Source organism: Rhopalosiphum padi, chromosome 3 (assembly GCF_020882245.1).
Source record: "Rhopalosiphum padi isolate XX-2018 chromosome 3, ASM2088224v1, whole genome shotgun sequence".
NCBI classification, from domain to species: domain Eukaryota; kingdom Metazoa; phylum Arthropoda; class Insecta; order Hemiptera; family Aphididae; genus Rhopalosiphum; species Rhopalosiphum padi.
The window spans coordinates 61666027-61726974 of record NC_083599.1 but is presented as its reverse complement, the minus strand read 5'-3'; the positions used below and the strand labels follow the sequence as shown (position 1 = coordinate 61726974).

Sequence of the window (60948 nt, the reverse complement as noted above, 5' to 3'; positions counted from 1 at the left end):
TTGTGTTTATTCAATTGAATAGTGAATACTACTTAAATTTAAAACTGTTTTTTGAAGTACGTATAGTATATTGCGAGGTAGTTTATATTTGTATTTGTACCTTTGTGAAATTAACCGATAAATATATATGTCTATATAAAAACTTTACGTACTTAAATTATCTTACTCCATTTCTCTAATTTGTCTAATAAAATAAACATGTTTTCTGAAATTGATACTATTTGTCTTTATATTTGTATACATTGTACATATACATATAGGATTATATAGAGGACACATTTGTTTGCTTGATTCAGTACATAAACGTTAATGAATGCAAATACATTTATTATTTTAACAAATTTAACATATTTTGGTATAAAATATCCAAATTGTATTTGAAATCGAAATGTAATTATACGTAAAACGTTAACATTATAAAGTGTAGGGTAACATATGACAGAGCAAGGACACTAACGTGTATTAAAACACACATATGGATAGAAATTCGATTTTTACATTTACACTGCATATTATTATGTATATAGATCAAATTGACTTAGAAAATTGGAAGGAGAACCTAAAAATAATTTGTTTTTTAGTTCTAAAAATTATAACGCAATTTCATAAATATTATGAATACATTAAATATAAATACATTTTTATATACTTTTACTTCCTATTAAACAACTTTAAAAATATTTGAGTAGGTAATATAAATTGAAAAATATTTTTATTTTAAATACTATATATACTATACTATACAGTATTTGTTGACAGACAAATATTATTAATTACATGCATATTATCTTGTTCCTAAATTCCAGTAAGGATACGATGATTCCATTTATTACATTAAGTGCACTAAAATCCACAAATTTACCAGTTGTTGTAGAATATAATTTATCACAGTTGAGGCACTTTTTATTCATGTCAAACAGAATATATAGCGATATTGTAAGGCTTCAAATAGTAAACTTTCTTATTACAGTCGATTGTATAAAGTTTTGCTTACAATTTGTATAACAAACGCTGAAAAAAAAAAATTTAAAATCAACATAACAAAATAATTAATATTGTACCTATCAATCAATTATAATACCATGATTTTGACAATCGATTTATGAGTAGGTAAATAATTTTATATCTTAATTTATTATAAGTGGCCTAGGATTCGAATTTGTATGCATTTGCATATTTATACTGGTCGTTCATACTGTATGCTAATTGCTAAATACGCTCACAATATGTCTCACGAACATGCGATTAAATATAAACAATTTTCTAGAGAATATTTTCCTATTTTAAGGTCATATTCGGTATTGTTGTGGCTTATTAAACTTTACAATTGCAAGAAAATAATTTCAAAGATTTTAATAATGACTACCAACACATTTAAAATCAAATACATTTTTTTAAATCATTGTTTTTACGAGCATATTTATTGTATAATTTGCCACTTATGGTGTAAACTCTTATTTTTAAGAATAGATTTCATAATTTTATAATGTATATACATATTAGCCCTGCGTTATGACCTAAACTACATAGAAAAAATACTGTTTTTAAAATCCTGTGATTATCTTAATTCTTAATTGTTCTTTTGATGAGCATTTAAGAAGACCAAACTATTATAAGACAATATCAAAATGAGCTTTGAGCTGGCTTAAACGCACAATTTTATTATAGTACGAATAAATAAGATCTTTATTCAATTCATGACAGAAAATTAAGGTGTTGTTTCTTTTCTATTAAAATCAATATTACAATAAATAATATAAAAATAAATACATATACATAACATTATACAATTTACACCTAAATACCTGTAAAATATAAATAATATTATACCTACTTTATAATTAACACTGCTAAAATTTTACATAAATATAACTCAACGCATATTAATAATAAATGATTACCAATTTATATATATTCATATATCATTACAATGCAATAACCAATATTATAAATTATAAATGTCTAAATTCATCGATACATTCCCGTTTATCAATTATTACGGTTAATGAAATAAAATCTTACATAATTACATCGTAATTAAATAGTTCAATATGACGAATATAAAAAAATCATAAATATATTTAAATAAGACTTTTAAAGCCACCGAGTTCTTTATTGTTTTTTTTTATTGTATATTAAAGTATTTAGAACTTAACTATAGAGTCTACAGATGACAACAGTTGTTGTCTGACAATAAATACACTTTTGATTTAAAAAAACTATGTGCATGTATTTTGCATTTATAATATATATATATACATATAAATATAATATGTGTGTGTGTGTGTGTGTGTGTGTGTGTGTGTGTGTGTGTGTGTGTGTGTGTGTGTGTGTTATATATGTATAAACTCCTAGTTTTCAATTAAATATTATTTCTAAAGCGCACTTCGAAAGTTTATCTTAAGTTTTTTCTATTCTGATGAATTCTTCAAACATTTCCTTTTCAAATGGTTTCTTAATAAAAAATAACGTTTTGATTTTATTTAATCATAATTACATAGGTTTCGTATGACATGAACATATTGTATACATGTATAATATATGTAAACGAAATGATAAATATATATTTTTATTTTTGTTTCGTGTCTCAAGAATGTTTGTTAATGTAATCAGTTATTTTTTTTATCAAAGTTTTTTGGAAAATAAAAACTTGACATGAATACTGCGTTAGTAGATGCATTTTTGAATTCAAAGAAAATATATTTAGCATAATATATTACTTAGAATTAGTTAAAAAAAAGTTTTAACAATAAAGTGCTAATATTTTTTCAAGAAAAATTGATTTTGTATCCTACATCGTTAATAGGATTACAAAAATATAAAAAAGATTCTAATAGGTAACATTGGGCTTTTAATAAAATTATATGAGGTATGGAGATTTGAGATTTAAAATGATAACAAATAAATTTTAAAAATATACCATAATAATTTACTACGTTTACACATAAGTACAGAAAGTGAATGCTAACAGTTTTAATAACATTAGGGTAGTTCATAAAAAAAAATCGAGATTAAAAAAAAATTGCTATTTTTAATTTGTATATTTTAATCATTTTTGGCATTTTGACATTTTTAGAGCATTGTATCAATTACCTTAATATATTTTTGGAACAGCTGCATATATTATTCGAAGGTAAAACTTTCAAGCCGTTAAATTATATAGTGGTCGATGGGACATTGAAACGTTTAACATTGAACAATAGATATATGAACTTAATTTATAAATATAACTTTTATTGAATTTGGGTATACACTATACATAGTGCGAACAGCTATTTAATTTGTAAATACTACATACATCGAATAGATTGAGTTTCCATTCAAGTTAAATGAATGCTCTTTTAAAATAAAAAATAAATAAATAATTTTACAAAAACCATCTATGGTATGAACGTAAATGTATTTTACGTTCATACGTAATACGGTATTTTTACGTTTCAGAAACGTAAATGCAGAAATTCACGGTAAAGCAACACTATCAAAAACATTAAATATTTCCACGCAGCTACTATATACATTTTGTTAAAAATATGCGCATTCTAGATTCACATGCATGAAAATGTCGTTTGACATTTTATAAAGGTTTTTGAGCGGAAATTTTAACCACTAAACACAAATATTCCGCTAAGCATTACCTGCCTCTAAAAGCGTTTTGTAGTTTCTTCATTAAATATGTAGACTGTAGACTGTAGTATTGTACACATAACTATGTAATATATACGTATTAATTGTTGGATATTTATTTACTACTATATTATAGCTATTATCATTTATTATAATTCAATGTTTCTTTATACATAATGTCGACTATAGAATAAAAAACTAACGAGTGCTGTCTAAAACGACTATAACAATACTAAAGATCTCGAACTAATCGAACTCTTGAATAACTCAAACAGTTTAAATATATTGATAATAATAACTATAGTTGTTTATAACTTACATTTATTATGTGTTTATTTCCAATATAGGGTAGAATAGTATTATTAATTTTAAAGTTATACTTACTAAATTGAAATTACAAACAAAAATCTATTTTATTTTAATTAAATTTTGAAATGTTTAAAAGTTTGGAAAACACTCAAGTGTCCCGTGTGTCCGAATAATTCAAAAAAAATTAAGATTATAACTCTAGTTTGGATTGTTATTAACGATACGGATAATATGTTATATTGTTATGTGAATAATAACTAATTAACTTAAAAATAAGACTTTGTTAATGTTAAAATTTATTTTTGCATTTCGTAAACGCAACATATATACTATAATTGTCTGTGAACCATAAATACCTTTGTGTTTTTGTCTTGCTATAGTTTTGTTTATAAAATTTTCCACTTTAGTTTGAAAGACCTGAAATTTTAATTTTATTTCAATTTATTATGGAAAGTAAATGAGAAAATCTAGTGTATCGCGTACATTTATAAATAATATGGTAATCGGAAATGGTTGATACAACGGTACCTACTTATTTTATATCGCGCCACTGTATCGTATGAAATGATTAAAATGTGCTGCCACCCACCATCGTGCGACCGTTCGACAAACAGCAGTCTTTAATCTAGACATTTATTTATATGAAGTATAATAATATACTAATATGCTCAAATAACATTTTCCAATAAATGTAAATAATAACAAAAGGAATATTGTTTATGATTAATTTTAGCACCGTTTATGGTTAATATTTCATAATATTACACATAAATGAATTGGTGCAAAAAATGTTTGCAAGGTACGTACGCAATCGAAGTTACACAATATAATATAAACATACAATAACGACAACCCAGTAACATATACTAACACACGATGTTACAATAAAATCCAATTCAACATCTTATCTAAGAAGTATTTTCCCCTTTTTTATAAAAAGAAGTTCGTTTTGACTTACCTCAATGTAAGATAACGAAATAAATAGAAATATCGAATTAAATTTCAAATTTTTAAATTATAGACAGTGGATGGACGGTATCCTGCAGGTGGCGGGGAATACATTTTTTACGGTACGCTGCACGCTGGCAAAGCGATAACAAACAAATACCAAATGCCTTTTTTTTGTATTTATATTTTAAGGATAGATTAACCTTTTATTCAATGGTCAAAGTAAATAGATTTACATTGACAGCTTTAATCAGTTTATATATAAGTGTACGTTGATTATAAACGGGAGTATGATTAATAAATATAATGAAAAAATCTGTTCAATTTCGTGTTATTCGAAAATTCCGATCCCCATAATACAGTGATGTGTTAATGGGATGTATTATTAATAAAATGCATACGTGTATTGCATTAATTCTACGTGGCAACGTAATATCGAACAGTATTACAGTAATACGGATGAACATATAATCAATACAAATCACAATATTGTACTGTATTCACGTCAATGTAACCAAAGCCAGCCGACAGGTAAACTTATATAATCAAATAATTTTTTTTTTTTTTTATTAATTTCACGTAAATTTAATATTTTATACTTTAGCAAATCAACTGGATTTGAAAGGAATATAGAACCCCTTGAAATGCACGTGTAAGCATGCGTCTGTAATAAGATTTTAATAATTTTTGGCCACCAACAATTTAAAGGTTAGATATATCACGTTATGTATTTAGAGACTAGAGAGATTGTAAAATTTAAGGGCAATCGACTTGTTTGCAAAAAAAAAAAATATAAAGCAAAAAATAAAATATTTATAGAACCATTACAGTTTAAAAATTCTATATTACAGATAAATGTTAATATTCTAATATACGAGTATAATCCAAACGGATCGTGTAAATTGGTTGTCAATTTATAATCATTATTAAAAGACAAAAATTATATTATTATTTATTAAATGGTGTTTTATTTAAAAACGTTAACGTATGGCTTTTGGAGATAAAAAAAATCAAATGTTTAGTTTTAATAAATATTAATTTGTTTAGACTTGCTTTAATGAAATTTACCTACAAAGGTATCTTTAAGGTACCATATTAGGTATCAAATAACAGTTCATTCAATTTTAAAGAATTTCCACAGTTATGAAAAACGTAGGTAATAACGATATGCAAATTTATCATTTTTCAAACACGACGATAGTATATAATTATAATATGCGGCGCGCAGTGTTGTATATCTTGCACGGATCCTTAATATATTAATTTCCGATTTTTTGAGAACATTCCCCCCTCCTTTCTCCTCCATTATGATATTGAATTTAACGCAAGTGCGGCGTTGTGTAGATACATATATATATATATATATATATAAGTATCACCTACACCGGATTTTTCTCGATCTAATTTTCCCCACGGGGTGGCCGAAAGTCCAAATACGTGGGGGTGAAAAAAAAACAGTGGACGATAATAATAATATATGATGTGTCTTAACCGGAAGAACGGTAAAAAAGGATGGCTTAAATTTTTTTTTAGGGTCGAAATTCGATTAATCACAAATCGGTGCCGCACATAGTGTTCTTATATTTACTATATGTGTTATAATATCATAAAATTATAGCACGTCATTTATTCCATTAGTAACACAAATATATGCCTACATACACGCACACACGATGTATAATGAGACGGAGGGGGATGACTTATCAAATGGCAGACGCTATTGTGTGTTCGGGCAAACGAATAAAAGCTACAAAACTACGGGGGTTGGGGTGTGTGTGGAATTTCGACGAAACGGTTTGTGTTGCAAAGGGTGACGTGCGAAGAGACTATAAAGTGCGGGGGATAAAAGGCTCGCCGGAGAATGTTCGGTCCACAAGAGCAGGACAAGGCGGTGGCGGCGGCGGCGGCGTGAAGAGAAAACGTATAGCGAGAGAATAGCGTTTCCGTCTGACGACGGTGAAAAACGGTCGTCGGACGATGGCGCGCACGCGTGCCACTCTATAAGTCCCGCTGCAACCGTCGTCGTTGGCGGCGCGCGCGGTGTGCATTTCCGATATACACCGTGAGCGCGACGACGACGCGCAAATGACACACCGGCGGCGGCGATTTTTCGGCGCTCTCTGTTTGCAGACCAGCGAGCGAGCGACCGAACACGCGCGCGCGCGCGCTTCGCCGCACCGTAACGCTCTCTAGCCGCCGTTACTACACACATATACATACATAAAAATAAATATACGTCGGCGGGTGACGACGAAGGGCGGCGGGTGCCGACGGTCGGCGGGCGGCGGTGGTGGGCCCTGCGCGGGGTGCGGCGGACACGCCGTAGTAATACGCGGGTTAGGGAAACGCGAGCGCGAATCTACACCGCCGCCGCCGGTCGCAACACACGATTTACGGGGCCATACGCGCACGCACACCGGACGCAGCACGACGTGGTACGACCGCGAGACCACGACACCGCGCGACCGACGACGGTTTCGTTTCCGCGGATTTTCGTCGGGTGGAAAAAATTTCCAGTCGAACCGACGCACTCGTCGACCGCGACAAAAACACCCACCCCGGACAATATTTTTATTAATATAATATTATCACGTCGTTATTATTGTCATATACCTGTCACCACCGTCCTCGGACCGCGTTTTTCCTGGTGCTTTGAGGGCGCCTCCGCGGTACATATAAATATTTATATATATTTTAATAAGTTCTTTACTCGGTTATCGTTTTACCATACGATCGGTTCCGGCGGTCAGTCGCCGGGAAAAAAACCGGGCAAACCGCGACCCATTATAATAATAAAATATTTCGAAAAAATATCGATTTCCCTAACAAACTCGCAACGGTCTTCGCCTTTAATCGCCGTCGACACGTTATCGCCGAGTGGTGCAGGTGGTGGTCGTCGTTTGAAAATATACATATTATTATTATTAATGTTTATGTAATAAATATTCTCCGAGATATTGTACGATAAACGTAAGCGTATTTCGTCGCAAAGCCGACTTCGACTCTGTCCAAGGCGATAATATTCACACTGCCGATGCTTAAACGATTCGTACGAAACGAGATGTCCGTCGTGATTTTGTGCAGGTAACTTTTTTTTATTATTATTGTAATTGTCTGTATTGTTGTCATTACCCTTGTTGCTTGGTTTTTTTTTTGAGAGAGAGTTTTGAGAAAAATGACAGTTTTATTAGGGGTTTTTCCAATTAGCGTCACCGCCGGAGGATGATATAACGGTGCCCGATTTTAAGTTATTCTGGAACTCGGAAAATCGTAAGCTTTTAATCATTTAAGTGACGAGAATAAAAAATATTTACTCGTCGAACACAATATTATTCATGACTGTAAAATATCATATAAATGACCGACCTACCTATGTTTATGTTATGTATACACGATTATTGTAGCCAGATGTACTTATAACAATGTTTTCAAATGCCATTCATATAACAATTGTATCGATAACGCGATATTTTTATTATGATTTTATGCGAGCTAATTTATTTATGTATTATTTCAATATAAGCTGACATTATATCACATTAATTATTATAATATCACAGTAATAGCAGTATTGTGATATTCAGCATCTCGCGTTATGATTGTGACAGTATACTTTCTATGTATGCATTTTTATATAAACAACTCGATTAAAACTCCGTATTAAATTAAATTATATCCTATTTTTTTCAACCTAACCTACCAACAATATTCTATTTACAGTCTTCTGCTGTGATCATTTTTTTAAATGATTTTATCGGAATGATTTTTATAATATAATTGCTATATGACAAATTAAAAACTTAAACGTTACATTTATCTTTCGATTGTCATATATTTATATTCATAGAAAACACTTAACTGCTTAATTCAATAGTAATTTTAATAATTAATATTGAATAACTATACAATTAATTCTATCATGAAATATAAATATTTATTATATGTACCTTCCCACTTATAAATTGAACTTCAATTATTTAGTATTCATAATCTATATTAGTTACACTTTTATTTGTACATATGCTAATTTATTATTTTAACAAAATATTAAATTTTGGTTATTTATAGTTATATTCTTTATTACTTTTTATATATTGCTGAATTTTCGAAAACGTATGATAATTATTTAAAAAATATATGGTATTATCTTACCATAATAAATATGTACCTACCTGCAACAATTTTATTTTAAATCGAACGAGTAATAAATCAAAGAGTAATAAAGCAATATTTTTAAAAGCCAAATTAGAATTTGTGGTGTTAAAAATAAGTATATTATTTACACAATTTTTTTTTAATTTATCGTTTAACGATTTTTTTATTTTAACAACAAAGTTTTTACAAAAAGTTTATAAAATATATGACCTACTATACATAATACATTTAGAATTTGATTTATATGCGTATTATTTATATTTACCTACTATAAAATAAAAATTGATTTCATTTAATCATTAAAAATAATAATTATTAGCTATTAGCTATTTAAATACCTACAGTTGTATATGCATAAAATAATGTATGCATTAATCGACTACCTACATTTGAAATTTGATCAATTTACCCTGAAGAAAAAAATATAAATTAATATTTTATTTTAAAGACATTTGGTGGTTATGTACATTTGGCGTACACCAAAATCGAAATTTTCCCTATGTAAAATTGGAAGATTACGTTGTTTAGTAGTTCGATGGTCATTGCCAAAAGGGCTTATTGCCAAACAATTCAGAGAAAAATTATTTTCCAAACGCGCTTTCGTGTTGAACATTATTATTAACAAGATTTGTATCTATTAATTGTTTGAATATGACAGTCGCAAAATAAACCTAGAAAATGAGTAGGTTGCAATGACGTGAGATTATACTGATTTTGGATTAAGAATGTAATTCGATATCTACTTGATTTGTCATTTCATGAAGCTTAATGAATTCCCATTAGATAAATCCGTCAAATTGTAAATATATACATTTTATAATGCACGAACTATATAAATTAAAATTTTCAAAATTAGCTTCGCAGTTATGACTAATAATTAATATAATAATATAATATTACTTTATATATATAAGTAATATATAAGTTAATATTATAAGTGACTTATAATTAATTTAATACTCGCATTCATAATATAATCAATGCTGTACTGTACTATAAAACAATTTAGTTTTGTAGATTTATATTTTTGATTGTGAATAACTTGCCGTCAGGTGATGAACGATAAATTATTTTAGCCGTTTGCCCATGAACGCCTTACATTCAAATTTGAATCATACTAGTTAGCATTTAAAAACGTGTATCTACTTAGTTAAAAATATATAATTTAATATTGATGCACCGTCCGTTGTATAACAACTAACTAGTAATTGTAAAATAAAATTGCTGTAATTTTAGTTTGAACAACGCTGTTTTTATTTAGCACGTTAGTTTTTTTTTTGTCTTTATAATGCTTACGTGGTGGCATTGCGAGTTTGCTGCTATATGTATTATGTATAATGTTATGTTTTGAATGTATACCTAGTTTTTTAAAAATCTCAATATTTTATCTATGTTACAATTATCTGGCTTATAAAACATAATATGTTGTTTTAATGCAAAAAAAATAAAATAATGTTTTTCATTATATTTTACGTATGGTAATTCCAATGACAATTACGTTTATTAGAAGTGGTTTACTAAAAGAATATAAAAGATTAATAATCAAATAAAATAATATGAAGTTTACGTTTTTTTTTCTTATATCTTCGTGAAATCTATTTCACAAAATAATTTTAGTTTAAAATGTACATCTTAAACATTATATGGCAACCCACAGGTAGGTAAGATTTATAGAATACTCGTTCAATAAATATACCTATGTAGTTACTCTGAAATAAATAGACCAGTTAAACATTATGCGTATTGAACCCAATATATTAACTATTAAGTACCTGTATTATTGTACGCTAAAAAAAACGAAACATGAAACATGTCAATTTTTTGCTAATATACCTACTAAAATCCTTAAAAAACGGTTGTTTAAATCTGGCGAAAATCTCCCTTAAGCTCTAATGTAAAAAACCATCAATCACATGTTTAGCTACCTGAATAAATCCTGACACTATTGATAATTTTAATCAATGTGTCATCAAGAAGAATCTGTGAACAATACATTATTTTTCTATTCGGGTGAACTTATAAAAGCTAAACCCAGATGGTCAGAGCTCACCCGAGTGAAAAACATTTTAAAATCATTGCATTAAAAATGTACTCTGTATAAATTGTATGTACAGGTATTAAGTTTCTAATTAATGAAAAAAAATATTTTTATACCTAACGATTTACATATCATTTTAAATTAAATAATTCTACTAAAAGCGAATAAAAACATAATTACGAGTACTTCATAATTTTCATAAAATTATTCCTTGTAACATAAGATATAATTTATACCCATATCAGTAGTTTATAAACATACATTATATAATATATTATAGTACATAATTATGTGTACATGGCACATAATAATTGTAGTTTTTTTTTAATGTTGTGTCAAGCAATAAATTGTTTTAGTCTACGCTTTTATATATTTTTTGGTGTGATATATTATTATTTTTTTTTTTTATTCATTCATTTTCCTAATGGAGTATTATTAGGTATATGGTTAAATCATTTTTTTTTACCAATTTATTTATTAAAAAAAAAAAAATAGTTTACAAAATCAATCAGTATTTTTGAGGAAAAAGAATTTTCATGTGTAGAGTAATCCTATGATTATCCTTTATAAGCTTTCATACGCATTATATATGTCTATAAATACACGTTTTTTGTCTTTAATTTTTATACCGAACAAGGATTTTTTAGATACAAATTCAATGATATTTTAAATTTGTTTCGTTGAAACATTATCATTAAAATTTAAAGTGTATTTTATATAAAATAACATTTTTTTAATTTAAATAAAATGTGATAACCAATAAAAAATCTTATTTTATTTATCCGACCGTATGTAGATCAACAACTATTTCGTGAGCCAACTACCCAACTATATTATGAATTATGAAAATACATTTTCTTTTAATAAATTCCAACGTTCAACTTTATCGTATTTCATACATTTAAAGATTGAGGTCTCATTCTGTACACTATATTTTAGGACGAGCTAATGGTAGAGCAAGATATTTTCATGGCAGAACACTTGCCTACCCCACAGCCCGTTTCCGCTGGTATTTAATGTATAAGTAAGTAGGTTACCTAATATTTTTATAAATATTAAACAATTCATTTTCATACTTCAAATGAAGAGTATAATAATGTTATTATAATATTTTTAGTAATGATAAAAATCTAACATTATTGTAATTTAAAATCGCAATGAATTGAACTTATATCCAATACCGTTAAATACATTTTATACATAAATATATTATGTAATCAAACTCAAGAAACATCTTGGATTTTGAACAAAATGAAACTTGTAAATTATTTTCATTCCATGGATATTTTCTAGTATTTCATAAATACATAATTGTTTAATACATTATTATCAATCTTTAAAAACATATTAAGAATATATATTTGATACTGTGGTATTAACAAGGTTAATTATAATAAAGTAACTAGGTATTCTAAATAGCTAAACAACTATTGCATACCTTTACAGTTTTTAGTTTTTTACATTTGAAAATAAATCATATTTTACAAAAAAATAATTAAAAACCATTTCGTAGTTGTTTGGTAGATTAACATTTATTGATTCATTATCATTTATTTTTATTAATATTTTTACCCTCGTATTTTTCAATTAAATTAAATACATTTATTATGAATGATTTAAAATCGTTTTTGAACCTTTATATTAGCTTGTGTATTGGTCTTACAATCATTGAATAATGTATTGATTTTATATTCGTGCATATTTTGTTATTGGACATTTTTTAGAAAATAAATTTTGCTTTACTTGTATAATTTAAAAAATATAATCTCAAATGCCGAAAAAAAAGTAAATAAGGTTCGTTTTTTATAATATATTGGTCATATTAAGGAAATCAAACTAAAATTAAAATAATAAAAAATTACAGATATAGGTATTTGTTATTATATTACCTACACAATAAATAATAATACAGTACTATCAAATATTATGTTATACGCATTGTGAATCATAAATTAATTATGACATTGATTTGATAACTTACTATATTATGGGTTTTACTATGAGTAACTGAGAACTGAGATGTATAGGTAGAAACATAATACATGTCACAAAAGTATGTATATATAATAATTGTCAGAAATTCAAAAAATTTAAATGCATAACACTTAGGTTTTCCCTTGAATATTTTTAATTTAGTTTCTTTTCAATGATCATTAGATTTAATTTTTTTCTCTACAACCGAATTTATTTATGTGGAAACATTCCAATTTTATTTTTCCCAAACACATACACAATTTTATTAAATAGTTCAAAAATTGTTTTTTTTCAAACGAATCAGTATTTGTTGGCTTTTTGTCGCTTTTTTGGATGTTATCCAAAATTCTAAACTTAGTTGCTCTATTCGACGAAGTTCATTATTACAGCCCACATTAACAAACAAATATTGCACTGTTAATAGATTTCGTACGCTTAAACTCTATTAGTTTAAAGGTAAGGCAAAAATAATAAATGTAATAATAATATCTATATTTCTATAACTTTACCATTTTTTTTAATACACTATAATATTATTCAAATCCAATGGAATATGAAAAAACTGAGTTTTAAAACGATATATGTATCGCTAAGTACCTACTAATAAAATCCATTAATTTTAATATTTTAAATTGTTCATTTATAATTCAAATTACAAGTGCATGTGTATTAAAACAATACTGTCAGCCGACAAAATAATATGTTGAAATTATTAAAAGTATTCTAATATATTCGGTACAGCACCACATCACATTTACATATCGATATATTAAAAATAATATGACTGTAATGCTGTAAACATGAAAAGTATTTCAATAGTTGTATCTCGACTCTCGAATATCGTATTATACCAAAACTACAAGTTACAACATATATCCAACAAATATTTATTTATTTAAACAAGCACTTGTTAAATATTTTACATTTGTATAATGAGTATCGGTTAAATGTTTATAATATACCTACTGTGGTTACTATGATTTAAATCAAACGTATGAATAATGATTTATAAAACCATTAAATGAGATAAAAAAGTACACTCAAAGCATAGACGTTTAAAATGTATTCCAGACTTAGCCGAAAATTCATTAAAATTTCAAAGGAGCTGACATTTTTAACATCGATATAAGCAATCAAATCTATGACATAAAATTATATTTTAACAATTTTTGGGAGGCTTAAACTCTCAAACCCTCCTCTATTTCCGCCTATGAATTTATAAGTTATATACTTCCACTTGGAAATATTTATTTAAGATCTTAGTATCTACCTATTTATTATTAATTCACATTATATAATAGCATAGGTATTGAGCATCATTTTATATAATAACCATAATATCATAATATTTTTTTATTTTGTTTTAATAATTAACTATATTATGATGCTACATTTAAAAAAAATATAGTTTAAATTTTAGAGACTATTAAAAAAATCTAGTTTCAACTCATAAAATAACCAAAATTCGAATAATAGAATGTTGATTTATTAAAATAATTAAAATTAAAAATATATTTGTTTAGTAATAGGTACCTATTAATTATTAAATTTAAGTATGATATTTATAATTATAAATCTGTTTTACAATTTTAATATAATAGAATATAAATATATACAAATGTTGTTATTTAATACCATTGTTTTTAGAAGTTATATTTATATTTTAATTTGGATTGAATTTAATTCACTTAAATTTAGTTATGATGATACATCTTATTAATTTTTTGAATTTGTTAATTTGTTTTGTATATTCGTTCAGCATTTAATAACTTGATAAATGCCATTCGAGTTGTTCTTTTTTGGTACCAGAGATAAATTTCAAAAGACTAGAATGGGTGTAGTGAGGAGTCAGTGACATCTTATTGTGCCACCCTCCGGCAGCATTTGATGTCCTTGGCATTTCATTTAATATCCTCAACAGAACTGTCAACATTTCAATAGGATATATATATATATTTATTTACAAGAGGGTTTCACTTGATTGCATTGTTCCTCTAACGTCTTTTATTTTTCCCAGGTATGAAATAAAATCTTATTCATCCTTTTCAAACAATGATTTTTTAGAGTCTTAACCTAAACTTTCCTATACATAGATTTTTGGAAATTTAAAAAAAATCGAATATCTAAGGTTTTATTTTTGTCTTATTTATGTAGGTAAATACTAAATTCATTTTAAAACTAAAGAAAAAAATGAAACTAAACGTGAACTGCAAAACATACAATTTGCAGTGTTATGCATTGATACGGATACAGCAATTCCTATAGTTAGGTCCTTTTAATTTTTTATTTTTGTACTTTGAGAGAGGAATAACTCCCGGATTTGTAATATGTGTGCCAATTTAATGTAATAGATAACATTCAATACAATTTTTTAAATGATTTTAAAAAAATATAAATGTATAAAAGTGTATATAAAATATAACTATTTAACTATGTATTATTATTATTATTATAAAAATATTAACAATTATTAAAACAAAAATTTGTGATTAGAACATATTTCATTTTATAAATTGGATAGTTAAAATTTAAAAAATTTCAATTTATTATTAAGTTGCTTAAATTCTAACATAAATAAAAGTACTATAAAATTGTATAGATATTTAAAAATTATAATAATTATTTGGGGTTAACACAATTAACATTAATAAATAGCTGTTTTATCGTTTTTTGTTTTACACATATTTTTATGACAGTTTTCAATAGACGTTAATTTAATTGTTTACCAAATTTTTTTTGTAAAAATGTGGTTTCCATCATAAAAATTAAAATAAATTAACCACAAATATTAAGTATAATTCATTATTTGAATAATTTTATTTATAGTTTATAAATTATACTCATTTTTACTCATTAAATTATTCAAATATTATGTATTTCTCATTGCTTCAAAATTATGCATTACTCGTAAATTAAAAATCTTGCGGTTTACTGACAAAGATGGTTTTTGAGGCTTAGAAATATTAATTGTAAAATTACTACTATACTTGATAATATTATAATAAAATTAATCGTATTACGAAATCTAAAATAATAAATGTTGATTTTTTTTTAACTAATAAAATCATTATCAATGTATATCATGTGGAAAGTATGATTATTATCTGTTCATCGAATCGTGGAAATTGAAATAAATCAAAAATTTATAAAGTATAACAATTTGCGTATCTTATACCGCTTAAATATTCTTACAAATAATTAATTTTTACTTTATATTTGGGCAAGTGGTAGATAAATAATCGAGCTCCCTTCTCCTTAGAAGAAAGACTAAATAAGCCTAAATAACATTGCATAACAAACCAAAATGCATGATACGCGATTAAACAAATTTACACGTGTATCTATAACTTAATGAGTGTATACAATCGTCATTTTTCAGATACCTTAAAATTTTATCTACGAGTTTTTAACTGTATATCAAACCAAAAATGTAAGATCATGGACGATAGTAATTTTTACAGCAACCATAATCTAATTTTGTACTACTTACAATTATTAAGTGTTATACCATAAATATAAGAATAACAAACTTCTTTGGTTATTTTTTTTCTTACAATAACCTACAAATCCAACATTGGCAAATAAAAAATTGCTAGTTATAAATTATAATAAGCATGCACGATTTGAAAATTACTTAATGAACCATCACTTAAAAAGGTAAATATTGTCAGTTTTTTTTTTTTGTAACGATAGACGCTTTCGCACACTCACGTAAAAACGAATCCAGACTTAATAAACACTATCTTGAAACTAACTATTTATATATGTATACTCACAATCAAATTTCATAAAAAAATAAAGCAACAATACTGATTGATGAACACATTTTTAAATAATTTTGATAAATAAAAAAAATATGCTTATTATCGACCAAAGTCAAGAAAAGTGCCACCATTCTTGGTGCTCCAAAAGGTAGGGGATGTACTCGGAAATGTTGAGAGCTACTGATGTATATATAGACAACAAACTGCGAGAAGTGCGTATAACATTCGTAATATTTACCAACTAAAATACAAATAAAAAAAAACCACGTCAACAAGACCGGAAGTATCCCCTTGGCGTTAATGACTTGCAGTAAATAAAACAACTATCATATAATATACACATCATATGACATTGTATACGACCGCGCCGTGATTGTCCCGGAAGTAGGTTTTGCAATATATGCATTATCAGTGTTTGGTTAGTTACTTTTATAAAAAAAATGTAAATTAATTCAAAGTGAATCCGTATTTTTGTATAGGAAATTGAATGTGTTTATTATTAATTGTGTTGGCTCAATTATATTATATTACATTTGATCTAATGGTTTGAAATTTAAATTTGTTTCGGGATTTTTCTTCATAGATCATATTATCGTAAGAATTTAATAATACTTATAAATCATGAAGAATTTCAAATATTACTTTCAGGTTTTGTGTGGCATCGTCAAAACACGTTATTTTATTGAGTTATAGTGTATCATAAGTTCCTTTGTATAAAATGTAATCAAATAACTATTATGTTACTTCAAAAGTACATCAAAGGTAACAACTAATAAGTAACTTACAAAATTTAAGTTACGTTATGCCATTATGAATTATGGCTACAACTTACTACCCAAGACTCAACGCTCGTTTTGTAGATCGAAGTTTAATTAAATACATTGGGTACAGGTGCTTAAAAATAAAATATTAAAAGGACGCTATATTGGATTTGTAGTCTCAATCTCACAATTATTATTCACGTCTAATACTGTTAGTTAAACATTAGAGAAGTAACCCAACGAGCATACTTAGATACTTATGGGTTTATCCAATTAATTTTTTTTTTGGGGGAGTAAATTGTACTCGGAATATTTTAAAGTAACATTTTTAGTATGCATTCAAATCCGTATTAAAAATAAATAAATAATAAGTATAAAACATTATTTAATATAAAAGTAACTTCTTCATTAATTTTTATTTTATTTTTTATTACTTTTAAGATACCTATATTAAGTGATTCTATTAAAATGTTAAACACACTAATTGTATTAATTATTTTTTAAATTTTTGTCTTATAAATATTTTACATGTCGAACTTAATAATATATTTACAAAAAAAAAACAAAAACAAAATGTTTCAGGCTTGCGTCAAATATTCATTAATTTTTAAAACTTTAATGTAAACTACCTATATTTTACTTATTCAAGTTCAATACCAGCTAATGTATTATTAATTGTAAATACTTACTTAAATAAATAAAATATTGCTTTTCGTTTTTGAAATAAAAATACGAACATCGTGATGTATAATTTTTTCTTTTTAATAATTATTATACTTATACAATTTTAATTTTGTAGCGCATTTTTTTGAAATGTATAGTGAGCTTTTGTACTATTACTAAAATTATCATTTTCTATTCGCAAGTAAAATTTTTAAATCTTAGTACTTATTTTAAGCACTATTTATATTAATAATACTATATAATTCTAAGGTACCTCGCCAACTTGGTATTGACTTTTAGGTACTTTAGGTTAATTACAAATTGTAAAATATAATAATATATAATAAAATATTTTCTTAATTATTACTGAGTATTATATGTAATGTCTTTGGAAAAAAAAATAATTCAACATATCGATTACCCATACCATATTAGAAATAAAAAAACAAATAACTCTATATTTTAAGAATATTGTATAATATCCTTAGAAATATGAGCTAACACACAGTGTCCACTTAAAAATGTTTTACATAATACGCAATAAACGATAAATGAATTCATGTATAATGCATTTGTAATAGACTTACAGCCATCATTGTTACCTATTCTATGACGAAGTTCACTCGAAACTTATAAACGGCATTGACTTTCTCAAATTTTTTTTTACATCAAAACGATTAAATGTTATTTTTTAATTATATTTTTGGTATAAAAATGTTCGTTCTTTGGTATGTATTTGGTTATAATATTAATTTTTGATAAAGAGTCGTGTATTTATTCACATAAATAAATAGAGGCTTCCGGTAGAATTGATTGATTGGTCCGTCATACTAATAAACGAAAACCTATCTTTGTTAATTCTTTTAGACAATATTTTTGCTGATTTTTCTTAAAGATCCTTGAAGACTTTTCTTTTTAGATAATTTGATAATATTAAGTCGTTTAAATATTTATGTCATGAGTTGGGATATTATTCAAAATTATTTTCAATAATTTTATCATTTTATGCTTTAAAAAACCAATGGTACTTTTTATGCGTACATTATACGTTGTATGATAAAATTGCATAACTTTTTATACTCAGTAAATGCTACTATTTTTGGTATTGTATAATTGTATAATGTTTAGTTTAGAATTCCTGAATTCATTTGAAGTAGCCATTGATTTTCATAATTTCATCGTTATACGGGTGTTACAGCACACACTAAAATTTCAATACAATATAATATTTTCAGGTGACAACCGAGAATTATATATGTGACCTATTTATTTATGTAATATTGTAACGCATATAAAAGGCGTGTATTATGAAGAATTGTCATTTTTAAATTGGAATTGCACACAGAAATGTTAAACTACTGTGAGATATACAATATTATGTGTTAAACACTTTCAGACAGTAACGATAAACCACTATTATTCAATCATAAAATACCTAAGTTGCATCCAAAGACCCGAGTCAAATAACCTGTCAGAATAAATTTACCTGAATAAAGCTTGTCATCCGAGACGCTACTAGTATGTGTCCGAACTGACCTATCAACAAACTCAAAAGTTTGAAAATAGTATTTGTGTTTTGTTGGAGGTGTTTTAATTTTGAAACTAATATAAATGTGAAGGGGAAAGTTTGATGATAAAATTATTCACTTTAATATTAAAACTAATGAAACCAATTATGAAACTGCAAAATGAACATTTACCATGTTACGTACTTGTAAGTCGACTAACTAGTAGGAAAACAATTAATGTAGTATTCACTAAATCTATAATTTTAAAAATAAGTTAATAGTTTTATTTTATTGTAAGTTGTTAGTAAATTGTAAATGTTTATTTTTTTTTATACAATAGTAAAATTGACAACAAATCAAATAAATAAAAATTATGTAATTTTCACAAAGTTTTTGATATTTTTTGTTCCAATACCACACTACCTCTTTCAGGTCCTAGTAGATTCTGTAGAAAAATTTCCGGGATAGCCACAACACCGTTAGTCGCCAACCTTTGCATTTCTAGTAGTTTAACTTTGTCTGAATCCTAACAATAGCACAGTTTAAAAAAATATACATTTACATAAAAGGTGTATAAGCTCGTAATGTGTTGTACTTTTTGTGAAACATACTAAGTGGATACCACTAGTTAATGGTAAAGCCAATTATTTTCTTGATGAAACATTTTCCCATCCCACAGCCCGTTTCCTTTAGTATTTAATATATTAGTAAGTCGGTTACCTAGTTGATAAGTTAATAAATGTTTAGCAGTGCGTTTTCATACTAAAAAGTATAGTATAACAAAACGTTATTAAATCATTTTTATAGTTCGAAGAAAATCTATAAGCGTATGGTAATTCGCAAACGATCGGTAACCACTTCTGCATGACTTAAAAGTTTAAACGTTAACAATGTAAAACTCCGGGCAAACTGTAAATTGCTACATTGTATTTATATATAAAAAAAAAAATAATGAATATGGTCGAATTGGTCGATAAATAATAACGATAATGGAAATGCATTTATTCCGAACTGCATGATTATCTTAAATCGATTAGATGATAACCTATGTCTGGGAACCTATGTGTTAGATACATCGTTTAGAAAGTTGTTTGGCGTACGTACGAAATTTTAATGAAAATAACTGTGGAAAAAATAAGTAACAGGACCAATACTAGGAAACATAATATAGACACTATGACACCTACGGTGAGAAACAATATGTACCAGTAAAGATTCTGATTAAATATATAGGTATAAGGAGGTAGGTACCTAATTAAACGCTGTAAATTATATTTACATTCTTTTACTATAATTTATAATAAAGCAATGTTTTGCATTATTTGAACATTGTATATGTACCTATCTACACAGTGTAATATTATCGAACTCAATTTGTCATGAGTCCCGACTAATAAATTATTAATTATTATCGTGAGTTTAATACCTACAACACGATATGTGATAAAACAGTCTAAATCGGTGTGTGTGACGTTTACAATAGGTAACAAATTGCATTAGCAATAAAAGCTAGTTATGCGTAGAATTTAATTCGTATTCGTATCGATCGCGTATCAGAGCGAACCCTATTTACATAGATTTCAAGTTATTTCAGTAGGACTATCCAAATAAGAATTAAATAGCACTCTTTATTTTCACACCATACGTAATAAGTGAGTACACATTATACAGTGCTTATATCAATAGCATTATCTCTATTAGTCGTATCAAATTCAAAATAATTTAAAACATCCTCGAAAAAATCGTAATACTAATATTAATATGTATAAATTTTTCCTTGGTAAAGAAAAAAAATATTTCTACTCCTCATATAATCGTTTATAACAAACGATTTTGTGAAATACGAAATTTTTTGTAAAATAAGGACTGTTTACTTAAATAAGAAAAAATTCACTACGGTGAAAAAACTCTGATATGGATGCCATCAATGCCACACATCCGTTCACTTCATGAAAAGAATGATTTCGCTAAAAGGATGTGAATTCAAAAAAAAATGTTTATATGATTTAAGCTAAGTTGATCAAAACAGAATGTTTATTTGAATAAAAACATGTTTAAAATATTATTTAAATATAGACTGTAAGTTTATGCGATAAATATATGCATAGATTTAATTTATTGCATTGGATTTGACATAAACCAATTTAAACGTATGTATTAATGATGTGTATGTATTCAAGTATAAAATACTGTTTTCTTATAAATAGATTAGATCCAACAGGGTGGATTCATTGTTGAAAAAATATGTTTATAAAATACATTTATGTCATGTCATGTCATGTCACAAAGAGAAATGTAAAATGTGAAATTGGATATATATTATACCATATAGCGTAATAGAATTATTTTATTACTACATTATTCGTACTAACTATAAATAATTCTATCTGTTCGTGTGATATTAGTATAGTATATTAATCTTAACTGAGCAATCATATATTCTCGTATATGGAATATATTATAGTCATAAAGGTACCTTAAAAAATTAAGGCATAATAATTAATATAAATATGCGTATAAACTGTCTGCTCATAAATAACTTTTAATATTCATATTGGGTACGTAAAATTACAAGAGAAATGGGATTTTAAAAGAACATATCTCTACAAATAACAATCTAGAATAATTTCTTTTGAATTGAGTAATTAATAATGTGTCATACTAGAACCCTTTTATAGTTTAATTTCTATTTGGAAGATAATATTTTTATAGGTACTTTGTAGTTGTATAGCTATTCAACGAGCATAATAAACAATAATTATTAAAAGTAATTTTAAATAAATATTATTAAAGAACTTTAAAAATTATTTATACACATTTACAATGATGATATTGCAGGATGTATAGTTTCTTACAATAATTCAAACTATAGTACATATTATTAATTTATTTATTATAAAATAATTGCCGATTAAACCTAATCAAAAATAGCATAATTTATAGATACGGATTTCAAAAATGTGTGGTAAGGGAGGTTAAAGGGGCGCTAAGTAATTGACACCAATGCTTAAAATTGAGGTGTAAAATAAATTATTTCGTGATTTTTTTTTACCTTCCGACAAAAGAAGTTTTAATGTTTTTAAGTAGTCACACTAAAAATGTTAACATACAAGCAAATAATGTTGATCAAAAAACTTGTAATAATGTTATAAACTAAATTTACACAATATGATGTCATATTGTATTTAATTTAACCGTAAAAGATACTCCACTAATTCAAATAATTATAAATACATTATAATATTATAGGCACCCACATAATCTACAAGGCTAGTGAATATGTTAATTTAATTTTATCATTTCCATTACAAGTCAACGAAATAAAATAAAAAAAAAAACTTGAAAGGGTGTAGTGTCGTGGTTTGAAATAAATATACAATTCGAGCGGGTACGCGTGTATGTATATGATATAGACAAAGCCTGTGTATTGATTTGACGTTAATACGTATTTTTGGATTTAACTGTCTATATAGTGGCTCTACTATAGCTCTACTATGATATATATACGAATTCCGGGATTACTAACGGCATCGTCCAATTGATATATTCTATTATAGCGTTTTCGATATCTATACAATATATGTACATAACGCGTTACCTGTTTATCTTTATATCTATGGTAATGTGAACAGAAGGTAACCTAGGCGATCGTCTCATACAACAGTTTATTATGATTATCAAGTATTGGAAAAAATATACATATTTTTTTACTGTAGCTACGCTTATTTTTTGAGAACACCTGGTAATATGCTCTTTACCTGGACTTATAATATTATATTATTATTCTTTTATGTTTAATGAAAATGTTACTTATTCTTAAATTTTTCTTGGAATTAAGTAGATTTCCTCGAAAGTACTCCTTCTGCAGGTGATACATTTTTCCCACTCATCTAAACTTAAATTACTTTTAAAATTAAATACTTGTTTAAAATTTAAATTCTTTGAAATAATTCTGCTTTGGAATAAAAAAATAAAATGTATATTGTTAAAAAAATTAAAAAAATCAAAAAATGGTAGGTAACAATATAAAATATAAATATAATATTTTCAAAAACTTTGTTTTGCTTTGAATTTAAATTATAAAAAAATAATATTTCCAAATAATTCAACACTTTTTAAAATAACTAGTGTTTAAATTATCAAAACAATTTTATTATCCTACAGAAATGTGGTGTAATTATAAAGAAGTGCAGTGCCAATATGACATTATCTGTTCGGTGGCTTTGTGAAAATAATTAAATTTACAAAATTATTATGTATTTTAGCCTAGAATTATGTTACTAAAATTTCTACGATGAAAGTAAATGTTTTATTTGTAAATAAATAATTTTATATTATTATATAATTAAGTTTTTAATATAGAATTATGTATATCTATACAATTAAATCCAACTGATCTTCTACAAAATTGTTTTATATTTGTCGATAAAAATATGAATTAACAATAACATATTTTATTTTAATATTAGTTTATTATCAATAATTATTAATACTAAATCATTAAAAAAATAATTATTAAAACGGAATATTAGTATCCAAAAACAAAACATAAATTTATCCTTTTAAGATTTCTTTACTAAAATATCTTTATTCTTCGTCGACTATAAACTCCAATAGTGTTATCTTTTTACCGTTACAATGGATTTCAAATTTAGCAATATCTAAGTCAGGCATCGCCCATTTGCGCCAAAATAAATAAGGCATGTTTTTTCCGACCGCCCATTTGCGCCAAATTCACCTGGTATAATTATAATAAAATAATATATTTTTTTCTCAAATAATAAACAACAGTTAGAATTTTATTTAAATCATAGTCAATTTTAAAAATAATAATCAATAATATTTTATAATTTTCTATTGCTTTTAAAGTAGTTTTTAATCTTTTTTTAACTTGAGAATTTTTTTTTGGGGTTAGGTATATTTTTAATACTACTATTGACAGACTTATAAAAATAACTTTATTATACGTTACAGAAACGACGTCTTTTAAATATACGAATTAACCAATTATTTAATGTAAAATGTTTAAACAGGTAAATTTGGCGCAAATGGGCGGTCGAAAAAAACATACCTTTTTTATTTTGGTGCAAATGGGCTATACCCAAAATGAATTAATTTTTTTTGGCGCAATGGGTAACTCCCCCTAAGTCAGTAGTGAAGGTACTTAAGTATAGTAATACAAATTGTATATCGTTTAACACAAAGATAACAATTTTAAAATAATATTTTATTATTGTTTAACTTAAAGTAACATTTCGAAACAAAAATAGTGTTTTTTCTGATATACTTAAGAATAAAAAATAAATAAACAATACGAAATCACTTTGCTATATAGTGTACCGACTACCGAGTAGGTCATTAGATATTAATATTAAGTATTTTTAGAACAACTAGATCCAATTAGTTACCATAAGGCATAAACCATTCTAAATGTTAAAGAATGAACCATTTGTTCTGCTCCAAAACGTAATAATAGGCATAAAAAAACAGAGTAAGTTTGTTTAGTAAATTCTGAGTGTAATCTCATCAATGTATAGGTAATTTTAAACTGAATGTATTAAATTTGAATGTTATGCATTTTTAATTACAAAATAAATTCGAGTGTTATGGTTTTTGACGAATCTTTTAAAATGTAAACTTCAAAAATAAAAAAATTATATTTTTCAAATTTGTAATAATAAATTTGTAACAATTTTAATAATTCAAGCTTTTTGACTTGCATACAAAAAATTTATCTTTGATCAAAAAAAAAAAATTCTTAAAATGTTTATAAATAGCTTTAAAAAAAGCCATAATATTTTGAAAATTAGATGAAAAGTATGAATGTAAGTACTAAAATTTTTAATTTAAAATATCAATATGTACCAACTAAATACAATTTGCTTCTAGAAATCACAATTGTTGTTTTACTACTCCTAAGTGTGATATTAGATACGCGAAAATTACATTATTGTAAAACGCTGTTCGACTTAGAGTTTAAAAATAAATAATAATAACACAAGTACATTTCATTGTAAAATCAATACCTAGGTACATTTTTCGCTTTACCAGAATCTAACTTTTTTTTTTATTGTTGTTAACTAATTATTTGCTTGAAACGCATTACTATTGACCTATCCATTTTTATTAAATGACTAATAACATAATATCTGTTTAACAAATGTGTCATTAGAGAACATACGAACCAGATAATAAATATATGAAAAACTTAGACTTTCTTCTCGATATAATATAGTTGTGCTTTTCGTCAAAAGTCAATTGTAGTTTTGATATATATATAAAAATATGGAATATATTTTTTTTTATTGAAATTCTATTCGATTACCACAAAAGAAAAGTAAATATCACTGTTTGTATTCAGATTATTCAGAAGATAAAATTATTTTTGAATACTTAGTGTATATTATTAAAGTGAAACTTCTTTACGAAGACGAGGCACAATAACCAACAGAATTATCCTCACAGATTTTTTGACAAATTTCTCGTGTCATAAAATTAAAACAAGACAGATGTCATTGACCATGGTAGCGCTTAGTTAAATTTTCTTTTTCCATTTTTATTCAAGATTTGTATTTTTTGTTTATCAATTTTCTGCAATCAAATTTCCAATATAAAGATTATCTTTGTTATCAATTTGATTTCGTCAAAAGAAGGTTTTATTATAGGTAATATTTTCTGAATTGTTATAGTTATAAATTCTATAAAAAATATATGAGACAAGAAGTAAGATTGATTGACACAGATTTATTTTTTAAAAGTCAGATGGTATAAAACATCACTAGGCACTTTGTGTTGGAATTTCGCCGTCGTTTAACTTAAGTACTCAAGTTGCATTATTTTTAATTTAAATGTTACAATTATTGCAAACAAACAATAAATAATTTTAGATGGAACTCGTCTTCCACAATAATTTGTTAAAAGAAGATGCTCATTAATATTTTCTTACTACAAAATTTACTAGTTACGAAGATAAATTTTTAAATGTTAAAATTAGTAATGTAATTTTATAAATTATTAAATAAACTATTATTTTGTTTAATATCGCTGACCGTAAATAGTGTTAGACACTTACATATTTAATTTATAACTTAAAATTAGAATTTAATTTATGTAAAAATAAAAACTGTAAGCGTGTAGCATTAAATATTGGTGTCTACATAATTTAAAGATACTCGTATTAAGAGCGGAAAATTTAGATGAAGTAATAAGAGCAAAAATAAAACTTTTGATATATTATGTCACTTTTTATGTATTTATATTTATTTTTAAATTGTTAAATTTTAATTTTTCTAGAATATTTATATTGAAATAAATTTACCGTATGTATGGATCATATGATTACAATTTGTTTTTTATTCTTATCACTTATAAGTTATAATATATTATCATTATTAGACACTCAGGTCTCACACCTATATATTTGTATTTTAAGGTAGATGAACATTTTACATTATAATATAAGTAATGTTTCGACATTTAAACACTGAACAAAAACCAATATAACATAAAGTTATACAAATTATTATTTAAATTCTGAATAATTAAACGAAATAATACGTACATATTTTTAAATCTTTCATACTTTAAGAATAAGAGTACATTTTTAGTGTACCTATTTTTCAAATTGTCAATGAAGTAATATTTTATATTTCAAATAGGTAACATATTTTTTCCAAGATGTCATATCAAACATAAGATATTAACGGATTTTTTTGAAAAAGTACAGTTGATATAATTTTTCACAATTTCCATTGAAATCAAGTAAGACGACATCAAGATAAAACTATAATATTTTGTATGATGTCTATTTTTATTAAATTTAAAATCTCAAAAATAGACTGTCATCATAATATTATTCACGTCTATTCTGAATGACTTTATATAATATTAGATGGATACATTTCGATAATAATAGCTTCAAATTTAATTAAATATAGTGACGGTATGGCCAACTCAAAATAGTGAGCACAGGAGAATGTATGATATTAAATAAATTATTATTTTTTTTTTAAATTTAATTTCAACTTGAGTTTTAAAATGTACATTAAAAATTTCTTATTACGTTAATTTTAAATTTCAAGAAGTTTATAACTAATGAATAAATTTATAATATATATTTAATTCGATTAGTGCAAATAATTAAAATTGAGGTCAACGCGGGTGCAGCAACGCGTGAAAATGATAATGTATATAAATTGAAAAACTGCATATAATCAAATATAATGAAACTAAATATTCCTGCAAGGACATATAAATACCAATAATAATTTCACACCTTCGATATCTACTGTTTTAAATCCGTTGTTATATTTTTGTTGACGACTGTATTTCCGATGCCCACGTGGCATCTACAAAAACACGGTGGAAATTTCCGCTCATGAAATTTGATACTTTTTTTTTGCACATTCATTCACATAAAAATCAACAAGTAGGTACTCGATATTAAATCAAACTAAACTATGTTTAGAAGGCATTTACTTTTTATTGTTGACTTAACACAAATTCGTAGATATTATTTAGTATTAGAGTAGGTATCTATAATTGGAGTAAGAACCTACTTAATAAATAATTATAAGCTTAAAAAAATCGATGTTTAACAAATACCTTTCAGTAAAATAAAATATAGACTTACATGGAATATAACGTAGTATATTATGCCTTATGTATTAATAGCTTTGATGTAAAAATACGGTATTTTATTTAATTAACGTATTTTACTATTTTCTAACTTGTATTAAAATATAGGTAAAATTAATTTTTGTATTTAACTGTATTACGCAATGTATCAATGAATCGTACACATTTTATACAATACATAATATTCAAAATTCTGTTATTAATTATTATACAAATTACATAAATAGGTATTATACTTTAAAATGGAAATGCATTACAATTAACTATGATAAAAATAAGAGAATACTCGACACTCGTATTAAATAAATGTCTAGACGAGTAAGTATGTGTATATAGTTAGTTCAAATTAACAAACAATCAGAAAATTAACAAAAAAGTGATTATGATAATTAACCAAAAAATTAAAGATACATATTATTAATTAATTAAAACCGCAATGACTAATGACTAATGATGTGATGAATAACAATTTTATTAAACATAACTCATAGTACTATGTTTTGGTATATAAATAATATAATACAATTTAAAAAATAATAATTTTATACAGTGTATTAGGTATGTAAATGCTCATTACTAGGTATAAGTACTTCTTAAAATTCAATAATGAAAATACATTTAACCAAACGTGGATATTAAATTTTAATTTTTTAGCTGGTATTTATGTTTACCTATATGTTAACATATTTTAATATTGTGGAGATTACCAATACAATTTTAATTGTATCAAATAACTCGCTATTTTTTTCTAAATATAAGTTTCAAAGCTAATCAAATAGTTCTTTTATTACATAACTAACATGGACATTATTATTAGGAGAAAATACTGTATAACAGGTATATTCGGCATCAATAATGAATAGTATACGACCTTTTTGGCGAAAAGGCATTTTGACAAACGTAATTTTTGGCGAACAGTCAATTTGGCAAAAATGCATTTTATTGTTATATTCTTAAACGATTATAGATTTCATAAATACATGTAAAATATATAATAAATAATATTTAAATATTATTGATTCTCAAATATTATCTCAAAATATGTATTATATATTATTATTTCGTTTTAGTTTCTTTTATTAATGTTATAAACAAATGGGTAATAATGATTTACTTAGTTTTTTTTATATATTAATACCTACGATAGTATTTATAGTTTTTTTTTTTACAACTATAAAAATCAATGTGAAATCAAGTTCTTTCTCAAATAATGAAATAAATTACAAACACATAAAGAAACTTATATTAAACATATAACTAATAATATATTTGATCATGTTTTTTAAATTCTGAAAACTAAGGTAACTATTGTGACATGTTTAGTGGTCTAATAGGTAGTACTAATAATAAATATTAAATATATATTACACTGTGCAAGACATTGCATATTAATACGTACGATTATTTAACAACATAGTATGTATTGGCTACCAGAACCGGAATACAATTGATAACAGTTACAATTGTCACAATTTGTTAATTAAATACAATACAATATATTTTAAATTATACTTTTAAAATAGAAACGTAAAATAAAAATTTGAAAATAGAATAATTTGCTACTACAATTAATTCCCCTGATACTGGGAGTGGACTTATATAAGGAGCGATGTAGCGAATGTGACAAACACAACAATTTATATTTTAAGTTCTAAAAGTGAGAATAGGAATGTGGGATGCTAGAAAGTCTTGACTAAATCTGGGCTTGCTTACCCTTATTTAAATATTAATGCTAGTAACACGATAATAGATTTAGGCTTTACTTAATAATAAATAGAGATCGTTTGTATAAAAAATAAAAATTCTGGTTATAAAAATGTATCTAATATGTGTGTTTTATTGTTTTATACGTATAAATAAATTATTATACATATTTTAGATACATATTTAAATTATATCTATATCAGACTATAGCTTGCACATTCACAACCTACGTTTACTTGAATAACAGCTTCTACATTTATTAAATATATTATTTACTATGATAATAACCTAAAATGCTGAAATGCATAACAATTATGCATATTATATACTTATTAAAAATCTGATAAAATTATTGATAGGAATAAACAATGTTTATCAGTTCTATCAGAATCTAAAATTATATTCCAAAGAATAAACTATTTCATTATAAATCATTTAAAAATGTAAATGTAAACAAAGTACCTACTATTTTTTACAACAATTAAAGTGTATTGTATCCTCTTTAAAGTTATTTTTTAGTGAAAATCTTTTAAGTATTAAAACTATCTTTTTAAAAAATAATTTTTATTTACTTCATTGAGCTCTACAACACATTATGTTTTGTATCAATTAAAGGGCAGCACATCATTATGAGAGTTTTTTTAGATTCCTTCTTCAATCCACAAGTATTTAAAAACATTTAGTGTTTTGTTATTTTAATAACACTAACAAGATCCTCAGATTATATTATTATTAATGTAGTCTGTTATTCGAATACTTTTTTTTTACGTTGGAAAGCGGCTGTTTGTTAATCAAAATAATTTATGGTTAAAACAATGCAAAAATAGTGAAACAAAGGTTGACAGTTAAAATACTTAGCTCAATAAAGGTCAAAAAAAAAGGTTTTAAAAGCGTGACATATACTCATAAAATCGATTTTAAATGAATCCATACAATGAATTTAATCTTTTTAAACACATAAGTAGATATTGAAAAAACTACTCTAGTGAAATAAATTATTATTGTCTTCAGTAAATTTGGAATTGCCTTCTTCGTGATTTCTACAAATTATAAAAAGCAATTTATTTCGTAAAACGTAAATGGACAATTCAATAACCGAAAAGTTATTAAATATTATATTATCTTGTTTACAATTTTTCAGTGACTTTGATGTTGCATATAATAATTTATAGGTAATTGTAAGTTGTATAATAATTGAAATCACGGAATTTTAAAAAATATATCTGTATGTTACATTATGCATATACAGGGTGATTCTTTCGTCGAACAATATTCATTATTTCAAAATGTATTAATGTTTTTTACGATTCAAACGTGCCATTTAAAAAAAGTAAAAAACTTAAAAATATATTATTTTTTAAATGTTGTTTTATTTCAACTGAAAATTATTTAAAAAATATATTTTCATAAAATTTAATAGATTTTTAAATGCTGAGTGTTGCTTGATAAAATAATCACCAATTATACAAAGTGATTTAACAAACACGCTTCTCTTTTTTTCAATAATTCAGCTAACCAAAATGGCAAATATTATTATTATAGCGACGCACGTGATAATGACGTATCGTTTTTTTCTTTTTTTCAGAGCGCGGACCCGATGGCTCACGAATTGATGGCAACCGACGGCCGCGATGCTGCCCGTATCCATACAGATGCGCATCCTGTGGACGTTCGCGATGGGCACCGTGTTCGTGGTGCTGTTGCAGTACCAGACGTCCGGCGCCTGGTCCCCGCAACAGGGCCAACCCGCGGCCCGGCCCGACCCGGTGGCCGAGAGCCTGGTGTCGTTGGCCCTGTCCAAAGTCGTGGTGGACGAGGACGCGGGCGTCTCCCGGGACTTGCTGATGGGTATCTCCCGGCAGATCGCCAGGTACGTGGTGTACAGCGCCAGTTGCAGCGGCGGCGGCGGCTTCGTCGGTAACGGCTTCGGCGGAGGTGGCTACGGCGTCGGCGGCGGCGGCTTCGGGGCGGCCACCGTCGAACCGAACACCATTTTCGTCATCACGCCCACGTACCGGCGGCCCGAGCAGGTGGCCGACCTCACCAGGCTGGCCCAAACGCTCATGCTGGTCAGGGACATACACTGGCTGGTCGTCGAGGACTCCAACACCAAATCGCCGCACCTCGCGGTCCTGCTGCAGTCGTTCGGCGTCAGATACAACCATTTGATCGGTAAGCCCGTGCGACGACGTTTGTTTTTCTCATAATATATAATATATGATATACCTAACCATAACATACGCGTTGTCCGTTCGTTTCCGTCTGTTCCGCTCGTTCGTTACTATACTGTCTACTGTAATAATTATATTTGGCCGACGATTGTATCTTTTAGCTGTTCTTATTATATCGGCAACACAGGACAGGGTGGGACTATTTGAATATTATAAAATTCTATTAGCGATCTATAGTAAGTGGTCTGAGTAATAATAAGGTAGTTAAGTAAATATTACTGCATTTTAGCGAATTAGATAAATGCGTACATTAACAATTTCAAAATGAAATTGATGATTTACGAATTATGAATAGATTAGGATATATTTCGTTTGGATCACCTTAAATGTCATACAAATTTTAAGTGATTGAAAATATGGTTAATAAGTTTATAATTATCAGGTTTATACTTAAAAATGTCAAAGATAGGAATTTTAATCAATGCAAAATATACAGAATATAATAAGAATACTTGGTTAATCGCTATATTATATATATAGCTAGTAAAGCAACAGACGAATTTATGATAGATGGGGACTGCGATCCATGAGTTCCCAAAATTATATAATTATTTAAATATAACTACAAAAATTAAATTATATAACGAGTAGAATTATATTTGCTCCAAGTTATATTCATTCTTGTGTTCTGTTAGATTTCATTTTTGTATAAGAAAGTGTTAAAGAAAACACTAATATTTATATATTATATAAAATAATATTTCAAACTCATTTAGATTTAAAGCAAATGTTTTATTTTTTATAGATGAATAACAAAGAAGCAATTTCACTACTTCTTTCTTTTTATCAAAATAACTAAATTTTGCTAACCAAATTTTAAATTTTTAAAAACAACTTATCTAATAACATTGTGGGTACCTCATTACCTCATACGTATTGTATAATGTATATTGCAAATATTTACTGACCTTAAATAATAAAAATTGGCTTCATTTTAATTTATATTAATAATATGTAAGTGAATAAAAACGCATTTATTACTATAGTTATATGTATAATAATTTATGATTGTGAATAATAAACGCATAAGGTTTCATTTTAATGTAAAAAAAAATAACAAATTATATCGTAAAAAAATACTACAAATAAAATGAAAATGTGCATTTATATTAGTCATTTGTTAAATATATTATGAAGCTGTTGTAATTATTTTATTCTCTCAAATTAAGGGAGTCCCGATAAAAACAGAGAGATTTAAATATAAATGCACATTTTTAATTTTAATAATTCTGTATTTATTTATTAATATGATTTGATACGACTAAGATAATTATTATTATATAACTTTATAAGCACACGTACTACATCCTTAATGGCTAATACCTACCTCCATCATTCTGTATACACAGATTAGGTATTTTATAATTTATTGACATCTCAAAATTAATTTTAAAAAAGTAATTAATAAATGATCATATTTAAGTATTTTCGAGTATTCGAATTAAAATAAAGAAAATATGTTGCTTATCTTTTTTTTTTCAAAAGGTTATTAAAAATTATATATAGGTACTTTATATTGGTACTTTCTCTCGCATAATCTCGCATAATCCTGCGAAATCTTTCTTTTTTTTAAATTTAAATCTTAAAACATTAATTTCATATTATGTTCTCGATTTAAATATTCTGATTTATCATATTTAAACTGAAAATATTAATAAATTGGGTTATTCGTCGTCATAAATTACAATACATTAAATAAATATTTGATAAAATAATTAAATTCCAAAATACTCTTTAGTTAAATCGAATCCCTTGTATAGCTATACATGTATAAATGATAAAATATAATAAATACCTCTTGTACATAAATTATATATACCTATATATATATATATATATATATATTTCAAATGTACGTAATAATTCGTAAAGTCGATTACCCATTTAGTGTAGTAAAATATAGTCATTCAAAATATAAAGATAAACAACATATAACATTAAACTGTTGGAGAAGTTACTCTGTATTCTTTAATAGATTATTTATTTGCAAAGTAGGTAGGTAATTGATGTAACTTACTACGAAAACGTGAGTCAATAGAAAAAACGCATATTATAAGTGTACAACGTATCCGCTTTCAAATGCATTGAGTGTGTCATCTGGTGGTCCGTGAGTTCACGATTTCCCGTGAAACATCATCGACGATAAACACTAATATTTATCTCGGCACAGAAATATGAACAAATGAGCGTGTCGGTATGATAATATAATTGACAAATACCATGGTCTAAGATACATCTAAGTCCATGATAGCTATATACTGGTGGGAACACTCTGTATAACATGACGATTTATCCTATAGATTACGTTTAATGCTTTTTAAACGAACAAAAACATTTACGCGTATCACAATGTTTTTTGTCCTTGATAGCAATGATGCTGATTTTTATCATACCGTGTACAAACGCTATTCTTCAATAGCGACTTAACATAACATTTGAAGCCGAGTAAGGAGTAGGTAACAACCTCTTGAAGTGAGCATAAGAATTCGTGTTATACATACATTTAAAAGCATAACAATATATTAATAATAATGTGTTATTAAATAATAAAAGTAATAATAATATTTAAAATTTTCCTAACTAAGTATACTTCCGTGTTCACATTACCCAGGTACAGCTATATTAGTATTATTAGGAAATGCTCGTTTACAGTGAGTAATAAAATATTTGTTTTTGAAATACTCGACCAACATTTTAATGCTTTAGGTACTCAAATAAATTTAACCAATTGTGAAAACCTACAATCAGAGTTCTGACTATCCAAATGAATAAAATCCGTAATAGTTATTATAACTTATACATTATAGCATATAGATAATATTTAGGGCTCAGAATTGTATGAACCAAAAAATTATAAATAACGACCTAAAAATGTTTTTTATAAATGCTCTCGATAAAATTTGTTTTCTTGTTGATAAATAATACAACTTTATCTAATTTATTTTAATACATTTAGTTTAAAAAAATCAAATGTTTACATTAAATAATAAAATACAACATAATTACAATAAATACTTATTGTTGTATGAAAAAGTGTATTAATAATAAATTACTGTTTATTTTGTAATGTTTAAAAAATAAGAATATGTTGTCACATATATAGTTTTAAAATTTCGTTTATAATCATTTGATTTTGAAATTATTTAAATGTATTTAAATTGTAAAATTTGACATAAATTACAAGAATCGCGGACAAAAGTCCGTTTTAAAAAAAGCTGGACAAAAAGTCCGGATTCAGTTTTTATAGTCCGACAAAAAGTCCGAAAATACAAAATATTTTATATAATTAATATTTATTTTAAAGATTTAAAAATGTTTGTACACATATTATATTATTATATTTTCGTATAACTAACAAAAATATAACGGAAATCCATTGTATAGTTAGAGGTACTTATAGTAATGACAAATTTATATATTTTTATCATATATGCTATTTATTTTTAGTTTTAATTTAGTTAACGTGAAAATAAAATTCATTGATTGTTGAATTAATGTATTTCGTTACAAATAAATTTTAATATTGTTGTTCCTAAGGTATCGTGTGATTGTATGTTAATATTTCAAATACATAATGTATCTACGTACCTATTAAAATTAATTAAAATGTATAATAAATGATATAAGTATAAATGAAAATAAAAAAATAGAAAAAAAAATATAATAATATAACGTGTATATTATATAATGTCTACAAACATTTTTAAATTTTTTAAATAAATATTAATTACATAAAATATTTTGTATTTTCGGACTTTTTGTCCAACTTTTTTTAAAACGTAAAAAACGGGGAAGTCGCTTAGCTGTATGGTTAGTGTCAAGTTTACCTCTTCATTGAGTAGGTCAATTGATAATTACATATACATCCATGTAATCTAACCTAACGGGTGTGTCAAATTTAAATTCAGAGATAAATAATTATATACGAAAAAAAATTCTGAGCAAAGATAGCCAAAGGTTAGCCAAAATGCAGCCTATATCTCTACGCACATTTTATTTTATTTTTATATTGTTATTAGTAATAATAATATTTTTCAATTAGTCATATGATGAATTAATTTTTTTTTAAATAGTAAATCACATTTATATCATAGAATAATAATAATTTTATTAATATTACTTAAAAGATACGTGTGTCCTGTAGTGAACAGTAAGACGTCTAGACGTCCCGGACTGGTGTAGTTGATGCTATAAACGTTGCAGGGAAAAACTAACTCATGTGTATAATATTGTCCCAGACTTGTAAACGTACAACAAAGCAAATTTGCATTCAGTAGAACCAATTTTGAGTTATTAAATTGACCTAAGGACTAAGATTAAACTTAAAAGAAAAGAACATTATAACGTCGATTTTTTTAAAGTAAACACAAATTATGTTCTTACCCTTACATTTTATCATATGTCACTTCATTCTAATATTTAAGTTAACAACATAAAATTGGTTCTGCTGAACTAAAATTTGATATGTTTTACGCTTATTAGATTGAGACAAACATTTACGTATTTACTATGTGCTCACTGCTCGAGATGAGTCAAAGAGAGAAAATTATTTTGCGTTGACATCCTCTTAAGTGAAAACTGACAGGTACCGCAGAAAGTTGTGAATAATTTAGATGCCTTAAAATTAATCAAAAATATTTTAGATGTTTCAATTCTCTATAAATAAATTTTTTTAAATAATTACAATAAAATAATTAAAATCGTTATTTTATGTTAAAAATATTTAATTATTTATTTTCGTCAAAATTTTAACTTGAAATATATCCATAAAAATGAATGCCACGTATGTATTTTTAAGAATTCTAAGTTGCTATAAAACTAACTAAGAGAAATGTTGTATTACATTTTAAGCATTAAAGAATTGAAATTTAAAACTTTAAAATATTAAAAATAAAATAATTTGAAAATGTTCGTGGTTTTAACTAATTAGTAATTTCGTCAACATTTGAACTTCAAACGTTTAAAAAATGTCAATATATATTTTTAATATTTTTAAATTGCTTCATAAGCTAGGTAGTACAACTTATGAGAAATCTTGATTTAAATTTTGAAGCTTTTTAATCAAACAAACATTTTTATCAAAATTTATAGAAAAAAAACTTAAAAATTTAAATATTATAAATATAAATAGCTAAATAATTAGCTAATATAAATAATTGGAAAACAGTTAATTTCTATATTTTATCTTTTTTGAATTACAATAAAAAAAACAAAATCGATTTTGTTAAAATATGTTTTGGCGCATAAATTCTCATTTGCCCCGTATTTTTTTTTGTCAATTATATAGGGGATTTTTTACTTTTACGCTTCATAGTGATAATTAGTATTATGAGATACAAAAAAAAAATTTAATTCGAAGTTTTATTCAGACTTCGTCATTCATATTTAATATATACCATGCAGTTACCAAGCGTATATATTATATTCACCGTGTTATATCTTATATATTACGCTGATAATAGTCAAAACAATATTAATTTAGATACTTAGTTCAACAGTTTTCATTTTATATTAATATTTTCAGTAGATAGGTACCTATATAATTTTGTTCCGGCTATCGAGGTATATAACGTCATTTTAAAAAACAAAAACGTTTATTGAAAAAAAAACTCCCGATTTATAAAGTAAATAATAAATAATGATGAATGAGTAACTTAATCTTCTTGTCCTAAGCCTTAGGGGGATAACTTAGGACCTAAGGTATCACCCGTGAAAACTATATTGTAAGTTTGTAAACAATCTCTATAACACTCGTTGGCGGTGATATAAAACAAATATGCAAACACGCGTAAACACGTGTAAACGATAATAATAATATTATTATTATTAATACTATCGAATCACTTTAGACACGTGTAGTTCTAGCTACCTACTTACTGTCACACACTGGAAATCGTCAAAGCGGGAAAATAATTAATATATTAATATATAATTATTATTGTTTAAATATGCGCAGTACGAACGACATTCGTCTGGTGTAAGTACATGTAACCCACGTCCGTCATATTTATCTGCACAAAATATTATATTGCCGGCAGTTTTACAATTATCTAAGCTGGAAACGCCTACGCGCATGTCTAACCGACAAAATTAAAACTACGGATATATCTTTATGTCATTCAGATTAACACAAACCGTCAGTTGTTAAATAATTATAATAAAAAAATATATTTATAATAATCATAATAAATGAAACGTATAACAGAAGTGACCAACTCGTAAAATCAATTAATGTAACGTTGGTATGCGTCATAATATTATTGTATATGTGTAGTATCGAAACATTTGGTTTGAATTTTGTAAAGATTTTTTTGTAGGTATTTATTTTTTTTAATTTTAATATTTATTCAATTATCTGTATAATATATTAAAATGTTATTTAAAATTGAAAAACTTAAATATTTTCGTTTACCAAATTAACCGGTGGGTTAAATTACAATGTATAATTATATATGGTCAATAAAATTCAACCATAATTACAACAATAATATTACGAAATCATAAAGTGCGAGTTAGTGCGTTTTACGTTACATAAATATTTACCGAAATTACTTACATGGCGATTTTCATATACATACTTATATATAATGTATGTAATAACCACTGAAGTAGCGAATTGTTTAATAAATGCATAGGTATTACATACCTGACAGATCGATTTTGAATAGTACGCACAAATTAAAAATTAAATTTTAAATCATAATATTATACTGTAAATATTTCATTTCATAAATTTCAAACATAATTTTAAGTTTAAATCGATAAACTACAAATTTGGTTTTGACTCCATAACCATATCATACATGTAGCCATGTAGGTAACCTAAAGATACATACGAAAACAATTGAACTTCGAAATGTATATTAATAAATAACAGCGACTAGGTAATAATCCAATTAAAAAATGGAATTATAATTATTATTGTTATAAAATATTATTATATCGTTATTGTCTGAGAATAAATTAGGTATAATGTCATTGTTGCGAAAAAAATTTTTCAAAACATCGCATCACCAAACATTTTTGACGGTTATGTTAAATACGTCATTTTGCTCATATTATTATTTTAGAAGTCAAATTTAATTAAAGTTTAATGACAAAAAAGGGCCGTTTTAGTAAATCGATAGTGAGCATATTTTAATTTAATATTATTGAAAATTTGAAAAACATAAAATAATAATAATGATATAACTAATAAATATTTAAAATTTAATTTAAAACTATAAAAGTAGATTTATTCATATATATTGTATAATAGCAACTTTTACGAATACTTCTTTCAAATAGATCCGATGATAAAGAAACAAATTATTTTTCGAAAATAAATGTTGTGACCTCGACCTATAGAAATATAATATACACACGTTGTTTATATACACCTACTTGTCGTCGAGTATTTTTATCGTAACGATTTGATGTATGACAATGACGGATTCACAGGAAAAAACAATATAGTCGCGTAGTCTCGGAACTTGTTAAAACCCATCAATTTTCTAAAAATCGTTACAACATAATATAATACGACTTCAATAAACACTTTATACGACAGAATTTGTGACGTTAAATGTGTTGGTTTATATTGTCAATAGAAGTTACATTTTCAGATTGATATTTATATATAATATATATATTTGAAACAATAACTTGTAGTGCACCTTAGTGCTGTAGAAATAGTGTGATCACTGTGATGGTGTAGCACTATCCGTCTAATTTAGAGTTTGTCTAAAACGTGAAAATTAAATTGTGTTTTTAATGTACACAATTGTGATTCTCAAAATTGTTTTTCCTATTTTATTTATCTATGGGCTTAAAAGCATTTATAATCACCCCACTAACTCAACATCGTTTGGGATAGCAAATAGGTATCGATGATTTAACAATTATTTAATATAATTTTAATATTTTTTTTTTGCTCAAGCAAACCTTTATAAAATTGCTGAGTACCAACTTAATCTTATCGAATAAAAACGCGAATGGCGACGGCCTAGTTATAAATTATAATAATTGAGGACGCTAGTCAGCCCATGAGTACGTACCTATTTTATATGTTATATTTGTTTATCGTTCATAATGTAAGTACCTACGTTGTGGTTGAGTTTAAATAGTGTAATATGTTTTGAGATGAAACCATATCCACAGTTTGTCCTATTAATGTTTCACTAACGAAGACGCGTAGTTATAGTGATCAAATATCAAAACAAATTGTTATCAATTTGTCAATTATAGTAATCAGTCGTAGCACATAAATATTCAGCTAAGGATTAGCCGAATTGAAAATATTTACGCGCAAAGGTAAACAAATAAGCCATATAAATACAATAATGCATCCAATTCAAATTTAATAGGCACCTGAAGGGTATACTGCGTAAATACGATGATAACGTACATACTAAACAACAAATAATAATAATAATTCTATTGAAAATAAATAATTTATATCATTAATATTATACCGATGTAAAATTAATGTAAGTATGTAACATAATGTAAAAACTATAAATAACTGTTAATAGTAATTGAGACACTGTAACTAATGGCCCTTGCAACCGAATTAAAGATCAATAAAAAAATACTGGAACTTATTTTCATCACCAAAAATACATTAATATTTGTTTTTTTTTAACCAAAATAACTATTTTAAGTATTTTTTCTATCGATGGGTATTCTTTTATATTTCAGTTTTTTTAAAACAGATAATATAGGTAACAAATTGTTGTGATGATTTTTTATGAAAAATAAAATAAACATTTTATAAATATTAATTTACATTTTTTTTTTTACGAACTTGTTAAATGGTGACTATTAAATCCGTTTTAGTGAAATCTCTTAAAATGTAAAAAAATTCCAGAAACGATATTTCAATTTTACACTTCAGCTACCTAAATATAAATGTTTTTGGTTGGATTTTTCAACGACTCAACTTTCATATAATAGCTTTAACTTAGATTAAAAATAGTTATTGTGCATGGAATACGTTTTATATTAAATTTAATTATAAAAATACCACATTTCCAGAGTGACATAAGTACATATCCTAAATTATCAAAAAAATGTGTAATTATAACTTAATGGATTTGAAAGTTTTTAATTGTGTAAACGTGACGTTTCGCTGTGACGCAATTAGTTTTTGGCGTTTTACATTGAAGTTAAGCTCAACAAACTCTAAGTTTCTGGAATATTCTATTTTTGAAATAAAATGGTAGTCATTTAAATAATATGACGTGCTTTTGTTTTACTCTCCTAATAAATACCTAGTTATGTTAATTTTGAATAAGTAAAAATAATGTCTACATAATACCTACGTATAATCTATGTATAAAGCATGCAATAAGTATAAACTTAATAAAAAAAGCCCCAGTTTAAATTTATTAAATAAAACTAGGTATAGTATAAGTACGAAATGACATAAAATAATAATATTAAAAATAATAATATCATGCTTACTATATTATCATTATACTTTCAAAACATTTCTAAAAATAAAAACTTTCAGTTATCGTTATTGACACAGCGTTTTCATAATGATGGTTTCTTTATTCCATATATTATACCGTTCATAAAATATTGGTACCTCTTTTTACCTCTTCGTACACCTTGTTGGAATAATATTATAATTTCTTCATTGCACACACTGTAAAGACTTTAAGAGAAAAAAGATTTACCTACGTATTATCATAAAAAAGGTTGAAAATAAACATTTACCTGTACATCTCCGCTTGTGGAGTAAATATTTTCCGAACGCGTTAGAATATCGTAATATGTAAACATCTGATACGATGAAACTTAAATATATGTACCTATAATGGCTAGTATTGCATATTTATATGTATGTTTGTGTGAGTTTGTGCGTGTCCGAGTGTTCAACAACAAATTTCTATGCATGAACTATATTTAGGAAAATATAGAAATAAATATTTATTTTTTTTTGTTAGGTATCATGAATAATGAATATATTTGCACCATCTAGGTCCAAAATTCCTAACATTTATTCTTACCACTACACTCGTGGTCTTATATCATATTATTTGATTATTATAATATTGATAATAATACTTAAATAGAGTATGCTAAATGTGTTCTGGATAAAAAGTAAACGATCAGATATAGGTAGGTATGTAACTGATAATTAATAACGGAAGAAAAATAATAAAACGACAATTTCGTCGATAAAATATTATATGAACCCACCTTTACTTAGTTAAAACGTGTACGTAAACATTATAATTTATATTTTAATATTATAGTATCTATAACTCTTTAATTAGGTGGATAAGTTACAAAAAGCTCTTCGTTTTTCTGCTTGACTTATATATAGTATACACTTGTATTGCTCGACTAATTAATCCTCATTAATATTATTTTATTGCTATTCGTATTTTTTTTTTTTTTTTTATACAAACCCAAGAGTTTTATACCTGCGACCTGCGACGAATTAGTTTTAACTGTTTTAAGTCTAGGTATCTAAATCATAGACGTAAATATGGTTAAAAATCTGGGAACGAGGCTATAAATATCACTTAATAAATATTAGTATATAGTTTACTATATTGATGAAGTTGAATTAAGAAATATTGGGGGGGGAGCCTTTAAGCACACCAATTTAAGTCAATGATCTAAATATTAAACAATTAAAATATTGAAAAAAAAAGTTCTATTTATGAGTTTTTTTTTGAAAAAATATTCCCATCCTAGAAAAATAAGGTTTATTTTGATATTTCGTTTTAATAAATACTAAACATAAATATGTGTATAATAAATTTACTTAATTAGTGATTTTTTTAGCTTTATTGTTCTTATAAACGTGTAAAAAATGACGATTTGGGTCCTTTCTTCTCATCAGTGTTACAATAATTGGCTTATATTAAATACGCTTATGACAAGGTTTCGCTATACATTTTATTATTCTTATGTTCAATATGATATAAGTTTTGTGAAAATCACAATAATATATATATAACCATATAGGTATATATAAATATATTATAAGTCCACGTAGGGTGGTAAATCCATCGATCGAGGTTTGGTTCTATCTGGGTGTATTGTTAAGGTCACTGGGGACCAACGGGGCGAAGTACTACTCAATGTATATAAGCTGATAAAGTTATATACACCGCGTTGGATGAGTCTGAGGGATACAAAGGGGAATATAACTTGTGTAAAATAACGCTTTTCAAAACATTGATTTTTTTTTCTTCTTATAATACGTGTATACGGACTTTGAGCTTAGAATACGGTTTACGTATTCAATTACTTCAGCGAATAGAGTCTGTATGCATATACAGCCTCGCAATAGTTTATCATTTTTACATAATTTTATGACATATCGATGATTAGGGGGAGGTTAATTTCCAACAAGCAAAAATCCTCAACAGATTTAACCCCGCGGGCTTAAATATCAAATATCAAAGACTATCTCTAAAATTAACTCGTTGCACTGCTAAAATATGGTCAACACGCTCCAACAATACATAAACTATTATTACAATGTGTTAAATATTTTTCAGCACCGATGCCGGAAAGATTTAAAAAAATCCGTGGTGCCAAACCCAAAGGTGTGGCCAATCGGAATCGAGGTCTAAAATGGATACGACAGAACGCCGTCGAAGGCGTAGTGTATTTCGCCGACGATGATAACACTTATGACGTCAGATTGTTCAATGAGGTTAATATTTTTATTTATTTATTTATTTATTGCACATTGTCCATTTGTATGGTTTAATCTTTAATCAGTACAAGTATATATTTTATAATAATCAATATTATCTATTATGTATTTATTTTGATCACTCGACGGTTAGTTGTTATTTAGTACAAAATTATTTGGTTAGAAATATATCAATTTCAAAATACAACAATAATCGTTTAATACTTTAATTTATACATATTATTTCAACCAAATTAATGATTCAACATACAGTTTAATTATTTTATTTTGGCGTGTACATCAATGGCAATTATATTGTTTTGACGTAGTGTATAATTATTTATTTTTCAATAATAATTTTTAAACAAAAAATATCAATATATTATTAAGCTAATTATTGATTTTAAAATTGACAAAGGAAATAGTTCACTAATTGTTACAATTATTTTAATTATGAGTATATATAAATTATATAATACTATCAACTATCATAAATCGAGAAATTTTTATTTAATAAATAAGATACTCACACAAAAGAATAACATTCAATGTTTATTTTATATCTAATATCTATTATAATTTATAAGCAAATTAAGTTGCTGACGAACATACAAATATGTGGTAAAATATAACATGAATGGGTCAAATTATCTTTTTACCACTTTTTCTTTGGAAAAAAACAATATTTGTCGTCTGTATTGCCACTTATCAGGAAAACTGTACCACAAAACAATAATTTTAATTAATTTTGATTGGGTTGTATTTCAAACTTATAAAAAAAATATATGTACTTAATATTCGTATGACTTCCTTGTCCTTATTTACACCAATGAATGTACTTACTTTATAGATTACACTGTAATGCTGTTCAATTTATATATTTTTTTGTTGATTGAAATTTTCCTATGGCATCCTTCTTAATCTGATATTTAGTACTTCTTGTATACTTTTTTTTTTATAATATTTATTAAAAATAAATGTATAAGGAATTATATTTCTATTTATTTGTAACATAGTTATTATATTAATGAGTATTGATAATATTTACGATAAAAAAAAATTAAATATTCACTAACCTATTATGCAAATATTAAATACTTATACTCAGCTGAGTATTTTTTTTAAATTGTGAATATTTTTATTTAAAAAAAATTTAGTTTATTTTCAAAAATAATATCTTTACAGTTTCGGGCGGTACTTCTGAATGCCTACCCATAAATTCAGTTCTTTGCAGTATTGTAATATTTTTCGTCGTCAAACTTTCTTTTTATACAGTATATACTATAGTCTGTAAAACTGGATTGGTTTTTAGTAAATTCTTTAAAAACAAAAATAATTTATAAACTGTATACATCAATTTGTTTTTTTTTAAATTTGTTTTGTCAAAAGCTTGAAGAGAAACAACATCATATAAAATATTTTAGTTGTTTTTAGTTTGTTTAAATTAGAAAATGAAATAACCAGCCCTCGTATGTTATTCTAACTACAATTATTAAAAATATAAGGTTAATTGTTTTATTAGGATTTAAGTTAAATTATAATACCTTATTTATAGAATGTATTTAGATATAACTATATATTATCATGTTTTTTTTTATTTGATAGTATAATGTTATATTTCTATCAGAGTACCAGCAATTTAAATAGGTACACAAAAAATCTTAAATCCTAAATTATTGTTATTAAAAATATATAAAATTTCTAAAATTATAAATTTCCGCTCAGAATTTTTTTCGAGTTTGATGATAATTGTCGAAATGTTACAAGTTGCAATTAGTAGGTACCTACTATTATAAATTACGCTTTGAACTAATTGAGCGAGATGAATGTTTAGTCTAAGGTGATCTAAATTTTGATTAGGAAATTATAAGGTATCAGGTATCTGCAGAAAAAATATCTGCTTTTCCCAATGCGTATTAGCATTAAATCTTGCAATGTCAATAATTTCAACCTGTCTGTAATTTATTTCGAGTGATAGATGAAAATTTAAAAATATAAATTTACAACACTGATAAATCACCACCAAAAATAAAATACACAACAAGGTAATAAAAATGAAAATAAAGTGTTTGAATTACGTTCAACGGTATCGCCGCGGAAAAATGAGTATTGACAATTTTTTTAAATAATATATTATTGTTTAAAAAAAATCAATTTTATTATAATTTTATAATTTATAATTGTATTATTTTTAATTGTGTACAAAACCAATGCAATCAATAGTTATAGTCAAATAGATAAATTTTTCAAGTGTATTATTCCGATTTATCCAATAATATTTCTTCAGAAATATTTCCCAGTCAAAATGTTAAATAGTTATTTATCCTAAGATGCTCGGATAATCTATTCAGTTTTTTTTAAGTACCCCACATAGGTTTTATGTAATTTTTTTTCTAATTTTTATTGACTTTATTGAGCAAATAATCAATCGTTTTATATATACATATTTACGTATTAATTGTTACACTGACTTGAGTACGTTTTTACTTCATGATAATGTATTATCTGTACACAGATGCGTTATACGCAAAAAGTATCCATGTGGCCCGTAGGATTGTGCACAAGGACTGGCCTAAGTACACCAATTGTGAAGAATGGCCAGTTAATTGGGTTTTACGATGGTTGGATCGCAGGCAGGAAGTTTCCAGTCGATATGGCTGGGTTTGCGGTTAGCGTCAAATTCCTACTAGAAGTAAGTCAACGTTTCAATACTTATGTTTATGTATGTTCATATTTTAATTGGATTCCGAAAAAAAAATCAATAAAAAAACATAAAAAAAATACTTAAGAAAAAATAACAAAACTATATTAATAAGATATATTTAAACATAATTTTAACGATAGCTGTATTTTTGTGGAACGTTTCCAAGTAAAATAATTTTAAATTTTTACCCGTATACTTTTTAACCTATCTTCTCATCACCTTTATCGAATTTAAAAAAGTTAACATAAGGTACACTTGGAAAAACAATTTATTATTCTCTAACATACACATTATGATGATGGTTAACAAGAGTAACATTTTTACTTAAATATTAATGCAAATATAGATAAAGAATGAAAGGCGATATAAAAAGGTTTAAAAAAGGGTTACCTTTTAAAAGATGAAAAGGGTACATAAGAGATTTCCAGAAATAAAAACTTATTTCACTTTACATTATACCTACGTCTTACAAGTCATATTTTATTAAAACAAAATAAAAGTATAACAAAAAGTGTAAATGAAATAATACTGCATATTTAAATTTTTTTTTGTAAGTGAGTTTTTAAAAATATTTTTTTCATTTTTCGTCGTCATTTTTAACGATTACCTACCATTTTAAATTTTAAAGTTGCACAATACGAGCTTTTTAATGTGCGAAAATATGTTGGTGTTTATAATATGAGATCTTTTATAAATAAAATACTTGAATACCCTGGGATTATTGATATTGATTTATCTCATTATAAGTTAATAGTGATGCCTTTAGATAGGTATTTTTAGTAATTTTATCATATTCAGTTACTATAAATTAAAGATAACATAAAAACATACATACAATACATTGGCTTATACATTATTGTTAAGTAGTAATAAGTAAAATATCTCGGTAGCGCTTATTACGCGCAGCTTTGTTCTAGTCGACTATTCCTAGAAATATTATTCAATACCTAAAGTTTAATGTGTAATTATTGTTGCTTAAAATATTTTTTTTCAGGATTCCTCGAAATGAGAATAATTATCGTAGTAGGTAATAAAAGTAACTAAATAGTAAATAGTACCTGCATACAGACCGTAATATTATAATAGGTAACACGTTTAAGGTGATTTGATTAACTTATTTGTATATTATGTTCCTTTTTTAAAAGCGATTTTCTTCATATTAGTCAAAATAATATAACTTTCTGAACGATGTTCAGTTTTGATTTATATAGAATATGTTATGTTTTTTTTTCGAACAGGTGGTAAAAAAAAATTATGATGATCGATTATTTATCGATTAATTAACCCTTCTTCATAACTGCACCTGACTTTACGTGGGTTTGAGTAATAAGCACTTAGAAAGTTGACAATTTCCGCTCACTTCCGTATTATTTTCTGATTTTCTAACAATCCATTAACTAAAATATTTTATGTTTTCAACATTTACATCTCACACTGTTGTTTAAATATGAAAATGACAGTATGACACTACATTTTTTTCTCATACCTATTAAATAACCTACTTAAAACAGTGTCCAATTCCACGTATTAATAAGTACCTATGCCATTATATAGCATATTATTAAGTACATATAATACTACTATTCGAGTAGGTTCTTGATAGTTTTTATTTAAAATAAATATTGTAACTTTTAAGTAGTATTAGTTTAATACGTACGTATTATAATCCACTAAGAGTATTTGAATATTTTTTATTTAATTTCCACTTGAATAGTTTATAGTTAATACTTAATAGTACTTAAATTTAATATAAAAACACGTAAAAACTGTTTGAAATATTATGTAAGAATTCAAAAAGGTTACTTTTATACTTCCGTTCGCACTTTTAATATTTTAGATAATATTTTTCTACTTTCTCGCCGTGACGGATAATCCTTTGGTTGTCCGCGAACTTTTAGACCTTCCGAGAAAACCTTATAACGTATTAAGCACTTCCCCGAATTACTCAACAAATTACTTATGTCAGACCCAAATACGAAAATATATAAGAGATATTCGTAGTTAATAAAAACGAATTGAATACATAATAATATTTTAATTGTCTATACACTTGTTATTGTTCCATATTTATATTGTATTATATATTTTAATCATGAACTACAAAAAAAAACTCACTGTAATGTCAAATATCTAAAATCCGGATTCTTGTCGGACCTTTTTTTTTACAAACTAGAATTTTTAATTTATTTATCTACAAATAATTTTAACTTAATGTACCTAGTTGATAAATTATTGAAGTTCGAACAGTTATAAAAATGAATTTTAATATTAAATAAAAAATTTACATACGCATATCCTTCAAATTTTAATTCTATAGCGTTTAAATTAATTCTCAGCACCTATAATCTATATACCTATACGCATTATTAGACATATATGACATTATTAAATAATAATTTTTTAAGTGTATCATTTTGATAATTAGAGCGTGAATTTTTATGCAAATGCATATTCTTCTAAAATTCACCTAATAATTTTGATTAAAAATTTTAACATTTCATAATAGTACCAAATAGAATCTATCTATTGTCAATTTTGTATTTGCATATTTTTGCATATTTATGTAAAACGACTATAAATTTCATATTTCTATATATTTGCATAAAAGTTGCATATTTTATGAAAAGTAAATCAAAATTGTTTTAAATTTTGCTCAGAAGTGGTTTAAACTCTTGGTCAAATAATTTCAGATAACGGCGCGATAACATCAATACTGTCAGTATGTTACATAGAAAGTTTCGGAGGGCCTATAGTTTATCGCTTATCAGTTATCGGATGACGACGGGTCTTTTAGGTATATTAATCAGTGACGGTTGCTCGTTGGTGTAATCTCACCAAAATTTAAGTTTATCACCCAACCCGTTATGACTTGTTGGGATATCTGGCTTGATCAAGCTTTGAGCTTTCTACTATGAAACGAACTTCGATAAAGTTAAAGAAGTTGTCAATACATTTAATGAAAACTATGTAAAGTCTATTCAAATTGATCAAGAATTATTTATAGATATTTCAATAAAAAATGAACTTGCGCTAATGTTATCCAGTTGTCAATGCATATAAAGTTGTCAATACCGTCACAAAAATAGAAAAATCAGATTCTTATCTCAGAGAAACTATTCCGTTGGTCATTCAAAGTATTCACTACAAATAAATTATTACAAGTACTGTTAAATTAAAAAAAAATATGGAATATTAAGCTTGGAAATAAGCAACTTCAATGAAAGTATTGAAGAGTTGTTACCTGAAGACATTTCTTGTTTTAAATATGCGCCTATAGAGTTTGCGACGTAGACAAAAGTTTTTCTCCAAGTACAAATTTATGCTATGTGACAATTGCAGAAGTATCCAGTTTGAAAATATTAAATTACATTTTGTAATTATTTCGTGTTGATATTCGTTCAAAATTAATATTACCTTTTTGTCGTTTGTTTTATATTTATGTAAACATGATAATATCATTTACCAATGATAAATAATAATTAAGGGTAATAGCTTAGTTATAATATTAATTATATTGCTTATTTATAATTATATTTTATAATTATTTATTTTATTATAATACATTTTGTAAGTTTTCTTAAGTGAGTAAAAAAGAATTTTATTTTGCATACTTTTAAATTTTTATGCACATAAATATTTGTATATTCAACAATATTTTTTGCATAAATATCCGGGTTCTAACTATAATATTGTAAAAAAAACATTATATTTTTCTCTGCGGATGGATTTTAATATTGGTGTTTCACGTGTTTTTTTTAGAGGCCTGATGCTCAAATGCCCTATAAACCAGGATTCGAAGAAGATGGGTTTTTGAGAACCTTAGCTCCCTTTGAACCTCATCAAATTGAATTAAAAGCAGATAATTGCACCAAAGTAAGTGCTGTTCATTAATTAATTATTAAATGGTTATTTCTTTCAATACTTTGATCACACAACTCAATGGCCTCAGTAAGCCAATGTACGAAAACTGTTAACATATTAAAACGGCGTATTTTAAATATTTTAATCAATTGATTAAAATTTAATTAAATCGTTTGAATTCAAATTTACGTAATAATAATATCAATATAATTTTTGATAACGTTTAATCATTTCAGAACAATTTTAGAAATTGATTTAAATGAATAAACATATTTACTAGTAAAATGGTTTGAAAAACATTTAAAACTTTTGTTTACCTATCTAATTAATATTGTATACCTATTTTTATGACATCTTTATTAAAATAAAAATTATAGTTTGTATTCTACAACATTAAAACATGAAGTTTTAAAATATTTTTCACAAAACTATTCATTGCATGCACAAATCATAAATATCCAAACCCAAAACAAATGGTTAAATCAAGGTTCAAACATTTCAAACCTATACTTAACTAAGACCACTATATTTTATTGCTGTCACAAAACATTGTACCTATTAGTTTCACTTAAAAGGATGCACGGTTTATTTTAATTTTTAATCGAATTATGAGTACCTATGTAAAATATTAAAATTAAAAAATGCTTATGACTCACTTAAAAATTTACAAAAATTGGAAAAAACCAACGGGAGAGTATTGATAATATTATTATCTTTAATTAGATAATTTACTTTAATATTAAAGCTAAGTATTAACAATACAAAACTTAAACAGCTAAACGCAAATTTTCTATGTTGCCCATTTATAATTTATATAAGACAGAAATAACTTGTATTGATGTCCTCTTAGAGTTTAATTTGCACTAGAACAATCTTTACTACGACGCGGAAACATTTTAATTTTTTTACATCGACTGTGTGAATTTAGACATAATATTTGGCATAGATTTATTTTTTTGTTTGAGCGTGCAATTTATTAACCCTGCCTATTTTGTAAGAGCAAAAAAAAAATCATCTACTACTTTTCTCGTTCAGTTTGTTGCAGTATTTTTGGCAATAGAAATTTAGTGGTTTTTACTTTTTTTTATCTTCAACTTATCAAGAATCTTGTGTCAAAATACAGATTTCCACTGTGTCGATTTCATAATAGATTCAGTATAAAGATATTATATGCAGGTATACTACATTTAAAAATAAATTGCGCTATATCAATCATATACATAATACTATGTCAGTGCGATGTTCGCAAATAATTTCAAATAAACGAAAAATATATCATCGGCATACATTGAGTTGCATTACATAATTAATAACAATATATACGTGTTTATTCTATGTGCTTATATATTATTACCAAATAAAAGAGAATACTTGATTATCTAAACTACTAATATTATGATCGAGTATAACATACGTAATTGGGTCAAACCACGGTGTCGTATATTTTGTGGATACTACGTAAGTTCGAATAGTATTTGATTAATACATATACTAAAGATATATATTTTGTTCTACATGCATTATACTGTGTATAATATACTTAACAGTTTTTGTATAAAAAATTATTGAGTGAATTTTGGCAAAATTATAAATCAGGATTTATTTTTGTAAATCATAATATTATGAATTTTTATCAGCACCTTTTGTGACGTGTTTCATTTGTTATTTTAAGATACTAGTGTGGCACACACAAACGAAGAAGAATGAACCATCGCTGAAAGTGGACAAGGAAAAATACAAAAACACAAACATTCTTCGCTTAAAGGACATCATAGTCTGACACATTAAAAGCCATCGTAGTCGAAGGATTTTGGTTGAAAACTGTTTTTTTTTATATACCTATGCCATGTCGTATACACATACGATTTGTTTTAGCCGTGATCTGAGATTTGCTCAATCACGGTTTTTGATTAGTATAGTTTTCCCGGGCATTATGATTTCGTCTTTCCTTTGTCTTTTTATTTATTTGCGCCCTCAATTTTTGTAGATACATTTCGTAACTTAAATTATCTATTGTTTATAAGTTATATGTACATTATTATTATTATTATAAAATGCTATTTTTTTATTTTGTTAACCGATTTGTTTTCTCAAAATACTAGTCAGTCATGTTCCCTGTCATAGCTGGAAAGGTAGGAGTGAGGGACACTCGGTCTTACGTTTATTAATCAGTACTTTTATTATTATTATTATTTTGTAGTTTTCGATAAAGCTGATGTACCGAACTCGCACATTATTTGGAACGCTAAAAAAATATGAAAAGTATGACATTCGGCTGATTGTTATTTTTCTAAGCCTAGGTATATAATCCAACAAACCTAAAGGAAAAATGAACTTTATTTTATGTAACTATTTATATTGAGTTTAGTATTTTTAGTCGCAAGATTATTTTTATAAAACAAGAATAGGTATTATTACTAAGTTGTGGTAACCGATCGGTAGGATCCGATCTTAATTACCAAATGGCAGAAACACGTAGGTAACCGATATGTACCTGCACTGTAACTTCTGAATATCTTTTTTGTGATGTACGTAGTATTGTAATGTATTTTCGACTACGTGCCGCATAGACGAATGCCAAACGTGCGGTATAAACCGAGATAAAAACACACGCGTGAGTATAGATAGTGACCGGGCACGGATTAAGAGAGATCTGGAAGTGACAATTCGCGTATTAGCATAATACGTGTTGTATAATATATTACACACAATTTTCCTCGTACACTCTTCATTTCAAAAGTACCTTCACATATTGTTAAATTTATCTTCTATTTTTTGGGGGGTATAACACGTGTTTGTTATTAATTTGCATAAAAAAATTAGTGTTCTTCGAAAAAATGTTCAAGTAATATGTTTCCCAAGAACCGTCCCTGAATATAACGACTGCGACGAGTCCTGTTAGTACTAAGCTTGTGTAATCTATTATTGCATATACCTTACTATAGTCGTCGAACGTTTTATTTTCTTGATTGTACATTTGTCTCTGTGTGGTTTGGGAAATTTAGTATTATGCGTTTGGGCAATTTTAAAATTTGTATAACAATAATTTTTGATGCGAGTAATTAATGAATTGTTCTTCTATAACCTACATTTTCTATCGATACGCCGAAATAAAAAGATCCGTTTTTAAACGGTTAGATTCAATAAAAACAAAGTTTTCAATCGAAAAACATTATGTTTATTTATTTTTGTTATATAAATGTAGTCAGTTTTAAGATCAACGTTTATATCCGATCACTATACATGTGTGACTGAATTTTTTTATAATTCACTGATAAAATTTATTATAACATAATGACATTTGATAAATCTATAAAATATAAATATTAGTCAATATTTCTGGTCACGAAATAAAATTGATAATACAATTTTATCATAGTTGCTCAAGTGCATAGGATAAACAACCAAATACTTAAAGTTCCCAATACTGTATAAGACCGCTGCCGGGACTTCGTAGGTACCTACGTGGTTCTATATAATTACGAACGTTATCGTGTTCCGAGTAAAATATTATAGTACATAATAATAATGACCATTCTTGACGACTAAAGTGTTTTTTCTGCACCATTAGAACACCGTCATAAGTCTCAACTACCAAGAACTTTTGTCCGACACCGATAACACACCAGTTAACTGTTCAGAAGGTATTAACAGTTAACCATAAAATGTGTATTTTTTACTAATTTTTTTCATGAAAAATTGATAAACAAATTTTTTTCACTTTTTTTTGTCTACACATTATTTTTATTACAACAATATGCAGCCAAATAAATTTAACGAAAATAAAAATTCGATATTGTTGACTGCCGTGTTGTAGTCTTCTGCGTGTCCCATAACAATACGTAATATTATTTGTACGATTGCGTTTTGAAAAGTCCTTTAACTATTTTACCGATGTCAACTTAAAGTACCATACCTTAAAAGAACACGTTTCGTAGAAATCAAATTTCTGTTAACGTTTACGGCTGCCTTTATAATCGCTTTATGTATACTTTGACAATGCAAAATATTTCTTTAATTTTAAAGGGGCGGAAAGATTAAGGATAAAGGAAATTCGTCAAATGGGAGTTGAAAAAAATTACGCCAACGCGATCGCACCAGCGGCTAACATTATTATATAACATTATTTTCGTAAGGCAAACGCTCGAGACGTACCTACTTATAACTAATCAACTCAACCCCGAGTATAGTAGCGGTATCATAAAAACTTACATAAAATATAAAAAATAGGAGTACACTTACAGCAACGTTTAAAAAATGACAATCGCGTTTATTGAATTTTGTTTAAAACACGACCGTACATAGGTACTTTTTTTTACGATTTCATTAAAAATTACGAGAACAATACAAACATATTGTTTTCATTTGCCGAGGTTGTAAAACAGGGTATGCGTAATTATCGCTGCAAGCGGGCTATCGAGCATTCGTCGTTTAATACATGCGCCTGGACTGAGATTGTAGTGGACAATACGCGACAGACAGACAACGTACGATAGGTAGGTAATAGGAAAACGTTTACCGACCAGCGATTTTAATTTGGCAAATACACTCGCGGTGGGGACGGTTGTAAAAAGGGCTGCTAATGGAATAAGAACACCGCGTGCACTACTTGACTGCCGATTTTTCACACATTCGGTAAAAAGGTGCACTACACCCTACTTAAAGACAAGAAAGGGCATAATTGATGATTTCATGTACAGATTAAATCGACGGACTATTGGATTTTATGTATAATGTTTTATATATGGTAGATTAAATTGGCCTAAACGCCTCTGTGTAATATAATACTATGTATTTTATATTACACGATTCCTGATTATGTAGTGATTTTTGTCCTAATTATTATAGTTTGGAAGTTAATCAAAATATTTGTAATCTATCAATTATTATTCAAATTAAGTTTTAAAATGTAATAATTTATATAATACGCAACAAAGATATTACTCTGGAAATTGTTGTAGAAAATATTTATCAAGTTTTCGGTACGTAACTTTGGGTACCTACTTTATGTACTTATGAAAAATACTTAGTAAAAAATATATATAGGTATTGACTTTAAAGAAATTAGTTGCAACTTGAATAGGTGGTTATGACTGTATACGATAGTCGAAAATATTTAGATAATATGTATCTTAAACGAATAGTATAATTACTATTTTTAAATGATCGTCGGCTTATCTACTTATGTTTTACCTAATTTGTATTAAATAGTTCACATTAATTACAACTGAAATCAAATCATTTATATTAGTCAATGCAGTACCAGCTACTATAGGTAGCTAATTTTTAGATAATCTCGGGCGACCAAATATTAATTATTGGTATAATATTATAATATTATATTATATGAAAACTACTCATTTATATTATAATGGATTATAATTAGAGTAACTTTTAACACTTGTACAATTAATCATATTTCCGTGCTTCGAAGTTTTTATTTTTTAATTTATACTTATGTATGTGATTATTTATTTATTTATTAATTTTAATTCCAATGTTTTATTTTTAAATCATCATTTTCAAACATATCCAACATTTTTTGACCATATCATCAAATTTTAAAACCTATAAATAATGATTAAAGTGTATTTTATTTTATTTTATTATTATTACTAGGTATATAATATTTTTTTTCCTAAACATTGTTGTTTTAGTTAATTGTTTTTTTTTTTTTAATAATATGTTAAGAATATTTTACATTGTACAATTCAAAATACAACATTATTTTGATATTATATATATTTTACTGACTCAATGACATTTAGAAAAAATAATATAATATCATATATAGTTATTATTGTAATATATTATATAATGTGTAGATAATATCATTTTTTCATACATTTCACAGTAGTTTTCAAAAATGTAAGAATGTAAGATTAATGATTAATGTGATATTGGCACTCTAAATAATATCTTTTGTTGTATTTGCAATGAATTCTTGGAATATTATATTATCGTTTATAAAGCACAAATAATAAGCAAACAGGGTGCCATAAAATAAACTTGATAAAAGTTTTGCATGTGATGATCGTAGATGTTGTCAATCGTCTTCGTCACACAACATATTTTTTTACACCTTTTTATCATTATATTATACTAAAATAATCTAACTTGTATTACTATTATTTAAAAAAAATTATACGATTCAAGTATTAGTACAACAATAATCCAAATTCAACTAATTGGTTTCTCTTGGCAAGAATTGATTTATTAATCTCTATAGTGTAGTTACCTATTTTATTTTTAATATAATATTGTTTATCCATCATCATAGAAATAATTAAAAATATCGATTTAATGATTAGGTTAACAAAACAATATTAAGTATATTTTAAGTTTAAATATTTAATTTTTAAACTCATCAATAGAATCATACTTTAAGCTACCTATAGTCATTGAATTATATCACATACTAGTGTACTCGTACTTCAGCTACACTTACATTTACCTATATTTAGACTTATCATTAACACCGAAAACTGTAGAATAACTTATGACGTACCCAACAATATTGATGATAAATAAATTATGAATTTTATACCTATAATAATTATTAAAAAATTATAGGTACTATACAATATACATAATACTCATTTATAAAATAATATTTTGATTTTTAAATTGACTTGCTTTATTTAGCATATATCAAAAATCAAATACAATGCATTTAAATTAAATTTATTATTATTATTATTATTGAAATCAAAATTATTTTCTTTATATCCTTCGTAAATATTTCTCCCTTTACATCACACCAAAATTTGTAATTTTCATTTACCACGTATACATGTGTAACTTAACAAAAACATGTAGCTACATCATCGATTTTTTCAACTAATTTATAGTTGTAAAAAGATTTTAGAGCAAAAATAAAATTAAACAACGTTTTTAACAGTGCTTAATTGATTTGAGAATTTCCATTAAAAAATCTTACATGTGTATAAGTTAATAAGTTATTGTTTGTGATGTTGGAAAATTTGAATATCCAGCGTATTACCTTATTAATCAGAATAAAAATATAAACAATTAAATTCACACGGAAATAATGTTTTTTTTCATTTTGACTATGCATAATATTTTTCTGTATTTTAACACTAAAATAATTTTACAAATCGATATAATAATTCGGCGTAAATTTGTTTTAACGTCATTTATTATGCGAATAATGAAAATGAAAAACCTTTAATCGTCGTCTTCTTAAATCAATTCCAATCGATATAGATATGGAAATCGATTGCTCATTCAAAATAAAAAAAAGCACTGAACTATAATTTTACTTGCTTGAACTTATCTTTTGACGATAACAATGATTGTGCTTGTTATTTATTATTTAATACGTAATTGAGATCTGTAATTTAAAATAAATCATTTAATCCACGTATCTACTCGTTCAAGAGACGAGTTTAATTACAAATCAATATTTTCATTTATACGATCACAATATACGTAAATCATTAAACTATTTATCAACTATTAATTATATTGTTGTACCATGAACCGTTTGTTAATTTATTTAAGTATACTGTATAGTTGGTTTGTATGATCGATATAATATATTGTACAAAACTACGCGTAATATACCTATATAATAATGAATAAAGATACTGTGTAGGTATATATTATTATATTATATACATATTTATAAACAATGACAATTTTTTGTAATTATTTTTTCTTGCATAAACATTTGTATGGTTTCACTTATATACTTACTGAAATGGCGTACCTATATTGTCTTTGACTAGGTCCAAACATATTATAAGAATGATTTTGTAATGAACAATAATTTTTAAATGAAAAAAAAACTCAATAAACTTCCGCTTGATATAATTTTGTGTATTTGTTTGATTGTATGTATCTGATTAAAATATAATTTTATAATAGCTAAGATATCATTTAAAATGCCTCCTATTCTATTCCTGATTTGTAATAATAATTAATGAGTTACAATAATGTATAATATTTGAATAAAATAATTCATAAACTCCTAAGGTTTATAGCTGTAAACTAGCAGTTCTGGTGTAAATTAACAATGACGATACCTTGAATGTCAAATAAACAGCAGTGAACTAATGTACCTAATATTCAGGTAATATAATTGATAATTTTGTCAAAGCTAGGAAAGTTAGTAATTTTTTCGACAATTTATAGTGAAGTTACTTTAACATAAAATCTAATGATGATAGACGATAGAGTATAAAATAGTTTCTAAAATTTTAAAAATGTCTAACCTATTGTTGGTGTGAATAATATCTTAAGTTAAAAGTTAAAAGTATAAACAGTTTCATGAAAACTAAAATACTTAAACTATTAAATGTTATAAATTAAAATATGTTGTTCAAAATACATTAAAATAATAATTAGGTACCTACTATACATATTTATATCTTTATAGCCACAATTTAAATCATTCAGGACGAAAAAATAAAATGGGTTGATAAGAAATTATATGAAAAAAATGTATCCACTCGCATTATCACAAATACTAAATATGAATTACTACTTATTACCCAATTAGGAACTCAGTAGTCTCACGTCATACGGAACGTTGATATTTTTTAAGTAAACAAAAAAACTATGAACATTTATTTTTATTTTTAACCCGTTATAATCGTTAAATTCGATTATTTTACGCATTCAATTAAATTTGTTAAGTTAAAAAGTTAATAATTAATATAATATTCACTGTTTACAAGATTTTTTAAATAATTATACAAATTGCTAAATTAGGTAATATTATATGAATATAGTTCATTAATACATCTCTTCAATAGATAACACTATTGTCTATTGTCAATACAAAATTCAATAATATAAATATTAAAAATATTAAATTAAATAATAAAAAGGGTGGGCAAGTTGGTATTGCTCTGCTGTATAGTAGTGATGGTGAGTAGGTCACTATAATGGATGTGTTAAATTGAATGTAATGACAGGTATCATTGTATACGAAAAACGATTCTGAATGGAGATGATTTGTCAGTTTAGGATAATTAGTAGGATATATTATATTATTAGCTATATTTAAATTGTAATAAGTATAATAAGTATATATCGTTATTTTACGCGATTTCGTAAAAAATTTAATTTAATGTGCTCATACAATTTTTTCTATATTGACACTGGAGTTATTTTTACAGTTATTTGAAGAAAAAGTTATGGAGAACCTTATATTGGGTTTTTTAACCTTAGGTATAAATCACAAAAATTTTATGAATTTTTAACTTCAAAATTACTTGAAAATTTTCGCAAGTTTTTCGTTTTAGATATTATTATGAATTATATCGTCATAATAATGAACTTATTAATATATGTTATGTTTTAGTCTTTACACGATATTATATTTACTTATTTACTATTTATTATTTAAAAATTAAATATTTTATACGCAATAATTATGATTTATGGACATAATAATAAGTATGTAATTAAACTCCAATTATCTATAGCAATTGGACTAAACAATATTTTCTTACAATATCATTTCTTATACATAGAAAAATTAAAAATTAAATTTTAAAGTCAACAGTTAGGTTTAGGTATCTTTTATTAAAAAATATATTTATACTATATCTTTTTAAAATTACTCAGTTATTATAAATACAGAAAATGTCATAATATATTTAGGTATTCTAATAATAAATAATATAAAGCATTAAAAAGGACTTCTTACAGTCTATACAGTCACACATTTTTATCATTAATTAATTCTACATTTGTACTGCTAGGCACAGAATTAATTAATAAAATATGTAAAACTATTAATCTTTTTATCGGGTATATTAATTTCACAACGAATCACATGTTCATTAGCCCGGTCCATAAAAAATATATGGAATAAAATAAGTTGATGTTCGTTCATTTTGAAAATTTTTTTGTGATTTGGTATGCAAGGTTATCTACACGTGACGATGGAATAGTTCTTTGGACATCATCTCTGAGTTCGCTATTTATTATTAAATAACACAATTTCCTATGACCTGGACTATCTAACAAATCTTTTAATGAATTGTTGATAATCGCCTATAATCGATAATTTTCCTGTGTTTTAAGTTTTTAATAGCTTCAATAGATTTTTTTATGGCTATTATAGAGTAAAATGATCAAATTATTATTAACAAATTTTCAGAAATAAAAAATGTCTATATTTTTATGAGTTCTGATGTAAGCCAAGACAAGAATATTTGTATAATTACCTAAATCATATAATAACTTATTTAGTTCATAATCTTACATTTAATTTAAAAAATATATTGCATAATATATTATCCCAACACGCCATATTCTCTTTGTGTAATATAATTATAAGAGATAAGTTTTAATAGTTTTAATTATACCTAAGAATTCAATATAATGTAGTATGTTAAATAGAAAAGTATAAAAAAATATATATTTTTTTAATAAAATTTAAAATATC

The 60948-nt window shown here is 25.8% G+C and overlaps 1 protein-coding gene across 1 annotated transcript; it reads left to right on the top strand.

Moving 5' to 3' along the window:
• Positions 1-7240: 7240 nt before the first annotated feature.
• Positions 7241-58361, top strand: LOC132924247 (galactosylgalactosylxylosylprotein 3-beta-glucuronosyltransferase P-like). The gene is made up of 6 exons (XM_060988437.1): positions 7241-7965; positions 31671-32257; positions 43821-43978; positions 46476-46652; positions 50424-50537; positions 52198-58361. Exons 2-6 carry the CDS (start codon positions 31717-31719, stop codon positions 52303-52305), a joined length of 1098 nt encoding a protein of 365 aa, XP_060844420.1. The 5' UTR covers positions 7241-7965; positions 31671-31716; the 3' UTR covers positions 52306-58361.
• Positions 58362-60948: the final 2587 nt, after the last annotated feature.

Bases quoted from the DNA above. Each gene is read 5' to 3' on its own strand.
- LOC132924247 (XM_060988437.1), top strand. From the start codon at position 31,717: ATGCTGCCCGTATCCATACAGATGCGCATCCTGTGGACGTTCGCGATG. The intron at 32,258-43,820 runs GTAAGCCCGTGC...AATATTTTTCAG, and splicing joins CAGATACAACCATTTGATCG to CACCGATGCCGGAAAGATTT. The intron at 50,538-52,197 runs GTAAGTGCTGTT...TGTTATTTTAAG, and splicing joins AAGCAGATAATTGCACCAAA to ATACTAGTGTGGCACACACA.